Source organism: Phoca vitulina, unplaced genomic scaffold (genome assembly GCF_004348235.1).
Source record: "Phoca vitulina isolate PV1807 unplaced genomic scaffold, GSC_HSeal_1.0 scaffold40, whole genome shotgun sequence".
Taxonomy (NCBI): domain Eukaryota; kingdom Metazoa; phylum Chordata; class Mammalia; order Carnivora; family Phocidae; genus Phoca; species Phoca vitulina.
The window spans coordinates 4,347,929-4,416,699 of NW_022589743.1; the positions used below are offsets into that span (position 1 = coordinate 4,347,929).

The 68,771-nt window shown below is 54.0% G+C and overlaps 3 protein-coding genes across 3 annotated transcripts; 1 reads left to right on the forward strand and 2 right to left on the reverse strand.

Moving 5' to 3' along the window:
* Positions 1-1,559: 1,559 nt before the first annotated feature.
* On the forward strand, positions 1,560-11,387 carry SGCA (sarcoglycan alpha). The gene is made up of 9 exons (XM_032429117.1): positions 1,560-1,593; positions 2,692-2,811; positions 2,913-3,067; positions 3,225-3,297; positions 3,652-3,850; positions 4,241-4,403; positions 5,359-5,567; positions 5,769-5,795; positions 11,207-11,387. Exons 1-9 carry the CDS (start codon positions 1,560-1,562, stop codon positions 11,385-11,387), a joined length of 1,161 nt encoding a protein of 386 aa, XP_032285008.1.
* A 7,539-nt stretch (positions 11,388-18,926) lies between these two features.
* Positions 18,927-36,095, reverse strand: COL1A1 (collagen type I alpha 1 chain). Its single transcript, XM_032429058.1, has 51 exons — positions 35,889-36,095; positions 34,175-34,369; positions 34,048-34,082; positions 33,909-33,944; positions 33,701-33,802; positions 32,808-32,879; positions 32,518-32,562; positions 32,300-32,353; positions 32,047-32,100; positions 31,463-31,516; positions 31,289-31,342; positions 30,927-30,980; positions 30,792-30,836; positions 30,622-30,675; positions 30,466-30,510; positions 30,249-30,302; positions 29,874-29,972; positions 29,738-29,782; positions 29,542-29,640; positions 29,355-29,408; positions 29,114-29,221; positions 28,980-29,033; positions 28,619-28,717; positions 28,419-28,472; positions 28,227-28,325; positions 27,585-27,638; positions 27,410-27,463; positions 27,252-27,305; positions 27,086-27,139; positions 26,604-26,648; positions 26,413-26,511; positions 26,031-26,138; positions 25,488-25,595; positions 25,231-25,284; positions 25,006-25,059; positions 24,659-24,766; positions 24,517-24,570; positions 24,335-24,388; positions 24,031-24,192; positions 23,834-23,941; positions 23,610-23,717; positions 23,450-23,503; positions 23,235-23,342; positions 22,803-22,856; positions 22,583-22,690; positions 22,222-22,275; positions 21,829-21,936; positions 21,455-21,737; positions 21,124-21,314; positions 20,571-20,813; positions 18,927-20,460 (listed from the first exon to the last, which is right to left on the reverse strand). The coding sequence occupies exons 1-51, from the start codon at positions 35,977-35,979 to the stop codon at positions 20,314-20,316; spliced, it is 4,383 nt and encodes a 1,460-aa protein (XP_032284949.1). The 5' UTR covers positions 35,980-36,095; the 3' UTR covers positions 18,927-20,313.
* A 27,284-nt stretch (positions 36,096-63,379) lies between these two features.
* On the reverse strand, positions 63,380-63,610 carry LOC116647252 (small nuclear ribonucleoprotein G-like). The gene has a single exon (XM_032428421.1). It carries the CDS (start codon positions 63,608-63,610, stop codon positions 63,380-63,382), a length of 231 nt encoding a protein of 76 aa, XP_032284312.1.
* Between the last annotated feature and the right edge of the window lie 5,161 nt (positions 63,611-68,771).

Sequence of the window (68,771 nt, forward strand, 5' to 3'; positions counted from 1 at the left end):
GGGAGGTGGCGATGCCCAGGAGGGATGCTCACGCACACACCAGGAATTTTGGAACCCTGGCACCTGCGGGTCCCCGCTTCCTCCTCAGGACACCTAGGGAGAGTCCCCTCTGCCTGCTCTGAATGAGAAGCCACCAAAGAGAAGGGCATCCCACCCCCTTCACACCTGGACCCAGATCCTTGACCGAGGCAAGAAGGAGGGGGCGGGGTGCCCCGGCAGCCAGGGACTGGCCTCAGCTGGTCGGGAGGTAAGTACGGTTTTGGGAGGGAGGGGGGTCACGAAGCACTGGTGCCTCACTCTTCTCATCTGAAAATGGGGATGAAAGCACTCCTGGGAACTGCAGGGATGGAAGGAGTCACCGTACGTCCGTGAATGTAAAGCCCCGCGCACGGTGGCAGGCGGGGGTTTGGCAGGGCCCGCCCGCGTGCGAGCTCCGTGGGGCAGGTGTCTGTCCCTCCCCACTTCCTCTGGGCCCGGCACACAGGGGGTGGCCTGTAAGTTCGCGCTGAGTTCACGAGGCTGTGGCTTCGTGACAAGCACATCGAGAGGTGAGCACTATCCTGCCAGGCTGTAGTTGCGGGAACAGAGCCGAGGCAGGGCCGTTGAGTTTTTCAAGGCCACGTCTCCAGCGAGGGGTCAAGGTGGGATTCGTGTCGGGCCGGCTTGCAGCCCTGGCTCTCCCTGGTTAGTCCTGTCCAGGGCCCGCTCTCTTCCCAGACCTGGGGTACACACTGGGGGTGCCTGCTCTGGGGATGAGGGCTGGGTGAATGGGCACCCGGCTGTTCTATGTGCCATTAAGGAGGCTGTCGCCCAGGCCCCCCTACACCTGCAGGTTGCCGGGCCCTGTGCCAGGTCCGGGGACAGGAAGATAGTAAGATTCTAGACGCCCCGCCCTGCAGTGCTGGGCACAGGGGCCAAGCGGGCACCCAGCTCGGCCTAGCGGAGGAAGGCAGCACAGAAAGCCCGCAGGGAGGAGAGGAGGCCTGTGTTGAGTCTTGCCAGGTGAGTGGCAGTTGGCTGGTGGGATGAGACCGGGAAGGGAACCCCAAGCAGAGGGAACAGCTTGTGCAAAGGACTTAGTGAGCATGTCAGTTTGGTGGGGGGTGGGCAGCAGAGTGAGGCTGGGCAGAAGCCTGGGGTGGTGTGTGTGCGTGTGTGCGTGTGTGTGTGTGTGTGTGTGTGTGTGTGGTTGGCAGGGGGGAGAGGAGAGGATTCTGGACACGATGGCCAGGTCCAGGCAGGGTCAGAAAGCCATCAACAGCTGGGGACTCAGGGCAAGGGGATCCCTTAGTGTTTTCAGGGGGGACTGAGGTAGTCAGGTTAGTGGTTTACAGAACGTTCTCTGGCCACTGGGAGGGGATCACTGGAGGGACCCGGTCATGTGAGGAGAGTGTTCACACCAGATTCAGTGCCTGCTCTGGGTGGGGATGGGGAGGACCCACTGGCAGAAGCTGGGGTCAGCTGCTCTGGGACACCTCCCCCGTCATCCCTCCCTCCCTCTCTCCTCCCCCCTGCTCCTGTCTCTGTCACTCACAGGGGCCGGGCAGGCTGGGGCAGCCATGGCTGAAGCTCTAATCTGGATTCTTCTTGTGGGCAAGTTGGGGCCTTCTTCTGGGAGAGGCCCAGGACAAAGGGACGGGATTTATGGGTGAAGAGGTGGACAGACAGAGGTCCCTCAGGGGAGGGGTCTGGGCCCAGGGCCCAGAAGGACTTTGGGGTGTTCATGCTGTATCCAGGGGGAGGTCCAGGGAAATGGGACTGGGAGCGGGGCTCTGGGATGTGGGGGACGGGGAGCTCTGAAGGGCGGGGTGTCCTAGGCCGAGGTGGGCCTGACAGCACAGGCCCGGAGTGTCGTTGGCCCTTTAATGGGCTGGCTGGTCTGCCTTCTTTCTAGGCCCAGGCTAAATTTGGCCTTGGGAGGGTGTGGGGGCCCGCTGGGGCAGGTCCTTTCCCTGGGGCTCAGGATCCCATTTGCTCAGCTTCTATTGGTTTCTACTGTGGGCCCCTTTCCCCCTGTGTATTAGGAGAGTTGGGAGGGAGTCCCAGAATGGCTACTCACCTCCTCCTTCACTCTCCCCTTCCCCTCCAAGCTTCCCAGACACTCAGCATTCTTTTTTAAAATTTGTTTTTATTTATTTATTTTGAGAGAGAGAAAGCAGGGAGAATGACTGAGAGTGCCCTTGGGGGTGGGGAGGTGCAGAGGGAAAGAAAGAGAGAGAATCCTAAGCAAGCTCCATGCCCAGAGTGGCAGAAGCCAACCGGGGCTCGATCTCAAGACCCTGAGACCATGACCTGAACCGAAATCAACAGTCAGATGCTTAACCGACTGAGCCTCCCAGGCGCCCCTAACACCGCATTCTTAAGGGTTCTGTTTTACAAGTGCCCATAACACGCATCCACCCCCACACACCCCACACCCTTCTCAGCCAGACAGCAGTCCCTGCCCGGGGTGACCCCTCAAAGGGAGCCTAAAATGAGGACTGGAGGAGGGGGTTCCCATGAATCCAAACCCAACAAAGGTCTGGGACTTGTCACTGATCTAAGTTTGTGTGGCACAGCGAGGACCCCTCCACCTGTCCTTTCCTGGGAGCCCCCCACAACTTCTCCTCTCTCTTAGGGGCACCAGGAGCTTCTCCCCTGTCCAGGATTAAGGCTGATGCATGTGTTTTGGGGGTTGTGGGGTCCCCACAGGTCTCTTGGCAGGGCTGGGGGACGCCGAGGCCCAGCAGACCACCCTGCAGCCTCTTGTGGGCCGCGTCTTTGTGCACACCCTGGACCGGGAAACTGTCCTGCGTCGTCCCGAGCATGTCGGTGAGAGGGGCCTAAAGGCCATCGGCGGGCTGGTGGTGCCTGGCCAGGGGCCGGTGGGGCCTCCTGTCATTTCTCCAATCCCCTGTCCTCCCTTCCACCAGATGTGCCCCCCACCACCCCTGTCACCTACCACGCCCACCTCCAGGGACACCCAGACCTGCCTCGGTGGCTCCGCTACACCCAGCGCAGTCCCCACCAGCCTGGCTTCCTCTACGGCGCCCCCACCCCCGAAGATCGTGGGCGCCAGGTCATCGAGGTACAAGCAGGGACCCCGGTGGCTGTGTCCCATGTGGGCATTCGTGCATGTTCATTTACATAATTTAGATGCCTCTAATTGGAGGGTGTCTCAGTCCCCTCCACGTTTCTCCCCTCGCCCCAGCCCTCAGCTCTCTTCTGCATCCTCCCCACCCCAGGTCACAGCCTACAATCGGGACAGCTTTGACACCACCCGGCAGAGGCTGGTGCTGTTGATTGGGGACCCAGAAGGTACCGCCAGCCCCGCCTAACCCCTGCCCCACCTCCACCCTCCCCCAACTCCAGTCTTGGGGGTTTCTCTTGGAAGGAGGGAGGGGGGTGTGAAGGGGATACTTGGGAGTAGCAGGAGCAGGGCGTCCTGGAAGGGCTCTCGATTTGTATTCTTGGCCGTTCTGCTGACAGTCTCTGGGGCCTTGGGAAGTTGTTGAGGCTGTGGGAAGGGCATTTGGGGCTGTGAGGGATGGGAAGTTAGGGAGGAAAGAAGGAGTCTGAGGGGGCGTGGGGAGGAGCTTGAGGGGGGCAGGCTTGGGAAGGATTCGTGCAGGACTCGGTGTGGAGCCTCAAGTGCCAGCCTGGCATTTCCAGGCCCCCTGCTGCCATACCAAGCTGAATTCCTGGTGTGCAGCCATGATGTGGAGGAGGTGCTGCCCTCAACCCCTGCCAGTCGCTTCCTCACAGCCTTGGGGGGGCTCTGGGAGCCGGGAGAGCTCCAGCTACTCAACATTACCTCCGCCTTGGACCGTGGGGGCCGCGTCCCCCTTCCCATTGAGGGTCGCAAGGAAGGGTAAGTGTGCAACCCCGGAGTGCTTCCTGGAGGAGGGGGCGGCAGCTGGCCTTCTTGGGGGGTGGGCGGGCATGGAGCACCTTTGTGCACCTTCACACCATGTGTATCTCTCACATCACCGTCCACTTCCCTCCAGCCACCCCTTCATCTTCTTGCCCTTCCTGGGCCCAAACCCTAGTTATCCTGAACTCTATACTCCCTGATGCCCCATGAGGACATAAAAGATCCAGCTATCAAAAGACATTCCTGGGAGTATAAGGCCCCCAGGAAGGCTGGGGTGTTCTGTGTACTTTCACCATAACCCAGGTCTCAAGGTGGTCCTGCAACCCCAAATCTCCAGTGCCCAGTGCCCCCCCCAATATGTTAATGGTGGTTTCTATCTGGGCCCAGGGTTTACATCAAGGTGGGCTCTGCCTCACCCTTCTCCACCTGCCTGAAGATGGTGGCATCTCCCGACAGCCATGCTCGTTGTGCCCAGGGTCAGCCTCCACTTCTGTCCTGCTATGACACCTTGGCACCTCACTTCCGCGTTGACTGGTGCAATGTGTCCCTGGTGAGGAGGGACCCTGGATCCGGGGGTGGGGATGGGGCATGACCCCCATCACAGTCTCCTCCCTAGCCCTATTCCCACCCCATCCTGTTTCTTTCTCTGATTATGGTCAGGGTGGCGAGCGCGCGTGCACACACACACACACACACACACACACGTGCGCGCTTGCGCGCTCTGAAGTTCCACCTCATCCCACAAGAGGGCGACAGAGTCCATAATCCAGAAAAGGGATCACAGGGTCCAGAAGTCCTTGATGCGCCCAACCCAACAGCTAGAACAATCACTCCAATAGGGCCGTTCTAAAAACCCTTTCCCCACCAGGGGACTCTTTGGGACAGCTCTGCTTCCTTCTAAGGTGTCACCTAGCAAATCTGCCTGCAATAAGGAACAGATACCTCTCACCTCCAAGTTATAAACCAAAGATGCTCACTACTGCTCTTTGGGATGTTGAGCACAATTATCTGGGGTCCCTAGAGACCCTGACTCCCCAGGTTGGGAACCCCTAGAGTACTCTGTTCCTGTGAATTGACCAACAGTGCAGCCAGGGACAGATCATCAACATCCTCGAGCACTTGCTCTGTGCTAGGCTCTAGCCAATCAACATGCTTTACCCTCACCACCACCCCAGAAACAGGGTCCACTATTAGCGTTCTGACATTCCAGGTGAGGGAAAGGAGGCACCTGGAGGGAAGTCATCCAGCACAGCACTTGTCTGAATCGGGATTCAAACCCAGGCAGTCGGGCCCTAGAGGTGTGCTCTAACCATTGTATGGACCTGCCTCTCCTCGTCCTTCTCTCTGGGTTCCTAGTCCAGTGCTTGTCCTGAGAGGTCACCCAAGCTGGGGGAGACAGGCAGGAGGAAACCCTGTGGTTGTATGGGGCACCCCTGCCCCGTCCCCCCAGGGGGTCTCTGTGTCCAGCCAACGGCTCCTCAGTGAGCCCTGGGCTCTCTGAGCAGGTGGATAAGTCAGTGCCAGAGCCCGCAGATGAGGTGCCCACCCCAGGCGATGGGATCCTGGAGCATGACCCGTTCTTCTGCCCACCTACTGAGGCCACGGCCCGAGACTTCCTCACCGACGCGCTGGTCACCCTCCTGGTGCCCCTGCTGGTGGCTCTCCTGCTCACTCTGGGGCTGGCCTACGTCATGTGCTGCCGGCGGGAGGGACGGTGAGTGTGGGGGACAGAGGGCAGGGAGGGCACTGCTGCTCACCTCCACGGGGCTCCTTGGGGCGCTGTGCTGCCTGGGGACACAGACTCCTCAGGGAGAGGGGTCCTCAGCCAGGAAGGGGGTGGGGACCTCTTGCCTCGCCTGGCACCAGGAGGGAGGGGTGTGGATAATAGCTAACCCCCTCCCTCAATTTTCCGCAGGCTGAAGAGAGACCTGGCCACCTCGGAGTAAGTAGGGGAAAGCTGGGGGGGGGACTGGGTGGGAGCACCCCTAGACTGCCAAGCTAGACCCCCCTCCCTAACCTCCATGAGCAGCACAGACAAGCCAGATTACTCTGAGCTGATGGGGGCCACGCCTGGCCTCCGAGCTCCAGGTCTGGGCTGGCTGGTTGCTGGGTCTGACCTCTCCTGGCCCGGCCTTCTCATTTTCTGCGTCTCCGTGGAGGACTCCAACCTGGGATGGGGCACAGGAGGGGACCCGGCCAGGTGTGGGGGCCTGCGGCCACCCTGGGGGAAAGGGTTCGAGAAGCCACTTAAGAGGCTGCGTGCACACACACATGCACACACATACACACGCGCGCGCACACGCGTGCACGCACACACACGCGTGCACGCACACACACGCGTGCGCGCGTGCACACACGCACACACACGTACACTTCCCTGAGTCAGACATTAGGTATGGCTCCAGCCTGGCTTCTGCCACACAATCAGCATGATGCTCTCTGGCCCTGGTTTCTGATGACGGGGTCATTGAACTAGCTAATGTCTGTGGATGCTTTCAATTCCTCCAGCCCTTTCCCCAAATCCATCTCACTCTTACTTTGCTCAGGTTTCCACCCCCGGCGGCCTTACTCCTCCTCTGTCCCCAGCTTCCTTCCACTCCCACTCCCCTGAGCTCCAAAGATTCCAGGAGGCAGGTGTGAAATAAGTTAGGCTCCTTTAATTCCCACTGCACCGAGCCTGGGGCGGGCCTGGCACCCTCGCCTGCTTGCCTGGCCTGCCTCGTTAATTGCGGCGGCATTTGGCCACCCTGCGAACCTCCTTGCGTAGTCGCTTGTGCCCCCTCCGGGAGCCCACTGGCAGTCGGCGCTTCCCAGGCCGGCCCTTCCGAGGCCGGCGCTGCCCAGGCCGGCGCTTCCCAGGCCGGCGCTGCCCCGACTGGCGTTGTCTCTGGTCCCTGAGCTTGAACTTGGAGGCAAACTTCTTGCCCATGCCCATGCGGAAGGAGCCCAAGGCCCCCTTGCCGGTCACCTGCTTGAGAACACCCTTGTCCACCAGCCCCTTGAGCACTCGCTTGAAGCACCAGGCGTTCCGGGTCATGTTGTAGCCCATGCCGCTGACCGCCTTCTTCAGGGTGGCTAGACTCACGCGGTTGTGCACGCCCTTGTCCACCACAACCCCCAGGATCACCTTGGATATGCTGGGCTTCCGGCGGGTTTTGGGGCTGGCGCGGCGCCCAGTCTCATTCTTGCCAGGGGCCCCAGAGGCGCTGGCCTGCCTGCCTGCACCCTGGGCAGTGCTCGAGGCCAAGGGTGCAGATGGGGGAGGAGCCAAAGTGTCTTTCTGCATCTCTCCCTGGGGCGGTTGAAGGGGACTAGGTGCAGGGACCTCCAGGGTGGCGGCTGGAAGTCTCCACTGGGCTGCTCTTCGGTGGGCGAGGCGAGTCTCTGGTCCTGGTTCCCTCAGAGGCTTCCTCGGAGAGCTCCAGCCCCAGCCTCCCCCTGGGTGGCCAGAAGTAGGACCAAGGATGATCACCCACGGCTGGCCTCAGCAGACTTGTGCCTCAGGGGCAGGGGGTGGCAAGGTTACCTCTGTGGTGACCTCAGGGGGACATTGTGAGGCCACCAGAATCCTGTGAAGGTCACAGTGGTCCCATTGTTCCCTCCCGGGAGGTGCAGACGGGAGTTGCCAGATAGTGTGGGCATTTGACAAGCCAGGTACCCTGGGAAGAAGGGCTGAGGCTGTGTGGGGGGATGGGTGGACTCACGTGGTGTGTTCATGCGCGTGCACGTGTGTTTAGAAACGTATGCACCTGAACCAGCTGATTTCAGGGTGTTCTGAGACCCCAGTTTTTAAAAAAGATTTTATTTATTTATTTGAGAGAGAGAGAGAATGAGAGCAAGCGGTGGTGGGGGGAGAGGGGAGAGAGGGGGACAAGCTGACTCTGCACTGAGTGTGGAGTGTGACATGGGGCTCCATCTCAGGACCCCAAGCTCATGACCTGAGCTGAAATCGAGGGTCGGACACTTAACCGACTGAGCCACCCAGGTGCCCCCTGAGACCTCAGTTTTAAACCCACCATCTTGACCTATCTCAACCCATTGGGTTGAGGAATACAAATATTTTTAGCAACAGAATTATACCCACATTTCTGAATTGTTATGGGGAAAATATTTTCCAGAGTGAACAAAACTATAATTCCTTGCTCTGCTCAGGTCGATTTGATTCCTGGGTCACCTTTGATCACAAAGCACAAAGGCTCTGCTTTGCTTCTTTTTTTCCCTATTTTCATTTTTATTTGATAGAATTTTTTTCCCCATCGGGATGAATGATCTTCCATGTCAGTTTTTCAAGGAACATTTCATTCCTCAATTTTTTGGCCTGTGCCAAATTTGATCAATTATACCTTCTGCCATTGTGGAAATTCTCTTCTGACCAGTGATTTTGAGCACGGCCTGTTCTGCTGGCTCAGTTTTGGAGCTTGGAAGCTCTCAGGAAAATCTGCTTCCTCCGTCAATGTTGACTCAATCACCAGGCTTACCGTGTGCCATAGTAGCCCTTGTTGGTTTGGATTTTGAGTGGACTTATTTCTACAGATTCCATTTTTTTTTTTTTCTTGTTCAATGTCTACCATTTTTCAAATTATCCACAAATTGTGATTCTGCTGCCTGTATCAGAGTTTGCTGGTCAGAAGGTCCTCCAGCCTGACCCTTTTCTGTGGTCTGTGTGTCAGAGACAGGGCTCAAGGGCTGTGTGTTGGTGGTGGAGAATGTGTGTGTGTGTGTGTGTGTGTAGGAATGCCTGCCTATTCGTTCGTCTGCCTAGGTGCTGATGTGGAAGGGCTGCAGGGGAAGGCAGCAGCGTGGCTGGCTTCTGCTCCTTCTGCTCCTGCTATGGAAAAACATCCCCAGAACATTTTCCACCTGTGTGTGTCGCCAGAGTAATGAGACCCAGATGCGGGGCTGGGGGCGGGGAGGGGGCCTTCCCCTGCCAGGGCATTACCTGCCTGGCTGCCTCTGGCCCTAAGCATCCACATGCTTCTTGCTTCCTTACTCCCTCAGCCTCCCCTTGCCTGGGAATGGAAAATTGTGTTTTGGACAGCTCTGCTTGCCAAATTCCAGACTCAAGAGCTCATCTTGATCCTCCCCTGGCCTTAGAGGCTGACTCCACCTCTTCCCGCCAACCAGACAGGACCTGGTCCTGCTCTCCGCCCCCACCAAGGAGTGTGGCCCATTCAGCAGGAAGCTAGAAAGTCTGACCTGTCATCTAATCTCTCAGGCTCTAGCTGGTGTTGGTATCCACTAACTGAGACTTGGACAGGGGTGGGGATCATTGCCCCTCCCCCATTTGATCAGTAACCCAGAGTCAAGTGGGTTAAGTGAGTCAAGTGCCCCTCCCCCATTTGATCAAGTCAACCCAGGCCCTGCCTTGGGCCCCCACCCCTTTAAGGAAATGAATTCTTTTTTTTTTAAGACTTTATTTATTTATTTGAGAGCGAGAGAGAGAGCGAGAGAGAGAGCGAGCACAAGCAGGAGGAGGGGCAGCCGGAGAGGGAGAAGCAGACTCCCTGCTGAGCAGAGAGCTCGATGTGGGACTCGATCCCAGGACCCCGGGATCATGACCTGAGCCGAAGTCACACACTTAACCAACTGAGTCACCCAGGCGCCCTCTTTTTTTTTTAAGACTTTATTTATTTTGAGAGTTGGTCGGGTGGGGGGGTGGGCAGAGGAAGAGGGAGAGAAGCAGACTCCCGGCTGAGCGTGGAGCCCCACTCGGGGCTCAATCTCAGGACCCTGAGTTGATGACCTGAGCAGAAATCAAGAGTCTGATGCTCAACCGAATGAGCCACCCAGGCGTCCCAAGGAAATCTTTTTTTTTTTTTTAAGATTTTTATTTATTTATTTGAGAGAGAGAGAGAGCATGAGAGAGGGGAGGGTCAGAAGGAGAAGCAGACTCCCCGCGGAGCAGGAAGCCCGATGTAGGACTCGATCCCAGGACTCCAGGACCATGACCTGAGCTGAAGGCAGTCGCTTAACTAACTGAGCCACCCAGGCACCCCCCAAGGAAACTAATTCTTATTGTTTGTAATGAAGAGTCCCTGCTATCTGTCTCACCTGGCAACCAGGTAGTCCGGGAAAATATCTCCAGGCTGGACCCACAAATGTGGGTGGGTAAAGGGGCTTGGAAACATCCCATTACTGGAGGCCAAGTACATCAGTGAACCTACTATAATAAAATAACACTGATGATGATGATAGCCATGTCAGGCTCCCTGTAATATTAGCTACCACTTGCTGTGAGGCTGACCAGGAGACATCGAAGTATTTCCTGTATTAACTCATTTCATTTGTACAAAAACTGCATTGTAATTGAGGAAATAGTGGCACAGAGAAGTTAAGTGACTTGCATAAGGTCACACAGGCGGTAAGTAGCAGAACTCACATTCAAACCCACAGCAAGTCCTCATGCTTGGTTACACTGTGCTACCCTACTTCCCAGAATGAACTGAAGCTTGCCCCCCACAGCAGAAAGCAAGCTCGTGAGGATCTCAAATGAGAATGCGGCTGAGCTTTCTGAGAAGAAAGAAGAAAATCTTCTTCCAGAAAGACTAGAACTCAGAAGGGACTTCCTGACTGCCCTGGGGATTTCAGGCCCACTGAGGGCGGAGCCAGGGGAGCTGTGGTCTGGAATAAAGCCAGAGAGCAAAGACTCAGTGTCCAGAGCTAGTCCTGGGGCCGGGTGGGAAAGGTCCAGGTACAAAGGCCAGGGAGGCTAGCTGAGAGCAGCAGGAAGATGAGACCGTAGAGGTCTGGCCGGAAACAGCAGGAGCCAAAGTAGGCGGTGGGAAGAGATGGAGGGGGCGAGGTTTGCCAGACTAAGACAGGGATGAGACAGGGAAGACTGGATGGTCAATGGTAGGAGAGAGTATTAGGGGAGGGAACTGAGTGCTAGAAGGGACCTAGAGGGTCATGGGAATATAAAGCTCAGCAAATGCTGGCCTCTGGAAATACGGATCCACTGCGGGTATCTATTCATGCCGAGTATCGCGGGAGCTCTTAGCATGCGCCAAGCACTTTTCTAAACATTTTTTCTCATTTAATTCCCACCACAGTGCTAGGAGGTAGGTTCTAGTATTATGCCCATTTTACAGTTGAGGACACTGAGGCACAGAGTGGTTCAGTACCTTGCCAGGGACACACAGCTTTGAATCCAGGCTGTCTATACCCACAGCCTATGCCTCTGTCACTGGACGCTGAGCCGGCACCAAAGACCTTCCTGTTTGTCCTCCCCCCACGCATCATGTGTGTGAGTGTCCCCCTACATAGCAGGTGGGGAGGACAGGCAGGGCCACCCTGGGCCTCGGTGGGGGGGGTTGACTCCCAGAGCTGACGACTCTGCCGGCTCTGTGCCCCCAGCATCCAGATGGTCCACCATTGCACCATCCACGGGAACACAGAGGAGCTGCGGCAGATGGCATCCAGCCGGGAGGTGCCCCGGCCACTGTCCACGCTGCCCATGTTCAACGTGCGCACAGGCGAGCGGCTGCCTCCACAAGTGGACAGCGCCCAGGTGCCCCTCATCCTGGACCAGCACTGAGGGCACAGCCAGGTGGGCATGCGGGGCGGTGCCAGCCTCATTTCAGGGAACAAGGTGGCTTCTGGCTCGAGGCTGGGGCAGATGGCAGGGAGGGGGAGGTCCAGGGAAGGGGCACACAGCCCCGCCTGCTCCTCTGAGGCAACTGTGGGGTTTGCTCAGCAGGGCCAGGGCTATGCCCCCCAGGGCCCAACACTCGGGGTCGGAGGGCTGGGCTGGGGAGGCAGGAGGACCAGGGCCTGGGCATCACAGCCCCTCACACCCTCCCTCTGCTGTTCCAGTCCCAGACCCGGCCTCCTCCTCCCGCCACGCACAGAGCAGCTGGCCCACAGCCACATCCTTCCTCAGGATCCCGGGCCCTGGCCTGACGGCCCCCAGGCTGGGAACAAGCAGAGAGATGGCAGCGGGCGAGGTGAGGGTGTCTGGGGTCAGGACCCCCAGAATAAATAGATGCCGCTCTGCTCACTTGTGGCTGTCAGCTCCTTCTTCTCAGCAGCCTCCCACCAGCACTCGCTGCCTCAGTTTCCCTTTCTGCCTCCGGGAGCCCTCAGAGGCAGCCAGGGGCTGCCAGCCTGCCCTTTGGACTCTTGGTATTTTGCTGTTTTCTCAACTTCTCTGGAAGAAAGAGCGAAGGACCTGCTATCTGCGGCCCTGGTCTTAATCCTCGGACAGGACCTGACTGTGAGGTTTTACTGGTTCCTCATCCCTACTTTACAGAGGAGGAAACCGAGGCCCAAGGAGAGTAAGCAACTTACCCAAGGTCACAGAGCAAGCAAGTGGCAGAGCTTGGGTTAGAACCTGGTATGTCTACTTCCACACTGCCAGGGCTGAAGGGTTCTGGAAGCAAGAGGTCCAGGCTCTTATCTGTCCGGATCCCCTAGAGGAAGAGCCCCTTTGTAACTCATGCTGTGAGGGAGTCCAGTCTGTATATGGAGAGAGGGGTTGGGATAGGGGACCCTGAATGCCTGGGCTCAGTGACCCATTACTGGTGGGCTTCCCCAGGGGCCGGGCAGAGGTCAGGGGACACAGCACGACCTGGCACCCTTGTTGAGCTGAATGTCACCAGCTTGGCCCTGGAGAGCTCAGCTGGCTAGGAAGAGGCCCGAGCTTGTTTCTCCCAGTTGGATACAACCACACCAGACCAGCTGGGCCCCTGCCCACTGCCGTCCTGAGCCGCACCCAGTCTCACATCTGACCACTGCCTTGGGAGGCCAAGCCAGAGATCAGGCCCAAGAGGGGACCCAGATAAAGGAGGGATGGCAGAGGAGCTGGGATTTATGGCCTAGGTCTCAGGCCTCTAGATCTGGATGGCAACTCCAAGAAAATCCAAACAAGGACAAGACGTCCTTCGTGGTGACCTCAAAATTGTTTTTTGAGTTTGACCCACCAGGCCTGGGATCCACCCACTGTCCTGGGGCTGACTCTCAACCATCCCTCTCCCTTCCCCCAGGGGGCAGTGGGCGGTGGAGATGGGGGGCTGCACATGGAATTTTCCCCCTTACCTGGAGACAGGGGCCCAGGCTTGGGGCTGATGGGGAGGGCAGCCCCCAGTCTGGTGGTGGCCCCTCCTAGGCCAAGGGCCTCTGAGGATGGCTAAGTTTCTGAATACTGCTTCCAGGTGTTCAGAAATGTACAGGCAAGGGGGTGGTGAGTGTCCCCTTGGACCCCTCCCCTTTCCCTCATTCCCCGGAATCCCCACCTTCGAGTATGGCCTGAATCCATCCACTTCTCACGGCTTCCACTCTGACCTTCCCTGTGCAGCACCAGGATCTGGCTCCTGCGCCCCTGCAACAGCCTCCCCGTGGCGCCCCGTCCCTTCTGCCCCTCCAGTCTCAGCTCCAGCAGGAGCCGGGCCCATCCTTTCAGAAGAAAGATCGGGCATCACTCCCCCTGCTTTTGACCCTCCAATGCCTTCCGGTCACACTGAGAGTAAGATCCATGCTCTTGACTGGACGTGCTGGCCGTGCCCAGCCCTCTGGTCTCCTTCCTACTCTTCACATGGCCACTGCAGCCTGCCTCATAACCCGGTCCTGCCTTAGGGCTTTTGCCCCTGCCCTTCCCTCTGCCAGGATCCCCCAGCCCCCTCTCCCCATCCACACAACCGCCCCCCCCACTGCCGTTGTTTTGGTCTTTGTCCAAGTGGCAGCTCCTCAGAGAGGCCCTCCGGCCCCCCTGCTTCCAGGGCACCCTGCACCCCCCTCGTGCCCTGTTCAGGCTGGCTTCCCACCCTAGATAGAAGCTCCAGGAGGGCAGGTTTCCGGGGGCCCTCTGCAGATGGGGGCAGCGCCTGAGCACAGTAGGTGCTCAGGAAGGATGCTCTGATGCTGGGGTCTGGTGTGCTCAGAGCTCTTAAGGAAGTTGCTCTCCTCTCTGAGCAAAGGGGGTGGGCAAGGCCATTGCTAGCGCGTCTGCCATTATATTGGGGTTGCCCTGCCTGCTGGGCATCCCATCCCTATTAGTTAGTTAGTTATCCCATAATCATCTCCAGAGGCGGGCAGAAGCTCAGTGCTGGCACAGGGGAGGTGCTCAGTAGATGTTTTTGACCGAGTGCCTGTAGGGGTGGCCACCCCCCACCCACATGGGTCCTCTGACAAGATGGTGTCTCTGTCTCTTCATTTCCTCCTTTGCCTCGAGGCCCCTCATCTGGCCGAAATCTGGACTTGCACAGAGTCTGCCCTGGCTGGAGGCTCTGAGCCGCCAGCCTGCTCTCCGGGGTGCCCCTCTTCCATCCCTGCCCCCTTGAGGAGGGGGCTGCCCTCTCCGCGTCTCTGCGCTCCTGCCCGGGGCAGCCAGGGCTGGGAGCATTCCTGGCCAGCCCCTTGCTTCCCTCCGCCGCACAGCTTTGCCTTGAGATCTTGGCTCCGAGGAGCACACGGGAGCCTGGCTGCTGGCCTGGGAGGAAGTGGCCCAGACAAGTAGCTGGGAGGATGGCGTGACTGCGGAGGACACGGAGCCTGGGCACACACGCGCACACCCAGGCGCCCTGGCAGCGCGTGGGAAAGGCGCGGCCGGACGCAGCACCTCGCTCCTCGCTGAGGGGCGAGCTCCCACGGCAGTCACGCCCAACCCTCCACAGCCACGGGAAACCAGCCCCTGTGGCCCCCCAGTCCCCTCCACCCTGAGATGCAGCCTCATGCCCTGCCCCACCCTTGGCTCCTCCAGCCCCACGGCCAGCGCTGCCCCGAGACCCAGGGGCCTCCACCTTCACCCTAAACAGGGCCCCACCGTGGCCTGAATCTCCACCTTCCCTCAGCAGCTCTCAGTCCGGGAGGAGGATGTCTGCCCAAGGGGAACACAGGGCCCTACCTACAGCTGGCTTCAGTCCCCACGGGGCCTGTGTCTCCCCGATTCTTCACACACACACATTTACAGGGTGGGTTTGTTGGGATTTGGGCTCAGAGCGAGCAGGACTCGAATCGCGGCTCTGACAGTTCCTTTACTTGTAAGACATTAATCATAACTGCCTGCGGGCTGTTGGGAGGATTTGTGAGCCCCGGACGAGTGCCCAGCATCTGGCAGCTCCCAAGAAAGGAGACATTATTACACATGAACCCTCGCGTGAGCACGGCCAAACCAGAGGCCCGTGGGGTCCCCCTGCCCCCTGAGGTCCAGCTTAAATGAGCTCCGTTTACATTCTGTGCCCTGTGAAGGGTTCACGCTCTTCTTCTAAGTCTGGGGTGGAGGCTGAAATTCTCGTGCTTCCTGGTGCCGGTCTGCTGGCCAGTGAAGTGATGTTCTGAGGTATACTGGGTTAAATAAAACATGTTATTAAAATTAACTTCACCTGTTTCTTTTTATTGCCTTAATATGGCTGAAATGAAAAATTACATCTGTGGCTCGCATACTATTTTTACTGGGCAGCGCTGGTTTCACGGCTCTTCCTTTACCTCCACTCCAGATCGACCCAAACCCAGAACTCGGCCCCTGTCCTCGCTTTCTCCAGAACACCTGCTTGTACCAGACCTCTGTCCAGGCATGAATTTTCCGAACCCTGGAGGAGTTGTGGGGGGCGGGGGTCTGCCCCGCAGCAGTGAAGTCACCTAGAGCGTGAATATGTGGCCTCTGTTCTAAAATGTGCCATCCCGCCCCATCCTCCTCTTCCTCCCACTGCCTTCCGCTGAGAAAACCCTACTCTCCGGCACCTGCAGGCACCAAACTCACCTCCCTCCGGGGCTTGCTGCGCACGTGCTCTGCAAAGGCATTGAAGTCTCCGCGTGCGGAAGGGTCTGATTACCCTGCTAGACCAGGGCCATCCTTCTCCCCAGGTCTTGCCCCCTGGTCCGTGGACATCTCTCAGCTCTACTTGGAACCCTCTGGAGCGCACAGCGGGAAGGGGACAGAGACACGTGCTCACCAGCGCTAGGGCTCCACGGGCCCTGACACTTTAGGACGGTGGTCTCTCCCCACACCCAGCCTCTCCTGGTTTTCCCCCCACATCCTCCCTGATCAGCTGCCCCCATTCACCCGCAGGCTCTCCTGTGCCCTCTGTCACGCCTATGCACGCACACGTCCCTGCTGCTAGACCCTTACCTTCTCAGTTCACGCAGCATCTCTTCCGCCCCCATGTGTGTGGGGAAGCGGTCCTCTCATACACAGACCCCCCACCCCGACCCATCCCCAACACACCGGCCCGCGTGTGGGGCCCCTTTGAACACGGCCACGTTTGTTTATGGGTGGGCAGACACATTCTCACCCGCCTCACCCACTGACACAGCCTCCCACACTCACAGCCCCCGAGCAGCCTTCCCCTGTGGCTCCCGGTTTTGAGAGCAGCCCCACACTTCCTCTCCTGCTCTACACACGACCCCGCTTGTCCCCCTCACCTGAGGCTCCCACACTCTAGCTAGGCGGCCCCCCCAACAACCTCTCCCCTCCTCACCCTCACCCATGTCCATCCAGGAAAGTCTTGGAGGCACCAGGGCAGCTGGGGGTAAAGAGCTGACCCCAAAGAGGAGGGGACATCTGCCATGTTTCAGTCAGGAAAAAATCCTGCCAGGAGATGGGCTCCCCCCACAAAAGGGACCCAGGATTCTGAGAGAGCAGCAACGATAAAAAAATCCAAAAGAAGCCTCCTTCCTTTCTAGAATTTTCCATCTGAAGTTGACTGAGAAATCCACCCTAGGAATGTGGCCCATCTCGTCATAAAGAAGACAAAGGTGAGTCCCGTGGAGCCTCGGTGGGAGCAGCCGGTGCTGTGCCCCGACACGGGGGGCGGCCGGGGTCTGGGGCAGCGGGCCCGGGCAGCTCTATTTAGGGCCGCCGTGATGTCAGCAGAGAGGAGGGCTTGAGTCGGGGATGTGGTACAATGGCCCCTTTGTCCCGCTCCCCTCCAGCCTGCACACACACCGAAACCGCATTCTGGCCTCGCACCACAGCACAGCCCGGCCACACGGTGTCACCTCATGTGCCCTCCCACGGGCGTGTGCACACACACGCACGCACACATTCGTGTCCCCATGTGGAGATTTGTGCATACCTAGTAAGAGGCATATTCACTCATTTGTCTAGAGATGCCCGACACGGCGGCCACTAGCCGCTTGCAGCTATTGAAATTAATTACAGTGAGATACAATTTAAGGTTGCATTCCTCAGTGGCACTACCCACGTGTCAAGTGCTCCCGAGCCACGTGTGGCTAGTGGCTACGCTGCTGGGCCCCTGAGAGAGCACACCACGCGGGTGCAGGAAGCACTGGCCTGGGGCCTTCCACCTCCGTCTGCTCCCCCAGGGGGGCTGCTTTTCATTGCTCCACCTCTCGCTCCTATTCCCAACGGCCTAGGAAGCCCCCCTTGCCACCTCACGCTCTCGCTTTAGTCTCCCGCTGGGCCTGGGGAGCATAACGGTGGAAAACGTGGAAAGCGGCGGGGGAATGAGGGGACACATGGCCTGGAGTGTGGGGGGCTGAGCAGGCAGAGGTAAGGGCTGTCAGCTCAGGCTGAGAAAGAGGCATAAAGAAAAGCCTGGACGTGGAGAGTGGGGTGCATACATGAGAACTGTCGTCACCCTTTCTGGCTGGTGTGATAGGTGTGGGCAAGGGAGGGGACAGTGAGAAGGGACAGGTGGGTAGCAGCCAGGTAGAGCCTCGGTTGCCCCCAGGGGCGGGGGGCGGCCTGCTGGAGGCCGGGGTCGATGGGGGTTACCAAGGCATCACCCACCCATCGCCACACAGGTCGGGTAGTTCGCCTACGATGAAACCCTCATTTACGTGTCATAATTTCTTAACCACTCGAGACTAATTCCCTTTTTACACTGTCCAGATTGTGGTAGAAGAGCTAATGATGAATTATTAAAGCACAATTAATCTTCATGGCCACTTGTTGACAACAATGGAATTAGCGTCACTGCCGATGGCCTCTTCCACCCCGTTTCCCCGAGACCTGAGGGAGGGATGAGGTGGGGGGGGCCTTTCCTGCCTTGAATGTTTAGGCCCTGAGACCTTGGGTGGGTGGGTGGGGGGGCACAGCTCCAACTTCTCCCTGTTTCCAGGTCTCTGGGTGTCTGGTCTGCTCCAGACTTCTGGAAACCTGTGTCCCCAGTGACTGCTCACAGCTGTTCCCCTTCCCTGAGATTAGGGAGCTGGCCGGTCACCGTCCCTCCAGGGGCCTCAGGTTCTCAGGCAGGCAGGGGGTAGGGGCAGGCAGAGGGGAAGGGAGAAGGGAAGGAAGGGAGAAGAAGGAAGCAGAGGAAGCAAGAATTTTTTAAAAAGATCAGGCATGGGCAGGAGGCGAGGCTGGGCAAAAGGACCTGCTAGGCCACCAGGCACCCAGGTGTTATGGGGACTTAGAAGGCCAAGAGGGATCTGGTACCTGCCCAGCAGGGTCAAGGCCTGTTGCTGGCAGGACAGCACCCTGTAAGTGCCTTGACTGCAGTTCTCCGAGAGCCCTGGGGAGGCTCCTCTGAGGGCAGGCCAGCTCCCTCCCTCCTTCCGTGGCTCCAGGCAGACTCAGGGTGGGACCCTTCTTGAGCTGTTCTGCTTGTTGCTCCTTTGGGGGAGCTCAGAGTGAGCGAAGAGAGAGGAGAGGCCAGACGACCCTCCATGTATGCCCAGGGAGAGGCCTTGCTGAGGGGCTCCCGGGTGGTCCTCGCCAGTCCCACCTCCCTCAGCCATGGGCTGGCCTCCCGGTGCCCCCCCAACCCTGTGCCCCCACCAACCCTGCAGGGTGCCCACAGCCATGGAGAGCGGAGTTGATGGTGTTGATGGAGAGTGGGCCTGAGGTTTGGGCAGCCCAGGATCTGAAGCGAGGCGTGTGCGCACGTGCATGTTGCGGCCCGTGGGGGTGGTCTGTGTGGCACTGTGAGGAAGAAGGGCACTGGGGAGACATGCCAGGAAGACTGCATGAGGGAGGGGGAAAGGGTTAAGGCATAAGAAAGGCAAGGGGGGGGGAGCCACTGTGGAGGGTGCTAGATGAAGAGGAGGAGGAGGGAAGGGGCAAGAACAGGAGAACCCACCCGCCCCCAGCCAAAGTGCCCACCCCAGGCTCCCCACCCCGCACCCCCCAGACTCCAAGGCAGGAAATCAGGAGGCCACTGCAGATATGTTTGGGTCATTTCCACATGCTTTATTCCAGCAATCAAAATAATTAAAAACATCTCAAATTATTATACACATACAAAATAGGTACAGAGTCTTGCTTCCTCCCACCCCTAGGGGGAAAAACTGCTTTGTGCTTTGGGAAGTTGTGCTCTGAAACCCAGAGAGAGGACACAGGATAGAGAGGCCGTGAGGATGGGGTGCAGCTGAGGAGCGGGTTTCAGAGAGAGAGGTGGAGAGAGGCGGCGGGGGGTGGCGCGGAGAGGGGTGGAAGGGAGCACTGAGTTGCGACACTCTCTCCCCCCAAGTTAAGTAGCACCTTTAGAAAATTCACGAGTCCCCATCCGCAAGGAAAAACAAAACAAAACAAAAAAAAACCCAAAGAATAAAAAAAAGACTTTAAACAAAAAGGAACATTTGCTGGCCTGGGGGGTGGGGCGCCCCGACTTCTATAGCACCAGTCATTCCTTCCCCACCCCACCCCATCACAGAGATGTAGCACCTTTGATATAAAATGGGGAGCCCCTTCGGCCCTGCCCCCACCCCGCCCCCACGCAGTTGCCCCGGTGACACTCGGAGACAAGAAGAGGTAGTCCTTCAGCAACACAATTACACAAGGAACAGAGCAGTCTCTCCCACCCAGCCCTGTCGCACGCACAGGGGGGACTGACACTTGTCCCCGAATGATCCGATGCTTCCTTCCGCTCTGTCGTGGCGCCTCCTGACTTTCCTCCAAACCGGGCAGGCAGCGAGGGGCCTGTGGTCCCCCAGCATGCCCCCTCGGAAACGAAGAGGGGATTGTTGCAGGAGCCACAAGGATGCCAGATGGTGAGGCTTCTTTGGCAGTCTGAGAACCTCAGGTCCCCCCAGGGTCTGGGGGTGCTGGGTGAGGGGAGTGGGCTGGGAGTGTGGGGGGTCACTTGGGTGTTTTAGCATTGCCTTTGGTTGCTGGGCAGACAATGCATTGTTTCCTGTGCCTTTTGGGGAGACTTAGATTTGGGGAGCAGTGGAGGGGAGGCCCCAAGGAGGGATGGAGAAAGGAGCAGAAAGGGCAGTGTTGGGGTATCATAAGCCCAACGGGCAGAAAAGGACTTACCCCCATATGGGTCTTCAAGCAAGTGGACCAAGCTTCCTTTTTTTAAAAAGTTATTTATTTATTCTTTTTTTTTTTTTTTGGTAAGGTTGAATGCGCTTTTGGTTTTTGGTCGTGTTTGGTTGGTCAAAGATAAAAACTAAGTTTGAGAGATGAATGCAAAGGAAAAAAATATTTTCCAAAGTCCATGTGAAATTGTCTCCCATTTTTTGGCTTTTTGGGGGGTTCAGTTTGGGCTGTTTGTCTGTTTCCAGGGTCAGGGGTGAGGGGGTTGGGTGGGAGGGAGCCGGGTAGGATGGGAGGGAGTTTACAAGAAGCAGACAGGGCCAACATCCATGCCGAATTCCTGGTCTGGGGCGCCAACGTCCAATGGTGCCACATCGATGATGGGCAAGCGGGAGGTCTTGGTGGTTTTGTATTCGATCACTGTCTTGCCCCAGGCTCCGGTGTGACTCTGGGGAGACAACGGGAGAGGGGTGTCACCGGGCGGGAGCAGTGCAGTGAGGGCAAGTACGGCCTGCCAGGAAAGCCAGAGCCCAGACAGGGGCCCGGCCCGGGACTCACCGTGCAACCGTCGTAGGTGACGCTGTAGGTGAAGCGGCTGTTGCCCTCGGCCCGGATCTCGATCTCGTTGGAGCCCTGGAGGAGCAGGGCCTTCTTGAGGTTGCCGGTCTGCTGGTCCATGTAGGCCACGCTGTTCTTGCAGTGGTAGGTGATGTTCTGGGAAGCCTCGGTGGACATCAGGCGCAGGAACGTCAGCTGGATGGCCACATCGGCAGGATCGGAGCCCTGGCCACCATACTCGAACTGTAGGGGAGTGTGGGGGGGAGAAGCAAGTGAGCAACCACGCTGGAGCCTCTAGTCCCGGCCTCCCTCCCTGGAGTCCGCTAAGAGCATCCCCGTGGCCCCTCTCCCATCCAGAAGTAGCATCCCTTGCTTATCCATGGGCACCCTGTGTCTGAGCCAGGATCAAGGACCCAGGACTCCTGCCTCCCAGCCCAGCTCTGTCCGTCCCCCTTAGCAGAGGTCTAGTCCACCCAGGACCTCCCCTCCTGCCCCTTCTGAGCTCTGGGCCAGCCCCATCTAGGGAGAGCGGCTCCAGGTCCCGCTGACGCACCTGGAATCCGTCAGTCATGCTCTCGCCGTACCAGACGTGCCTCTTGTCCTTGGGGTTCTTGCTGATGTACCAGTTCTTCTGGGCCACATGAGGCTGAGTGGGGTACACGCAGGTCTCGCCTGTCTCCATGTTGCAGAAGACCTTGATGGCATCCAGGTTGCATCCTTGGTTGGGGTCAATCCAGTATTCTCCTGCAGTGGGACAGAGCAAGATGGAGTCAGGGGAGGTATGGGCAGTGGGGCACACGTGGGCATCTGGGCCCCTCAGGGCTCAGCGCTGTCATGGCAGCAGGAGGACGAGGAGGAGGAGCACCCCTGGGGCAGGCCCTCACCGCTCTTCCAGTCGGAGTGGCACATCTTGAGGTCGCGGCAGGTGCGGGCTGGGTTCTTGCGGCTTCCTTCAGGGCTCCGGATGTTCTCGATCTGCTGGCTCAGGCTCTTGAGAGTGGTGTCCACCTCAAGGTCACGGTCACGGACCACATTGGCATCATCGGCCCGGTAGTAGCGGCCGCCATCGTGAGCCTTCTCTTGAGGTGGCTGGGGCAGGAAGCTGAAGTCGAAACCGCCGCTGGGAGGACCGGGGGGCCCAGGAGGTCCAGGAGGGCCGGGGGGACCCTGCACAGAGAGCAAGAAGAGCCGGGATTACCAGGGTCCAAGTGCCCTTGGGGCTGAGGGCCACGGGTGGATGGGATGGGGGGCTACGTACAACAGGACCAGCATCACCAGTGCGACCACGAGGACCAGGGGGGCCGATGGGGCCTGGGAGACCGTTGAGTCCGTCTTTGCCAGGAGAACCAGCAGAGCCGGGGGGACCCTGAAAAGGGGAAGACGGTTGGAGGAAGCCTGCTAGAAAGCACAGGACCACCAGCCCGACTCTGCGGAGAAGCTCACCAACCTCCCTGCCTGGCTCGGCCTCCACGGCCTCATCCTTGTTCATTCTCACAGTCAGGCAAGATTGTCCAGCATTCTTCTTCCCTTCTCCCAACCCCTGCCCCCAGACCCTTCTAGAGAGAGATGGGCACACCTGTGTCCCAGGCAGAGGGCTCCGAAGTGAGCCTGGGCTTGGGCCCTAGCAAGGGAAGATAGAGGCATGACTTACTCGGGGACCAGCAGGACCAGAAGCTCCAGAAGGACCTTGTTCACCAGGAGAGCCCTGAAGGACAGATGCAAAGGCAGTAAGACCCCGTGTGGGTCAAACATGGCCGGCAACCTGCCCCCTGCCCCATTATTCTGGACCTCTAGGCCCAAGGTGTCCACAGGCTAAGACCTCCTCCACCCCCTCTTTGTGTCCCTCACCCTCCCAGAAGCCCCTTGGAAATGTCCATAAATCTTTACACCTCGGTCCCCGCTAGGGAGGAGTGAGAATGACTATCCAGAGGGGAAACTGAGGCAACATCCCCCCTCATTGTATAACAGGACTCAATGGCAGCTGGGGGCTGGGGGCTGCTGAGCATACTCACAGGAGGACCAGGGGGACCCTGGAGACCAGAGAAGCCACGGTGACCCTTTATGCCTCTGTCACCCTGTTCGCCTGTCTCACCCTTGTCACCACGTGGACCTTGGGGTCCCTAGAAGAGAAGAGGCACAGGCTGTCAGATGAAAGGTTCATTAGCACCGAGTGGGGTGTAGTCCATATCTGGGCCAAGTACGAGCACATGAGGGCCAGAGCCGGGCACTTACAGAGGGACCACGAGCACCAACGGGGCCGATCGGGCCGGCAGGACCAGCAGGACCCTGGGGAGAGCACAGAGCGTGTTAGATCCTGCTACGGCCTGAGCTGTGGGATGAAACCACCCCTCGGCCATGGCCATCCTTCCTCACATCCTTTCCCGCCACGTCCATCCCTCCTGAGCCCCAGCTGAACCTTCAGGTGAATTCAGGCTTCGTGTGAGCTGGGGCAAGCACGTGGGGACAAACCCCATTCCCCAGGGGAAGCGAGGGCCCATCTGGGAGAGGGGCCTTGAGGCCAGGCGGTGGCTCAGGTTTTCAGGAAGGCCAGGGGCCATCTTGCAAGACCCCCCCCCCTCCTCCAGCCTCAGTGAAGTCAGATGCCCACGGGCCGGCCCGGAGAGTGTCCAGCCCGAGACGGCCGGCTAGAGTCCAGCTACTTACAGTCTCGCCACGGTCGCCATTCTTGCCAGCGGGGCCAACGGGGCCAGGGGCACCAGGAGCACCAGGAGCACCAGGGGGTCCAGAAGGGCCGGTCTCACCACGGTCACCCTGAGCGCGGCAGAGGAGGAGACTAGGAGTCAGTTCCTGCTAAAGGGGCCAGGCTGGGGCAGGAGAACGGCAGGTGGGGCCATGGCCCAGGGGAGCAACCATCTCACCTTGGGGCCAGGAGAACCATCTCGTCCGGGGGAGCCTTCAGCACCAGGAGATCCCTGCAGAGAGAGAGAGATGGGTGAGCATCAGCCAAGGAAGGGAGGCTCAGGCAAAGGCCAAAATGGCCTCGCTGAGGGCACTGGCAGGGGGCTGGTGATTGCTCACCTCACGTCCAGACTCGCCAGGAGGTCCAGCCAATCCAGGGGGGCCCATGGGACCAGGGGGGCCACGCTCACCACTTGCTCCAGAAGGACCTTGTTTGCCAGGTTCACCCTGAGGGAGAAGAGAGAGTCAGGCCAGAGACGGAGTGGGGGAGGGCCCTGGGCCTCCATGTCCACAGTCCCAGTGATGGTTGTTTTCGGGGTTCCCCGAGGTGAGGGGGCACTCACAGAAGGGCCGGGAAGACCGGGGAAGCCTCTCTCTCCTCGCTGACCGGGCAGGCCCACCACACCACGCTGTCCAGCAATGCCTTGAGGTCCGGGAGTGCCGGGAGCACCCTGGGGGGGAGGGGGAGATGAAGGTGAGGCGCCTTGCAGCAGCCAGAGAGCACCCCCCCACTCGGGACCCCTGCGGAGTGCGCGCTTACAGCAGGTCCATCAGCACCAGGGGATCCCTTCTCGCCAGCGGGGCCGGGGGGACCGGGGGGCCCGACTTCACCGGGACGTCCGGCGGGGCCGGTCTCACCACGGGGGCCTTTGCCGCCTTCTTTGCCAGCAGGGCCAGGAGGGCCAGGGGGTCCAGCATTTCCCTGGGCAGGGAGAAGAGAGGCTGTCAGATTCCAGTGGGTTCTGGAGCACCACGGAGGCCCGCAGAGGCCCACCACCCTCCCCTCACCTGGGCCCCTCATCCCCCCCCACCAGAGCAGCGGCTTCTCCACCACAGTTACTTACAGAGGGGCCGGGGGGACCGACTCGGCCAGCAGCACCAGGAAAACCAGTAGCACCCTGGCAGAGGAGGACAGAGAGGTCAGAGGGAGAACAGCCCGCTCAGCTGTCCCGGCCTCCCTCCCTCCCTCCCTCCCTCCGAACACAGGCTGGAAGGACCCCCGGGAGAGAAACAGTGAGATACTCACAGGGGGACCGGCACTGCCACGAGCACCTTTGGGTCCGGGAGCACCAACGTTACCCTGGAGGAGAGCACAGCGCCCTTAAGCCCGGGCCGGTCCCATGCCCAGGCTGGCCTGCAGCTGGGGGCCCGGAGGCTGAGATACTCACAATGGAGCCAGGGGGGCCAGTGGGGCCGGCGGGGCCAGGGGGACCAGCGTCGCCTTTAGCACCAGCATCACCGGGTTCGCCTTTAGCACCGGGTTGGCCGTCGGCACCCTGGGGGAGGAGGGGGAGCGGTGAGTGGAGGAGGAGCGGGGGACGGCAGCGCGGGGAAGCAGGTGGTTCCACGGGGCTTGGGAAGGGCCACCACTCCGGGAAGGAAGATGCTCGAATGGGACACCATCCCCTCCCCGCCCTCCTTCCCTGACTCCGGCCCACGCCTCTGTCCTTATGCAGTCTCCCAAGGTCCCGGGTCCCATTGGGTGATCGAAAATAATGGGGGTCTTGGTACTCACAGGGGGGCCAGCGAAGCCAGCAGGGCCGGGGGGACCAGGCTCACCACGGTCTCCCTAGAAGAAAAGGAGGCAGATTGGAGTGGGGCCCTGGGCTGGGGTGGAACAGAGTTGGAGGGGAAGATGGGCCCTGAGGAGCATTCCCCAGGGCCCAGAGCAGGTGACAGTGAAGGTGGAAGAGGCAAGAAGTATGAAGCCCAGGGCAGAGTGTGGGTGCTCTGTACTTACGGGGGCACCACGAGCTCCAGTGGGACCAGCAGGGCCGCTCGGACCAGATTCACCCTGAGAGGGAGGGACAAGAGGCTCAGGTCAGGGACACACCCTGAGTACTCCTAGCAAATGACCCCAGGAGAGCCTCCCCTCCCTTCTGGTCCTCCCACCTTTAGGTCACCAGCTCAGAATGGCAGGACCTGCCTCCCCCCAAGAGCCATGCCCAGGCTTGCTGGGAAGGCTGTGTGTTAGGGAAGATGGTGGGGCCACCTCACCTTGTCACCAGGGGCACCAGCGGGGCCAGGAGGACCAATGGGGCCAGTCAGACCGCGGACACCATCCTTGCCAGGAGAACCATCAGCACCTTTGGGACCAGCATCGCCCTAAAGACACAGGAAAGTCTGAGACTTCCAGTGGGGGAGAGGGAGGTGACCTGGAGCATGTCTGGGACTCCTCCCCAGCTCTATCCTGCCCCGACCTGTGCTTGGAACTCAAGATCTTTCAGAGGAAAAAGTTCCCGTGGGGCTCTGGTGGAACTTAGGGTAAGAGACCCATGCCTTGTGTAGAGGGATGTATAAGGGATCCCCCATCCAGGAGGTCACCCTTCCTCCTGATACCATGGTAAGTCACGGGCAGGGAAGAGCCTGGATAGGATGGTAGAGGATTTATCAGCGAAGAGGCCAGAGGGGAAGAAGGGAGGATTAAGGAGACGAGGTAACGATCCCAGGGAGGGTAAAGAGAGAGAGGCCGGAGCATCCAAAGCAGAGGGAGACAGAGATGGGAGCCCTACACGGCTCAGGGGAAGGGGGTTAACTTACTCTGTCACCCTTAGGGCCGGGAAGACCAGCTGCGCCTCGTTCACCGGGCATTCCCTGAAGGCCAGGAGCGCCCTGGCTACCTGGGGCTCCGGGGGCACCAGCATCACCCTAGGTGACAACCAAGGGGACTGGCATGAGGCATGGGGTCCCAGGAGTGGGTCACAGCCCCGAGCCCCCTCCTGATACCTCCCAGTCTTGCTGCCCAGGACAAAGAGAAGCACCAGCTAAGAGAAAAGGCTCCCAGCCCAGAACTTCGGGCTGCACATGGACCCCACCCCGCCCTGTCCCCCTGCCACCCCTCACCCACATCTAGGGGGCTTTGGCCACAGCCGGGCACCCCCGCCTCAAGAGGGGCTGGACCTGGTCCCCCTGCTGCCCTCACCTTAGCACCGTCATTGCCAGGGGCGCCGTTAGCTCCCCGGGGACCTGCGGGGCCGGGGGGGCCTTGCACGCCGCGTTCACCGGGGAAACCTCTCTCGCCCTGGAAGGGAAGGACAGGGCGCGTGATGGCCGCTCCGGAGGCAGGGCCAGGCGCAGGGCATCTGGGCAGGAGCGGCAAGAGGCTCTACTTACTCTTGCTCCAGAGGGGCCGGGGGCGCCAAGGTCGCCAGGAACACCCTGAGGGGGAGGGAGGGACAGAGAGTGAGCCGACCGCACCTTGACCCTCCGCGCTAGAAAGCACTCTTGTTCTCCCGGGGGCTGGCCCTTGGGGACTGTCATTAGAGACCAACTCCTTCTCAGCACTGAACTGGGCTTATCCCTCTCGTCCTCCTGGGGATGTGCCGGAGACAGCCCCCTCCCCAAACTCTGGGCGGAGGGCAAAGTCAGAGTTATGCTTGTAGCTCTAAAAAAAGAAGTCACCGGGACCAGCAGCCCTGAAGGGCAGTCCAGAATATCATGCAGATGCTCTGCTCCCTGCTTCCCTCTGGGTGGCTCCCTTCATGACGGGAAGTCCTGCAGGGTGTCTAACCTGGATCCCGTTTAGCTAGGAGGGCTGGCCTCTTCCTCTAAATGCCCTGCGTTCCCCATCTCTCTGGCTGCCTGCTCCCTCTTACCTGTTCACCGGGTTTGCCTGCTTCACCGGGAGGACCAGAGGGGCCAGGGAGACCCTGTAGGTGGGAAATGGGGGAGGCAGGGAGAGGGTAGGATTAGAATCTGAAAAAGAGCCAGGGGGACCCCAGCCCTTCAGCCCTTCAGCCCCTGCCCGGCGGGAGGCCTCACCTGGAATCCAGGGGAGCCAGCGGGGCCTTGTTCACCTCTCTCACCAGCGGGGCCCTGTCACAGAGAGCACGCTGTGGTCACTGGAAGGGCCAGGAGCAAAGGAGGACGGGGTGTCTCCCCAGCGTCCCCTCCCCAGGCTGCCTGTCGGGGACACTTACAGCAGGGCCGGGGGCTCCCTGAGCTCCAGCTTCTCCGTCTTTGCCAGCAGGACCCTGTGGGGAGAGAGCAAAGGACTCAGGGTGGGGAGGGGGGCAGCTGCTAGCGGCAGGGGACAGAGCAGATGTGTCATAAGCAGGGGCAGCAAGGGGACAGGGACCACGGGGAGATACTTACAACAGCACCAGGGGGCCCAGGCACACCTCGCTCTCCGGCCTTGCCAGGCTCTCCCTGTGGGGAAAGAGTCAGAGTCAACGGGGCTTACGTGGGAGACCAGGCCTCCCGGGTCCTTCCGGTTTACCCCAAGTGACACTTTTTAAGGGGTTTTCTTTTCTCCCAGCTCTGGTCCTGGGGAAACACTTTGCTGGCTGTTACAGCTGGTCCCTTCGTGTCTCCCTGAGCCCCCTCCCCCAGACCATGTGTCCCTGAGGCTGCTGCCCCCACCCCCACCCTTCCTTCTTGCCACCATACGCCTATGGTGACCTGAGCTGCAAAAGGCTTCCATGTCCTCTGGTACGTCCTTTTCAGCCTGAAAGAACCCACCAGGATTTAGGGGTGACTATCACATAAAAGGCCCATTCTACCCCTGTGGGGGGAGGGGCGGCTCCAACAATACTTATTTCCAAGGAGAGCGCAATGGGAGTAGAGTCGGGAGAGGTCTCTCATTTTATGGGTAGGGACACTGAGGCCCAGAGAGGGGTAGTGAGTGGCCTGAGGCCACACAGCAAGTCAGTGGCAAAGCTGGGACTGGCACCCAGGACTCTCATCTCCTAGGAGTGCCTGTCCCTGGCTCTGGAACGTTCCTCAATGAATACTCACAGCAGCACCTTTAGGCCCAGGGAATCCCATCACACCGGCCTGACCACGGGCACCGGGGGGGCCTGGGGGTCCGGGGCGACCATCTTGACCAGCGGGACCCTAAGGACAGAAGGCACAGAATCGGAGGTGAGGACGGAGGGTGGGCGGTCGGGAGGGCGGGAGGGGCCCCCGGTGGGGGGGAGCAATACTTACAGGGGGGCCGGTTTTGCCATCTGGACCGGGACTGCCGGGACTTCCAGTCAGACCCTAGGGGGAGACAGAGAGGTGTGAGCCAGGTGGGGAGAAGGGGGACAGAGGAGGGGAGGGGGCCCCTCAGGAGGCAGATCCGCCGTCCTGCTCCAGGGCGCCCCATTTCAGACCTGCACAGGACGGGCAGAGGGGCCGGGGCTCACCTTGGCACCAGGCAGACCAGCTTCACCAGGGCGACCGGCTTCGCCAGGAGAACCCTTGGGGCCAGCGGGGCCGGGGGAACCACGTTCACCAGCGGGGCCCTGGTTGGGGGAGTCACAGGGACAATCAGGGTCTCGGGTCTGGGCTTCTTTACCATGGGCCAGCGTCTTATTCCTCCCGGTCGGGGGGGCGGGGGGTGCTCTCCGGGGCGCTGGTAGCGGGGCGAAGGTCAAGGGGAAGCCCAGTGTGGAGAGAGAGTCTGCAGTCACAGCCTGGAGCAGTCATGACTGGGGCTGGACGTGAGAGAGGAAGGGAATGCTCGGGGCACAGCAGGGGCGCAGCCCAGCCACGACGGGAGCTTACCTTGGGACCAGAGACGCCGTCTGACCCAGGGAAACCACGGCTACCAGGGCCCCCCTGCAGGAGGAGGAGAGGCCGGTGAGCCCCGACACGGGGGCGCCAGGCTGGCGCTGGGGAGCAAAGAAGGGGACACTTACACGCTCGCCGGGGGGTCCGGGCAGGCCAGTGGGTCCAGGTTCACCTCGGGCTCCTCGCTTTCCTTCTTCCCCCGCAGGGCCAGGGGGGCCTTGAATACCAGTGGGGCCCTGGAGAGGGCAGAGACCAGGGGGCAGCCTGCAGTGTGAGGCTGGGGCTCCCATTCCCCCCCACCCGGGGTCTCCCTCCAGGGCTTCCCAGGGCAGAGCTGAGCTGCGGGAGGAGGTGGGGGGGGACACTTACGGGCTCTCCCTTGGCGCCCGTGTCTCCTTTGTTCCCAGGAGCACCAGGTTCACCCTGCACGCGGGAGGAAAAGAGGATGAGCCGAAAGTCGGGGGTACTCAGCTGGCCTGGATCCTCCTGCTCCCCAGGGGAGGGCCCCACCGGAGCCAGCGCGTGGGGCGGGCCACAGTGACAGAGGAATACTTACGCTGTTACCCTTGGGACCAGGAGGACCGCTGGGGCCCTGGGGTCCAGAGGGGCCTCGGGCACCAGGGAAGCCGGGAGCACCAGCAATGCCGGGAGCGCCCTGTGGGAGGCAGAAGAGGTTGAGCCTGGGAGCCGGGGGCAGGGGGTGTGCAGGACGGGGGCACCGGGGGCAGCTCTGAGACCCGCAGGGTACTTACGTTAGCACCTTTAGCACCCGGCTGTCCGTCAGCACCAGGGTTTCCCTGTGGCACAGAGAGAGAGGGGCCAGTGGGTGACAGGCCAGGACTGGGACCTGGGGGGTGGCCCCGGGGGCACTGAGGAGGCGACACTCACAGCAGGACCGGCAGCACCAGCCGGGCCAGGGGGGCCGGGCTCACCACGCACACCCTGGGGACCTTCAGAGCCACGGGCTCCTTGGGGACCAGCTTCACCCTGGGTGGGAAAAAAAGGACATGTCAGGAGCCAGCCTGGGAGCCCAACCTCACCTTTGGATGTCGGGGTGTGTGTGTGTGTCTGTGTGTGTGTGTGTGTGTGTGTGTAGGGCAGGCACAGGAAGACCAAGAATCAGGACTCCCAGATGGGAGAAGGGGATCCCAGGACAAAGGTATTGGGGAATAGGCCGCTCTGGGTCCCTCTGTTTTGGAGAGCAGGGAGATAGGCACCCCTTGGCCCGTGGGAGCTGTGCCCAGAGGAGGGCAGCGGGCTCACCTTAGCACCAACAGCACCGGGGAATCCAGGGGGACCAGCGGGGCCAGTGGGACCCTGGGAATGAAATGGAAATGTTAGCAAGAAGGAAGGGGGCCGCTGCAAGTCACAGCCTGGGACAGAAGAGGTCCTGGGATTCCGAGCCCCAGGGCTGGCCCCCCCGGCCCGAGCTGAGAGCCCTCCCCACTCCCAGACACCGGGGTCCAGAGGTCACACTCACGGGGGGTCCAGCGGCACCAGTAGCACCATCATTCCCACGAGCACCCTGCCGGAGAGAGGGGAGCCCCGGTTACGTGCGCTGAGCACGGGCCACCCATGACTCATCAGGAACCTCTGTCAGAGCCCAGGCGTCCCCCACGGGGCCAGGGGTACTTACAGCAGGGCCCGGGGCTCCGGGGCGACCTCTCTCACCAGGCAGACCACGGGGGCCCTGGCAACAAAAGCCAGAAAAGCCACGTGACATGGGAGACACACACTTTGCCCCCAAACCTCATATTGCCCCTATACCCTGCTCCCTCTCTTCCTTCTAGAACTGGACACACTCACCATCTGACCAGGAGCTCCGTTTTCACCAGGGCTACCGGGCTCACCCTAGAGAACGGAGAATAAAGTTAGGAATTCGTTCATGGGGTGGGGTGGGAGGGGGAGGAGGAGGCCCATGACATTCAGGCATCTTCTTACCTTAGGACCAGCAGGACCAGCATCTCCCTTGGCACCATCCAAACCACTGAAACCCTAAGATAGGAAGGGCCAAGGTGAGTACCGATGGAAGCCCCACTCTGACCTGAGAAGGTGCCTCAGGGGGTCACCACAGGCTCTGTCTCTGTGCTAGACTAAACCCCAGCTGGGCCAAGAGCTCACCCAATCCCTTTATTGAGATTTCTTTCCCAATGGAGGGAAGTTCTTTTGGATGGCTACTCCCTATCCCTTGGGACTTCTGTAGCTTCCACCCTCCAGGGCGCACACAGGATCCTTTGGGGAAAGGGGCTGGAACTGTCAGATGCTGGGACTTGGGGAGCTTAGATGGCTCAAAGGGGACTTACTCTGTGTCCCTTCATTCCAGGCAGGCCAGCTGTTCCAGGCAATCCCCGAGCACCCTGGAGAGAAAAGAAAAGGAGGAGAAAGGCAGAGCCTTTAGAAGATGCCACGGAGGACCCAGTTCCCAAGCGAAGCCCACCTGTAGCGAAGTCCACGGCCAGCCACGCATCCCCGCTCACCTGAGGTCCAGGAGGTCCACGCTCACCAGGACGACCAGGCTTTCCAGCTTCACCCTGAAAGGGAGAGAAAAGGCCATCATGCCTCTGCCCCCACCCCCCTCCGTGGGCTAGAAAAGCGTGGAAGGTCTGAGTTTTTTTTAGTACTGTTGAAGGTCAGATTTAGGAGCCCAGAATCTTATCTTTGAATTTAAAGCTCAGCTTAAATCTACTGTAAAATCCTTGTTTGCTGAATTTTGAGTCTCTCCAAAGGTATTTCTGTTTATTTCTATAGATGGAGAGCAAATCTAATGCCCAGAGCCATTAAGCCTAAGGAAGTCATTCACCCCATCAGACGGGGCTGGGGAATGCTTTAAGGTGGCTGGGGTGAGGGGAGGGCCAGTCACCTCCACTGGGGAGATGGGGAAACATCCCACAAGGGGTGAAGATCATTGTTCAAGGGCAGTCCCGTGCATCAGGGAGAACCTGGCCTCCTTTCTCTGGGCATCACCCCCCGAAGGTGGTGGGGCACTGGGGTGGAGGTTACAGGGACCTAGCTGATGGAGGTGTTGGGGGCTAGATGGGATCTTCTCGCCTGGGCTACTTACATCATCTCCGTTCTTGCCAGGGGGGCCAGGGGGACCACGGGGACCCATGGGACCCTAGAGGATACAGGAAGAAAGGATATTAGAATAACCAGGATAAGGGAGAAAAAAAAAAGAAAGGGAAGGCTGGGATTAGAAGGAGGAGGTAGGGAAGACCCCAGACAGTAGGTGTGGAGGGGTCCTTCGATAGGAGAATCCACGTATTTGTAGAAAGAGTGTGTTATTTGTATAGAGTACAAGTTGGGGAGGCACTTACTGAGGCTCCAGGCTCGCCGGGCTCACCAGGGGGGCCTTGGAAACCTTGGGGACCCTGGAGAACAAGGAAAGAGGGATTCAGTTAGAAGGACAGGTCCCTACCAATCTTTCCCCAGATCACTAAGAGATCTCTCAGAACACCTTCTCTACCCTCATCCCAATCCTCCCTTCTAAAGACCAAAGCCCAGGGTGGTACATGATGACATCCTGGATACTCACAGGTGCACCAGGGGGGCCAGGGAGACCACGAGGACCAGAAGGACCCTACAGAAGGAAAAAAAAAAGGGGCCATAGTGATACCTCTGTAGGAAAGTGCCATGTGGGTGTGGTCTTGCTATCTCCCAGTGGTTCCTGTTGAGACCACCCAGTTGTCTTCCTCTCTGGACTTCAGGTTCCGAAGGTCATCTTGACCTCCTATAACACCCCCATATGCCACCACTGGCCCATCCTGTCTGGATCCCCACTGGCTCCTCTTCTGTCATCTCTGACCCCGCCCCCCAGTGGCTCACCATGGGGCCAGGCACGGAGATTCCTCCAGTTGATTTCTCATCGTAGCCATAAGACATTTGGGGAGCAAAGTTCTAGAAAAAACGAGAGAGTGTATGAGAAATCAGTGAATAGAAAGGCGGAAGATGTCGCTGACAACAGGATATTGACATACGCCTCCTGATGTGATGCACTAAGAAGGACAACAACATCACTTGTGAGATATTCCTGCCAAAAATGCAGGGCCCAACTCTAATTATGGGGACACATCCAGCCAACCCAAACTGAGGGACCGTCTTATAAAAACAATTGCCCTCTACAAAGCAACCAGCTTCTTAAAAAAATTTCCATGTCGTGAAGAAAGAAGAAAGAAAGTCTGAGGAATGTTCCAGAGTAAAGGAAACTGAAGACACATGACAGTTAAATGAAATTCATGATGCCGGATCAGGAGAAAAGATGCTATAAAGGGCATTATCGGGATATTGCTGAAATTTGGACAGGGACGATATGTTAGATGATCGTTATGTAACAATGTCAGAATTTTGAAATGTAATCATCGTGCAATGGTCGCATAAGAGAAAGTCCTTGTTCTCAGGAAATACACACTAAAGTATTTAGGAGCAAAGGACATAACATCAGGAACTAACTCTGGCACAAATGGTTCAGAAGGAAAAATAGTGACAGTTATATGTATACACAGAGACTGATAAAGCAAATGTGACAAACTGTGAAGTGTATGTGAGAGTTCTTGGCACTAGTCTCGAAACTTCACTGTAAGTTTGAAATCATTTCAAAATATAAAGTATGCCATCTGCCAAAAAACCCACAAAAAAAAAAAAAAAAAAGAAGAAGAAGAAGAACAGGAGGTGAGGGGCGCACACAGGGCCTGCCAGGGCGGTCTTAAGTCTTCACTCACTCCTCCGAGGCCAGGGGGTCCGGGGGGTCCGGGAGGTCCGGGGGGTCCGGGAAGTCCAGGCTGTCCGGGGATGCCATCTCTGCCAGGGGGGCCGGCAGGTCCCTGCAGCGGCGGGGGCGGGGGGTGTCGGGGGGTCGGCGGTGAGCGCAGGCCTGGAGCCACGCCCACCTGCAGCCCCGAATGCCGAGCGAAGGCCACGCTAACTTACCCTTGGACCTCGGGGGCCAGTGTCTCCCTTGGGTCCCTATAGGGTTGTGGGGGGAGAAGAAACAAAAGAAGCCGGGTTAGAGACGGGAGGCGCTTGAGGACCCTCGGGCGGGTGGCAAAAGTCGAGGGCAGCGGATTACCTCAACTCCTGTGGTTTCTTGGTCGGTAGGAGACGCTAGGGGAGAAGAGACGCGGGTGAGCGGCGGGGTCCGCACCGGGTCCTGCCGGCGGCCCCGCCCTCCCCCAGCCCCCGGCCCCCGACCGTACCCTCGCCGTCGGGGCAGACGGGGCAGCACTCGCCCGGGGGGACTTGGGCGCCGGGACAGTTCTTGGTTTCGTCGCAGATCACGTCATCGCACAACACGTTGCCGTTGTCGCAGACACAGATCCGACAGGCCTCGGGTTTCCATACGTCTCGGTCATAGTACCTGAGGCCGTTCTGTACGCAGGTGACTGGTGGGACTGGGGCAAGAGGGGGAAGGAGGGGCTGTCAGCGGCGCTCGAGCCCCCCACCGCGGGGCTCCAGGGACCGCAGCCCTGCCTGCCGTTCCCGTCTCGTAAGGACACTTTTACATTTTCCATTTCCCGCCTCCTCCACCCCGTCCCCGCTCCTTTCCCCAAATCCTTAAAAGCTCATCTGCTCCTCATCAGGGCCAGTGACAGCGCCGAGGCGCCTGGCCAGGGCGGCCCTAACTCTTTCCAGTTCTCAGGAATTTAAACAAAGCTTTAGGCCGGAGTTGCTTCCAACTCCAACCCCAGCCCATCGGTGCTGAAGCCAAGTGAAATAAAAAAGCCACTGGGTGGGGGAGGGAAGGTGGGGGACTGGGGAGGAGAGAGAACAGGAGGGGCCCCAACAAGCGGGCCGACTCGGGGGGCGTGGTATGGGTGGAGACGAGGGTGGGGTCGGGGGGGGGGGGAACCGGTAGGAGGAGAGAAAGGAGGTCCAGCCCCCATTCTGCCCCATCCCAGGGCAGGTGGGATAGCGTAGGCGGGGCTAAGAGGATGGGGCGGGGCCTATTGGCCTGAGGTCCCGCCCAGAGACTTGAATTGTACCCCCAAAATAGGATACACCCTAACATCCAGCGCCCAGACATCTCAAAAGCCCTCTCTCGGGACAACCCCTCTTTCCTAAAGCTAGCCAGGGCCTCTGGGTCACTCCTTAGCCAGAGAACCAAAAAGTCCGCAAATAGTAATGAAGTTAGCTAACCACGCCCACCGCGCGAGCTTCTACTCAGATGGCCACTAGGTGGCGGGCAACACCAAGCAATTTCCAGGGACTGGCCACTTTCTTTTAGAGACTGAGGCTACCCAGTCCCCAGCTTTATTTTCCAGGACTAGAGGTGGGGTCCACAAGCGGCAATAACGCCCGTGCACTCAGTGCAGGTCCTGCGCGGGGAAGCACTGGACCGGGATGCGCGGGGCTCAGTGTGGCTCAGCAGAGGGCGCAAGGACCCCGCCCTGCCATGTCCGCGCCAAAGTTTCTCATCCTCCAACCCGCCCACTCTCCGCGCCCCCTCCCCCCTCAGCCCAGCACCCCCGCGGCCCCAGGAACACTGTCTAGCCTGCAGAGAGGACAAACAATCTTTCCTTATGAATCATCCCACAGCCTTCCCGATCGCTTTTACATCTTGGGCTCCAAACTCCCAGCACGGCGCCCCCGACCCATCTTCGACGTACTTTCCCCTCCCCCGGCGCCCATTTCCCCCGTGGTACTCCACAGTGCGCGCTCAGGACTCCCTCCTGTGCCGACTCCCGCGGCGCTCCATCCTCCCCTCTCACTACCCGGGGGCGTTCGTCTACACCCCCCACCCGGGGTGCACTGCCTTCTCTCCCACGGCGCCCAGGAAGAGCCCTCACCATCTCCCTTCCATCCCTGAGTCTCCGGAGCATCCCGAGTCTCAGTTTACGTCGTGGACCCCTGGGACCGAGCGCAGGGCAAGATACCAAGTAACCCTGGACTCCCCAAAAGTTTGCGACTTACTGTCTTCTTCTTGGCCCTCCTCTTGGCCGCGCGTCAGGAGGGCGGTGGCCGCTAAGAAGAGCAGGAGCCGGAGGTCCACAAAGCTGAACATGTCTAGACCCTAGACATGTAGACTCTTTGCGGCTGGGGTGGGGGTTAGCGTCGGCTCATGCGTGGCCTCACACTCCGCGTGCCTCCTGCTCCGACCCCGAGGAGAAACTCCCGTCTGCTCCGACCACTGGCCCGGGCCCCTTTTATACCATCCTGACGGAGAGAGGGGAGGAACTCTGCCCCAGGGAGAGGGGGAGCCGGCGGCCCGTCCCCCAGCCAATCAGAGCTGCCTGGCCCGGCCCCCAATTTGGGAGTTGGAAGGGAGAGGGGGAGGAGGAGGGAAGGGAAGGGAGTCCACCGCACATCTCCCCCCTTCGCTGCTCTGCCTCCCCAGCCCCCCAGCCCAGCCTGGGCCAGAGACGCTGCTGCCGAGGTGCGGCTAGGTCCTCAGTATAATGTGGGCTAAAGAGTGGGTGGTGGTGCCCCTTGGGCTTTTGTTCCTAAGACTCTCCCATCGGGAGGAACTGGAACTGGGGAGCTAGGAGGGGAAGCTTCCAGAGGTAGAAGGAATGGGGGTGATCTGGCGAGGGTAGTCCTGGCCATGCCTCATTCACCCTACTGACATCCTTGGCAAGAGCTAAGGGATGGGTATGAAGAGGCCGGCTTCTCCTCTAAAACAGGAGAACCAGAGAATTTCAAAGATGTGCCTGTTTAGGGGTGTCTTCTGGTGTGGCAGGGATTCCAAGCTTAGGCATATTTGGGGAACAAGTTAGAGATTCCTTTGCAGGCATTAGGAGTGAGATACTTGGATGGGGGTTGTTGGCAAGAGGGGTTTATTTTGAGGACGTCAATTCTGCCTTGCTTGAGGTTCCAAGATGGACTCAAATGGTCTCCCCCAAACCCAAGGTGTGACTGAGAGAGATGGAGTAGGGAGGCTGAGACACTGGGTGAGAAAATTGACTGTGTGATCTCTCCAGGAGGAAGCTTGGGGGTTAAGTGATAGGGCTGGAGAGTAGTGGTGGGAAGTTGCTGGGACTCTTCCCCACCCCCCACCCCCCACCCCCAGGGCGGTGAGGTTGTACAAGAGGGCTGGGATCACTAGTGACCTAGAAAAGGGTTTTGTGTGAGGGCCAGCCCAGGCGGTGGCCAGGGCCTGGTTAGAGACCCTCCGACCCCGCAGAGTCACACCGGGTAGCACTTGGGTGGAAGACATTGGACCAGAGAGAGGGTGCTCCTTCTGGGAGCTGCAGAAAGCCCCTCCCTGGTTGTACCTGGACTCAAGGTTGGAGCATAGCGGGGAATTTGGGTGTCAGGGGGAGACTTGCCTTTGGGGGTTTGGGATGGAATTGCAGGGACGGTTGAGTGACCTTATTTTAGAGGATGTTCCCCACTGCCCCACCTCTTTCTTGAAAACCCAGGGCATTGCTCTCAGCCCCTGGAACCAGGAGAGAATCATCTGTACCCTGAAAGGGGGTGGAGACCCCAAGAACAACAGGCTATATTTGGGGCATGCCCCCAGAAGTCAGTGTCCCCCCTTCCCCACCTCCCAAGCTCCCAACAGCACTCTACTCTTGGTCCTACTGAAATCTGTGAGCCCAAGAAGACAGTTGGGGTCCCTTTGCAGTGTCCATCAACTCCTGTCCCCCTGCCCGGCTCCCCCACCCCCATCACTCCAGAGCTGCAAACGTGGAAGCGGGGAGTCCCGCCTCCCCCAAACCATCCAAAATTCCATTGCCTCCCCCCACCCCCCGCCCCTCTCCACGCCCTCCCCCAGCTGGTTTTGTGCAACGAAGGCAAAGGAAAAAAAAGACCAAGGGAACAGAAGGGGAGGGAGCCACGTAGGCCGTGGGCAGCCAGGATGAGCGGTGCGGGTGGGGCGGCGGAGGGAGAGTGCAGGGGCTATAATTAAAGGGAAAATATAGAGTTTCCAGAGAGGCAGGGCTGCAGACAGCAATGGATGGACGAGCCTTCATCAATTATCCCCACCATGTGGCAGCAACTTGTGGCCCAGGATCTGCCCCCGCCTAGTGCCAGCGACTGCAGGGCAGGACAGCGTTGGGCTGCTGAGATGGCAGTTACCACCCCCCCACTCCACCTCCTGGGGGTCAGGGACAAGGGGGACAAGGGTCCTGTCCCTCTGCAGTGGCTGTCTGGGGCCGGGTGTCACAGGCTTGGGATGAGGGTGCTGTGACCTGCCCACCTCCCTGGCTGAGTTCTGGAAGCCAGGACTCCAGCCTCCAGTCCACTCCCTGGGTGCTCCTGGTCCAGGCATCCCAGGCCTGTCTTAAAGAAGAGATGGAGCCTCGGATGACAAGGAGGAGCTGCTACAGCTCAGGCCTGGGGTCCTGAAGGATGTTCGGGGAACCCTGGGGTTGGGGGGGTGGGTTTTGCGTATGTGTGGTGTGTGACAGCCACAGCCCCAACATCCAGTTTCAGACCTCTGTCCCAGGAGTCGTGGGCAGAGGCTTTCCAAGCATTCTTTACACGTGGCATAGAGCTGAGGCCCAGGGCCTCCTCTGCCACTTTCGACTTGAAACGCTTGGCGGGCGCCCAGCCCGAAGATGTGTCTTTAATTTCTGCAGCATGACAGTGAGAGGAAGAATGTGCTTGGGGTCTCCTCCCAGCCTGGCTGGGCCTCCTTGGGCTTGAGACTTGGGGGGGGAGGGATGAGGGAGGGCGCTGAGAGAGGGGAGGAGACGCCACCTCATCTTTAGGAAACTCTGAAGCTCTGGCTTCTTGTGGAATGTTAGACTTAGTCGGGCATTTGGAGTTGGGGGGGGAAAACAAAAGCCAAAATCTCCCCCCTACACACCCCCAAGCAATGGTAAAGTCATCAGCACTAAGGGAAAAAAATTCCTCAAGAAGAAAAACAGAAAGAGGAAAGTGCTGAGCTCTGAGTTCTCTCCCTCTCCAAATTTCCCCAAGTGCCCTCCCTCCATGAGAGATGAGGCAGGCCTGTGATCCCCAGTGCCCCCTCCCTCGGGAGCCCCCCATGCCCCCAGTCTAGACTCTGTGATGTGGGACTAGGGAGAAGTAGGGCACTTGGTGGGGGGGGGGTGGAGATCAGCCCTTTCCAGCCGCTCTGAAGTTCCCCTGCCCTCCCTCCCCAGTCTTGACCTTCCAGAATGCTCATCTCCCCCCACCCTGGCCCCAAAGGGGGCTGTGGAGAGAGGGTCCCTGGGAGAGGGTTGAGGAGAGAGAAGGAGAGGGGGTCTGAGAGTGTGGCTCTCAGGGATGAGGCATGAGGACAGCTTGGTCTCCACACATCCTTGTCATGGAGGTCTGCTCTGGTCCTGTTGAGGGTCCCTGGGGGCAGAGTCAGGGGCAGACCCCAAGTGTGTGCAGTCCTCTCTCCCTTCCTTTGCTCAGCATCACACTGGCTTGGCCCTTGGGTCCTCAGCTAAGTTCCTTAGCTTCCAGGCACAGCTCTGCTCTTTCTCAGCCTCAACCCAAGTCCCTCAGGCTTCAGAGATGTCCCTCTGTCTCTTCATCTTTTCCAGGTTTTCAGGGAGGATTAGGAATGAAGTTCGTCCATGTGGAGTGTTAGGTAGGTGCCTGTGAGACATCCAGGCAGAAAGGCGGGGGCAACCCTTGGGTGTCTGGGTCTAGAGCTCAGAGGAAAGACAAACATGGGCCCCCAGGACGATGGTGTGGAAGAACTTGTCTCCTGAGCTTGCATGGAGGGAGGACAGATGAAGGGCCGGGACAGAGCCTGAGGACCCTTGGGGGCTGAAGGGGTAGGAAGGGGAGCAGGAGCCCCTCCGCACAGGAGACAGGACAAGAGTGAGAGTAGAAGGGCAAGGAGAAGAGGGATGGTGGGTGTCATGTAAGGGAAGAGGAGATTGTTCTAGAAGGAGGGAGAATTAGGTGCTGCAGAGAGAATTAGTACAATAAGGGGCAAAATGCTCCCTGGGTTTGGCAGCACGGTGGTGATGGATTAGTGCCCTAAGTTTCGGTGGAGTGATGGGTGAGGAAGCCAGACTGGAGGGGGCTGAGGAGCAGGTGGGAGGCCAGGAAATGGGGTCAGAGTGCACAGAGCTTGGAGGAGGAGTTTAACTGTGAGGGGAGGAGAGTGAGAAGATGCCCCATCCTCCCTCCTGTCGGTCTTTCTTTCCCTGCTCTCCCCCACCCCCACTCCTGTCTGTCTGTCTGTCCCCTGCCCCCCTCCCCTTTCTCTCCCCTGGGACTCTGGTCCTTTCTCCACCCTTCCCTTGCCTGAGCTCTTCCTCTGGGTCCCCTGTGCTTTTGGCTCCCCCTCCTCTCAGGTACAACCTCACATCCAGGCCCAGCCAGCAGCTCATTCTTTTCTAGAGTGTGCCCTCAGGCCAGGCTCTTGAAGAGAAGGCTTTATTTCTAGTCCTGGCAGGGTCCGCCCCATTCTTGGGGGTGGGCCGCGCAGTCCAAGAAGAGGAAAGTGGAGGCAGAGGAACCAGGGAAGGGGCTGGGACAACCCGGAGGAGAGAGGCTGGAGCGTGATCCATCAGTGACAGCAGGACTCCCCAGGCCCACTCCAGCCACCTCACCAGGTCCCCAGCGGGTCCCAACTGAGAATAAGGTGCTGGATGGGCTCTTGCTTCTGCTCTGTGGTGCTCTCAAGTAAAGAGGCAACGCCCATCTTTCCTGCCGGTGCATGAGCTCCCGGGTCAGGGATCTGGCAGGGGCTTGATCGCATCTTTAGCCCTCACCTGGTCTGGGGGCAGAGCAGGTTTCGTTGAATTGCTGTTTACCTCTTTCTGGTTTGGTTCTGTTCTGTACTTGCTTTAGCCCCGTTCTCTTTCCCCACTTCCCTCCTTTTCCCTATTCTTTTATCCCCCCACCACACCCCCATTTCTCCTGTTCATGTATTTTCCTTCCTTTTCTTAGATCTTTTCCTCCCCTCTCTTTCTCTCCTCTGCGTTGTCGGTCCCATTGTTCCAGCCCGCCCACCCACACTCTCCTCCTCCCTCCTTCTCTTTCTCTCATATTCTCTTCCGGTATCTCTGGCTCCTCCGTCCCTTCCTGGGGCTGTCCTCCGATGCCTCGATGCTGTGATGATGCTGCCAGCAGGCCTCCACCCGGGGCAAGCCGCTAGCCTAGGGGGCGGGGCCTAGGGGACCGAGGCTCTACCACAGCCAGATGTCAGGTCCAAGTGCCTAGGAGGTGGGTGCAAAGGCTCCTTTGAAGCTTGGATTTGAAAGGAAAAAAAGCAAGAGGTAGGGGGAACCTCTATGAGATAGAGGCACCTGTCCAGAGCCCAGCTGATCCCTTCATCTCTCCCCCACCCCCCACCACCCCCCCCCCAACCCCCGCCGCAGAGAAGCCTTGGCCACAGGTGTCTGGTGTCTTCCTGTTCTACCTCGGCCACAAATTCTTCCTGGCAAACCTAGGATTCTGGAGTTTCTGGGGGTGGGGTTGAGGGGGCATGGGGGATCCCAGTCTTCTCACTTGCACCAGTCCTGGGCAGAGCACCCCTTTGGACAGAGTGTGGCTTGGACAGAGAAAGGATCCAGAATTGCTCATTCAACCATATTTATCTGTCAGGCACTTTGCTCGGGGGCCTGGCCAGTCAGTGCCTGCCCTCATGGAGCTTATGCCTGGTAGAGACAGACTTGAAATCACATAAATAAACACGTCATTGCAGCTGTAAAGGTCATGAAGGAAAGGAACGTGGCGCTCTCAGTAGCAGGTACCCCAAGGAGTCTAGACCTGGGGGCCCAGTAAGGCTGTCCTGAAGAGGTTGGCAGATGAGCTAGGGACACCTTAGGTAAGGGGTAGGTGGCAGGGTGGGGGTTTGCGGTGAGTGTCATGTAGCACATATGCAGAGGCTCTGGGGCAGAGCGGAACATGGCAAGTTCTAGATGCCCACGGAATCCAAGAAGGCCAGGGTGACTGGAGCACAGGAAGCAAAGGCCGGAAGGCCAACGAAGGCACATCAGGGGGTTCAGTCCGGTCCGGAGAGGTCTGGGCCCCAGTAGAGGGTCTGAAGCAGGGAGGGGCGGAGTCAGGTCTGTGTTTGTAGAAGATGGCCCTTGTCATTCGTGGGGGTGGGGTCTCTGGTAGAAGTCAGCCGCTGCAGGGCTGAGAGACACTGGGAGCCTGGACCTGGTTGAAGGGGATGGAAACAGAGAAGAGAATAGATTCAGGAGCACTTTGGGAGGCAGATTTTATAGGCGCCGGGGTGGGTGGATGTGGGAGCGTGGCAATGAGGAGCAGGGATGACTCCTGGTCTTCTGAGAGGCTGGATGGTGTGGTTCCCTGGAAGGGGGAAGATTAGGTGAGGGCCCCGTGTAGGGAAGAACATCCTGAGTTTGGTGCCTATTGCAAACACTCTAGTCAATTCTATTTGCTGGATGGTTCCTGTGGACCTCCTGGGGCCAGCCCTGTGCTGAGGAGAGCTCTGGGGACCACAGTTCCTGTCCTTAGGGAATGGGAAGTCTGGATGGGGAATAAAAGAAAGACAGAAATGTCTCTCACCCAGGGCAGTGCTGGCTGCGTGATTTTGTGTAAGTTTCTCCATCTCTCTGATCCTCATTTCCCCAGTCTGTGGAATGGGGTAGTAGTGAGACCACCTTGCTGGCCTGTGTCATGCTTGGTAAATGGAAGTCTCCAGGGAGATGCAAAGGTGATGAGAATGCCAATAGGAGGTAAGTCAGGTTTCAGGGAGGAGCTGCTTTCGAGCTGAGCCTTGGAGGTGAGTGACAGATTTTGAATGCAGGGTTGGAACGGGAGGGAGGGCACCGCCAAACCTGGGAAACCTCCCCCTGACTCCAACAGAGACAGAGGTGGTGGGGAGAAGGTATTGGGCAGAGGAAACATGGAAGATAAGGCTGGACAGGTAGGCAGGGACCAACTTCTAGAGGCCTGGAATTCTGGCAGAATATTTTAAAATCTATTTGGTGGCCATAGAGAGCCAGTGACTGCTTTTGAGCAGGGTATGGTTATGAGCCTTTTGCCAAGGACTTGCTCAGAAAACCTCTCCCTCAGTGGCAGCAGAGCTCAAGTTAGAAGGCTGGAGCCCTTGGGGGAGAGGGGGAGATGCAAGGAAAGTGTGTGGGATCTATGGGTCTCAGACCATCAAGGAAACATGGCTTGGGAGGAGGCAAAGAGGTAGACCAGATGACCCCTCCAAAGCTGGTGTTCCATTGCTGCTAGATTTGGGAACTTTACATTTTTTTAAAGTGGGAATACAATACAACAACTGATGTTCAGGTAGAATGAAACTTTGAGCTCATTCTGCCCTGTTCTCCCCGCCCTCCCCCTCCTTGCCCAGATAAGAAAACTAAGGCTCAGAGTAGGGAATTGACCTGCTTGCAGTCACACAGCTGAGATGGAGGGGTCTGAGGTAAGATCCCTGGTGCACTTCAAGATCCTGAGTGGTGGCGGCTGCTGAAGAGCTGGAGGGGCCAGGAAAGGACCTGGGGTTGGGGTAGGGGGTTGACATGTGCAGGGATCCCACATGATACCAGTCCAGGCCTGGGGAGGACAGGGCAGGAGAGTTGCTCCCCGACTCTCCGCTGAGCCGTGTGGCCGGAGGGGGAAGGGAGCCTGGTGGGCAGGGTGGAGCTGCCACATGGAAGAGGCTTGATGGGAACCATCTGGCCTGGCTGGAGTGTGGGCTGCAAGGAGGGGAGGAGCCGGGAGACAGGCCGTGGTGGGCGGGTGGATGGCGGGTTGGGGCTGGGAGTGGCCGGCCCGGAGGCCCCTACCTTCCAGACTGCTGCAGCCCAGATGCCTTCACAGCCACAGCCTGGCCCATCCAACCCGCTGACCTCATTCCCAGCTCCCTTCCCTCGCAGGCCCCCCTCTGCCTGCCACGTAGACTAAAGGCTTTACTGCCTCTTCTGCTGGGGGGAGGAGGGACTGGACACAGGCACCCTGAGCCCAGAGCTCTGCCAGGTCAGGCAGACCTGGGAGGGAGCAGTTGTATGCCCCGTACCTCCAGACTGCTCTGGGCCTCAGTTTCCCCTCTCCAGAGAGGAGGCCCAGCAAATGGAGGGGTCACGGGAGGAGCATGGCAGTGAAGGAAGTTGGAGTGGGTAGGAACATGGGGGGGACTCTGTGGAGATCATCAATGCCATCCCCCTGCCTCTTTAGGGCGGGAAGGTGTGATGCTCAGTCCCAGGAAGGGGTAGGTGCAGAACGTTTTCCTCCTCTCAAGCCATTCTCCAGAAAGAGAGTTCCCTGAAGGCCGGGGAAGGGGGGTGTCTGGGGTAACAGCCAGCCTTCATTGTGCCTGCTGCAGCGGGAGCACCATCTGTGGCTAGGATGGAAGTGGGGAGGCCCAAGGTCGCTCTTCCCTAAGGCACCTCTCAGCGACCTTCCCTGAGCCTCTCCAAGGCTCTGCTTCTTGCCCTTCTGCCTTCCCCTCACCTCCCTGCCCCCCACCCCCCCCCACCACCCCGGGGCCTGGGTCTTCTCCGGCTGCCCCAGCTGAGCAGAGGGCTGTCCTGCCCCCTCTCGAGGCGTTCCGGGCCCGTGAGTCATCGGGAATGTCTGCTCTGGTTGCAGTTTCCCTTCCCTGGCTGCGGACCCTCTTTCCCCTCCTCCCTCAACCTAACGACGGAGGGTGCTCCTCCCAGGCAGGGGGCTCTGGAGGAGGAGCAGGGAAGCCATATGCAAGAGCCGGTGAGGCCCTGCTCAGAGAGTCCCCCCCCCATTCCACTTCACCTCTCACAGATAGAATGTCCTGTCCTTTTTGCCATTGCCCAGGTGGGGGAAACTGATGAGGGACAGGGAGGAGAGGGCCAGAACTTTGGTGGGCTCAGGCTCCTCCCCACTCCATTTTAGGCCTCAGCTTTGCCAAACTGGGAATGGGCCCAAACCTCTTTCTGAAGGGCCTTCCCCACGTTCGAGGCTGGGTCAGTAGGAAGCTGGAGAGGCCACGGCTTCTGCCAGGGGCTCCAGGGGTGACACGTCCCAGCTGGCTGGGGTGGGGAGTCCACGTCTGCAGAAAAGGGGGAGGCCCGATGATGGACTGCCCCCCCCCCCAGGGGCCCTGCACCCTGCGAAGCTGCTGCCCGCCCCTGTCCTCTCCTGTCTTCTGGGGCAGCACTGGGGAGACTGAGGGCAAGCGCAGAAGTTAGGAAGAGTTCCCAATCTTCTCCCCCCAGAATGTGTCTCCCTGGCCGCCTTCCTCCTCACCTTCCCCCTCCATCCCCACCCCCCAGCCCTGGATTAGTTGTCTGGAGACCAAGGGTCTCGTTCCTGACTTGCCCAGGGACTGGGCATTTCGTTCCTGAGCCGGCTTCCCCATCGGCGGCGCGGCAGTCTGGTCAGAAATGGTCCCTGCCGGTGGTGTGGGTCTGTGAATCTGTCTCTTCCCGGTCAGACGGACGCTCAGGCACACCGCCTCACACGCATTCACTCACACGCTCTGGCAAACACACTTTCACACATCCGTGTGCGTGTGCACAGGACCCTCTGCCTACTTGGGTCTGGCCGACGCCCCATTTCTATTTCCCTCTCTCTGCTGGCCCCGCATTGCTTCTCTCATTCCTATCAGCCCCCTCCCCACCAGCACCCTTTTACATTTTCCCGCTCCTGGGTCTCCTCCTCCCGAGGTCACTGGCAGGGCAAGGGCAAAGCAGGAGCAGTGGGAAGGGAGATCTGACCCTGTCAAAGCCGATCCACGCCGCCCCCTCAGGTCGCTCGCCTCCTTGTGAGGTTCTGGGTGAGACGGGGTCTGAGAGGGGGAGGAATGGAGCGCAGAAAAGCTTGCTTTTGTCCAGCCAGCTGGGGACCTGCAGAAGCCTGTCCCCCGCCTCTCTTTCCTGAAACTCACTGACATTCACTTTCAAAAATATCTGTCCCATCGACATCCTGGGCCTCCTGTAAATGTGATTATTTTAGCAGCTTGCGCTGGCTGCCATGCCTCAGGCTGCACCCTTCGAGGAACTTCTGCCTGAGGGAAACTGGTCGGAGCTCAGGAAGGACTGTTCCAGGGGATGAGCTATCTGTTGGCCAGGAAAGACGTGGGAACTGGGCAGCAGAGCGCACCCCTCCGACCCGGTCCAACTCAGGAATAACCACAAACATCTGTACCAGGCTGGGCCGTAAGCACTTTGCACGTTTGAACTGTGTCCTCCTCACAAAGCTCTCTGAGGGGGCTGCTATTATTGTCTTCCATTTCAGAGGAGGAAAGAGAAGCACAGAGAGGTTAAGTCATTTGCCTGGAGTCACAAAGCTAGGAGGTGGCTGAGCTGGGATTCACACCCAGGCAGCCTGGCTCCAGAGCCCCACAGGCTTCACCACCACCAGACAGGTCCAAGAGACCCAGGGTGGATGCCAAGGGATGCCCTCCTGCCTTGCCCGGAGAAGTGGCTATTTGCACAAACACGCACACTCCATCTGTGCACATGTATGGGAAGGATCGCCGTGCCAGGTGGCTGGCAACTAGCCGTGGGCACCCCGGCGGCTGAAAAGCTCTTGAGAAGTGCTGTTTGCTGGTGGCACCTCACACATCATCTCATCGGATCCTTCTGACAGCTCTGGGAGGTCGGTCTTAACACCTCTCTTGTCCAGATGAAGAACCCGAGACCCAGAAGGATCGAGGCATGGCCCCGAGACACCCTTCCTAGAGCTAGGAGAGAACTCAGGTGCCCCGAACGCCAGATCAGGCTTCTTTCCATTGCCTCATGTCTCCCGTATTTGCAAATCCATGCAACCGCCAGACACGCATAGCCACGTACCACAGACGGGAAAGTACCACATACAATACGGGAAAGAAAAGGGCGCCTGGGTGGCTCAGTTGGTTAAGCGACTGCCTTCGGCTCAGGTCATGATCCTGGAGTCCCTGGATCGAGTCCCGCGTCGGGCTCCCTGCTCGGCGGGAAGTCTGCTTTTCCCTCTGACCCTCCCGCCTCTCATGTGCTCTCTCTCATTCTCTCTCTCTCAAATAAATAAATAAAATCTTTAAAAAAAAAAACACACAATACGGGAAAGAATGACAGCCCTCAGTCTTGCTTCAAGAGGCAGTTGGCTCCTCCTCAGGGACAATCCCCCAAGGAAGGTCTTATACCCATTCTGTATAAGGGGCTTCTAGAGAAGCCCCTTGCTGGGGACGCCCCCAGCCAAGAAGTGGTGAGGCTGTGACTAGATCCCACGCCTGCCCGGCCTGGCCACAGAGCCGGAACTCTTCCCCACTGCTCCCCATCGCCGCCGCCCGCACTGTGATCCAGCCCAGAAGCACCCCTTGCACACACCACACCCACACTGAACGTGCATGCAGGTAACAGACGCAGGAAAATCATACACATGCTACAGGCTGAGTTATTTGCTGTTTTCTGCATGCCTGACACTGTCCTAAGGGCCCGATAGATGTTAGCTCACTGAATGGCCACAGCAATCCTATGACATGGGTTTTGTTAATGTCCTTATCCTCATTTTTTTTTTTAATTTGTTTTTTTTTTTTTTTTTTTAAGATTTTTATTTATTTGCGAGAGAGAGAATGAGAGACAGAGAGCATGAGAGAGAGGAGGGTCAGAGGGAGAAGCAGACTCCCTGCTGAGCAGGGAGCCTGATGTGGGACTCGATCCCGGGACTCCAGGATCATGACCTGAGCCAAAGGCAGTCGCTTAACCAACTGAGCCACCCAGGCGCCCTGTCCTTATCCTCATTTTACCGATGAAGAAACTGAGGCTCAGAGAGGTTAAGTAACTTGCTCAAGGTCACACAGTGAGGAAGTTGTGAAGCTGACATTTGACCCGAGGCTCTCAGCACCATGCCTTAGCCCGTTCTCTAAGATTGGCCAGGTACGACTCATTCAGCGAGCCAGGAACCACTGCGGGCTGCCCTGTTGTGCCCAGCGCCGGGCAGGGCCCTCGGCACATCGAGGTGAACGGGTCCTCCCCGCGTCCTCCACCTGCCCCTGCCCAGCACCACACAGTAGATGAGGGCTGTGCCTGATCTCACTCTCCTTCCTTCCCAGGGAGCCTCCTCCCCAGCCAGCCCCGACATGTGGATTTTGGCTCTAGTCTGCATTTGACACTGGGGCGGTGCCAAAGCCTGAATGAGAGCACAGAGGCAGGAAGATGCAAATGGGGTCGGCCAGCTGGGGGCCAGGGCTGGGTCAGCTGGGGGTCAGGGCTGGGGTGGGGAGGGCAGGCGCAGGGGCGGGGTGGGGCGGGACAGGGGCTCTCTGCTTCTGCCTCTATTTTGGTCTTGTGCTCACATCTCTTCTGTATCTCCCCATCTCAGATCTTCTCCTGGCGTCTCTGGCTGATTCTATCCCTATCTGTCTTTCTGTGTGTATTTCTCCCTTATCCCTCACCTGTCCTCTCCTGTCCCTTCACTGCTTGTCAACTGCTCTCAGTCCTTGTGAGGACAATGGATCAGAGGTTCGATTACCCACCATCTGAGCGGATATCCATGTCTGAGCAGGACCCACTTCCAGGGGACCCATCAGCTCAGTCCCAGGACCCTTCCTACTGGTTTCTTTCTACAAAGGGCACAGTCCTCTCCTCTTCAAGCCTTCCTCCCAGGCTCTCCTGTCCCCGAAGACCAATATCTGAAAGTCAGCCTAGACATCACTAGTCGGCATGTCTAGAATGTACCCTGCCTCCCCCTTCAGACTGTGTCCCTCCCATCAGACAGGAGGCTCCCAATGGTAGGGACTACATCTCCTCATTTAGACTGAGGGCTCCCTGAGGGCAGGCTCTGTGTTTCCCCACCACACTGCGGTTCCTGAGGTCATAACTCAGGTTTCCTCCCTCAGACTGGGGGCCTGTGTCTCCTCCTTCCTCTGGCTTCTCCTGGGCTTAGCTTGGGCTCTGCTTTGGAGAGTATTTAGCTGGGATGAACGGACCGAAGCACAAACCAGCCTCTCGATCTCCCTTCAAAGTCTGTTCAAACTTTAATGTTTCAATCGTCCCGTCTACTCGGGTGAGCCCAACTTCAGTTCCCTCCTTCCCAGATGGGTCCTTACTTTCCTGGAGAAGCTGGAGATAAGGAAGAACAGGAACATGAATATCCAACATTCCACATAGAAATCTGTGGGCAAGAATCCTACCCAATCACTAATGTTCTGATATCCCAACCCCACCTAATAGCCAAGTTTGGCCTCTTCCTGGGAGCCTTCCTGCCTCAGCAAAGCCCATCCTTCTCCTCATCTCTGGAAATATTTAGAACTCCTCTGTCTGATGGGCTCCCAATGCAATTTTTAAAGACAACCTTTTTTATTTTGGAACAATTTTAGATTTACAGCAGAGTTGCAAAGGAAACATAGAGACTTTCCATATACCCCTCATGCAGTCCCTCCTAATGTTCATAGCCTACAGCACCATGGTACATTTGCCAAAACTAAGAAGCCAGTGTTGGTACATTACTAATAACTAAGCTCCAGACTTTATTGGGATTTCACTAGTTTTTCTACTAATGTCCTTTCTCTTTCCCAGGATCCCACCCAGGATGTCACATCGTATTCGGTTTTGTCATGTCTCCTTGGTCTCCTCTGGCTTACGAAAGTTTCTCCATATTTCCTTATTTGTCACCAGCTTGAGGAGTTCTGGTTAGGTATTCTGTAAAATTGCCTAGTGTTATTTTTCAGCAGCAAAAGCCTTTCCGCAAACAAAACCTTGTGCAGAGCCCTAGCATATGCACAGATGAAGGTAGAGCTGTTCTGGTCACAGCAGTGAAGGGAAAGGGCGTGGATGAACCTGAATATGACTTGCCATGCAGCCCCCTGAGAACGCTAAGAAACCCTTCAGGTGTCACGGAACCCCGTTTGAAAACCGTTCATTGAGGCCAAGCTCTGTTCGGGCCATGCTTTTGTTCTGTAAAGCCCTGGACAGGTCATTATAGACTCAGGCTCACATACTTCCGGTGACGGGGCCATCACTACCTTTCAAAGAAGCTCTGGTGGCTGGAGAGGCCTTTGAAATCTGCCCTGCCCCAGCCTCTGCTGTAGGCACCCCCGGGGTGTGCTGCCCAGATGCTTGCCACAGGACTGAGACACCCATTTCCCCCGCAGATAGCAACGCGGGAGGCTGCTGGCTCCCCAGCCCTCTCCAAGAATCACTGTCAGCCCAAGCGATGTTCTTCGCCAGAGGTCATGCTCCCTCCGCAGAGGCAGTCAACCTATGACCGGTTGACGTGAGGGTACAAAAGCCCCAACCCCTTGTCTCAAGGGGGCCAACTCCTAAGGGCCACCTCAGCTCCAGAGCTCTTGGTGGGATCGGCTGAGGCTTCTGTTTGGAGTGTGTTGCAGTTAACGATCTCCCTCTGCTAAGTCCTGGTTCATTCACTCCCCGACAGATTCCTGCACATAAATTTCCATTACAGAGTCCATTTCCCAGGGACTTGTCCTAAAGACAGTTGGTATCAGGAATGGTCCAAGGAAGCAGACTTTATCTTTTTAAGATTTTCTTTTTTTTAGGTCATCTCTCCACCAAACGTGGGGTTTGAACTCACAACCCCGAGATCAAGAGTCACATGCTCTACTGACTGAGGCAGCCAGGAGCCCCAGGAAGCAGACTCTCTAATAGGATTTGGGACCTGGATCAACTGTGGGCCAACTTCACACTAAGTAAAGTAGAAATGTTAGAATTGCCGTAGCAGATACACAGGGATCGGAAGGCGCAGGGAAGTGGGCATGCTAGAATGGACATGTCCTGTAAAACCAGAGAGTCCCAGATAGCTGCTGGAGGACCTCAGTGGACACTACCAAGTAATCCCATTGCAGCTGCTGGGCCAGGTGGGATAGCTTTACTAAAGCAGATGAGCTCACCTTGGGTGTATGGTATGTGGTCATTGGTCCAGCAAGTGCATTCTTTCTCCTCCCTATCTGGAGCAGCAGAAACAATTTGCATTCACTTGCGATGGATGACGGTACACATTTGAGGTCTTGTCCCAGAGTATACTACACTCCCGCTCTCTGTGATAACAGTCTGAAGGGACCTGGATCATCTGGACATTCTACAGAATATCAGATTGATCTACTATTTTGATGATCTACAATCAACATCATGTAGAGTGGACCAGAGAGCAAGAAGCGGAGGAAGCTTTCCTAAGACACGTGCATTCCAGGAGATGGGAAGGAAAAAACGCTGCCAAAGTGTAGAAGCTCATGACATCAGTGAAGTCCTTAGGGGTTTAGAGGTCTGGGGCATGTGTGGACATCCTTCCAAAGACAGGGAGAAATAATTGCATCTTGTACTTCTCAGCACAAATAAGAAAGCACATCTTTAGGGCTTTGCTAGTGCTGGAGAAAACATATTCTGTATTTGGGAATAGGGCTCTGACCCATTTACAGGTGACATGAAAGGCTCCCAAATTTGAGTGAGACCCAGAGCAGGAAAGAGCTCTGTAACAGTTCCAGGCGTGGCCACTAGCACAATCGGACCCTCGGACCCTATGGTATCAGAGGTGTTTGTGACATCAAAAAAGACTTTGACACCCCAATAGGAGAATCACAGTGTAGCCCCCTAGGGTCTTGGAGAAAGGCCATTTGCATTGGAGGGTTATACACTGTTTGAAAAACAGCTTCTTTTATGCCACAGGGCCCCCAGTCAAGGCAGAGTACCTAAGCAGGGACATCAGGTGACCATGTGGCGGGAACTGCCCATCACGAGCTGGGTTCTGACAGACACTTCCTGTTTCCATGAGTCTCCTTCAAACTGAGCTGCCCAGGTTCCTGGTCATTATATTGCTCTAGATCTCTCTTGGATGTCTGCTGATGTGTCCATCAGTGTTCCTCCCACGAAACATGTCACTCAGCCAAGGACACTCACTTCCAGCAGGAGGTGGCCAGAGACCGGTGGCCAGGACACCCCCACCCTCCATCCCATGACTCAGACAGTAGGCTTGCTGGCTATAGAAATTTTCCTAAAGTGTGGTCCACGGACCATCAGCGGGGTGGAGGTTCCCCTAAAAGTCTACAAGTGGTCTGCAGGTGGTAGAGATCTCCAAGGAAGAAAGGATGGAATTATTTTACTCATAACATTCAAGTGCAAAGTTGATTAAGATTTTCACAGCAATCCCATTATGTCCTTAATAGTTGTGACATTTTTCAACATTGTGCATGAGCTACAAGGTTTGCATTTCGTTGATCCATCTTGGCAGTTTGTCTCAGGCGATATATTTTCATGTCATTTATGGGTTTTGGTTATTAGTTTTGTGATGTGTAATATCCTCAACTCAAATAAGTCAATGGCTCAAAAGTGGCTAATGAAAGCTTGAGAAGAGTGATGAAAATAGTAATCCAAATACTACAACTGAACACAGTGTTACAAAAGTAAATAGTGAACAAGAATTTAGTTTGAAAAAATGTAAATCTCTAAGAACCAGGACACATGTGATGATTTCGCACAAGCAGCTGAGAAAGAAAAGTGTAAATAATGAGTATGATGTTGCATATCCAACACCGGACTTCACTGGACCATCTAACCAGCCCATCTTAATCCCCAGTGTGTTATGTGTTATGAAACTTTGTCAAATAGTGGCTTAAAGCCATCAAGACTTTAATATCATTTTTAAACAAAGCACAGTGACCTTTCTGGTAAACCATTAGAGGGTTGTTTTTTTTTCCCCAGAACAAAGAGTAAAATAAGCTTTCCAGGACTAAACTGATGGATTTTTTTCCCCCACTAAAGGCAAGAAGAAAAACAAAATGACACAGGCAGCATTTAAAATTGCACTCCTCTTAGTCAAACACAGATACAAGTAATGTTATCTGAGAAGCTTGCGAAAGAACTGTTTATTCATGACACATGTTTCTCAGAGAGAAAGCAGAACCAGCTTTTGGCAAACTTCCTTTATCGAATGACAGTGTTGGACATCACATAGTACCAGATACATACATTATGAAAAAATAATTTGGTTTTAATAAACCCAGCCATCATACACTCCTCTCTAAAAATTGAACATTTTTGCTCCTCTAAGGTTAGGTTTGGACTATTGAAAATGAATGTATCGCCATCTGAGCAAGCTGTTTAAGATCTTAGAACTGGTCTGAAGTGGCATGATCAATGATTTGAAGAAACAGTTTCAACTCATCTCTTTTTTCAAACGTTCGTATGGGTCTGTGTGTGTGACATTGGCTTAGATCAATGATGTGCAGGGGCGCCTGGCTGGCTCAGTCGGAAGAGCGTGTGGCTCCTGATCCTGGGGTCGCAAGTTTGAGCCCCATGTTGGGTGTAGAGATTACTTAAATAAATAAACTTAAAAAAAAAACATTTAAAATCAATAATGTGCAGAATCCAACCACACTCGGCATGTGTGTGGTTCATATACCTGAGAAAAGCATTTGATAACTTTTAGTTTTATCACTAAAAATCCTTGCTTCAGGAAAAGATTCTTTGCTTACATGAATTATTTCATGAATCATGATATGAACTGAAAAGATGGTTTGAGGGCGCCTGGGTGGCTCAGTCGGTTAAGCATCTGCCTTCGGCTCGGGTCATGGTCCCAGGGTCCTGGGATCAAGCCCCACATGGGGCTCTTTGCTCAGCGGGGAGCCTGCTTCTCCCTCTACCCCTCTCCCCTGCTCATGATCTCTCTCTCTCTCTCATGCTCTCTCTCTCTCTCTCAAATAAATAAATAAAATCTTAAAAAAAAAAAAGAAAAGAGAAGATGGTTTGGCAATCACTACTGAGGGAGCACCAGGAAGGACACCCTTCCAAGGAAGAAAGAAGCTGTGCCTGAAAGCCAGTTTCTGTTTCCTGATTTCCCCCCACATTTTAGCAATGTCAGCTATTGTCCCCCAATATCCCTTGTCCCCTTCTCTCTCAATTTTTAGCAGGATGCCTGACCACTCAGAATAAAAACTACATTTCCCATCCTCCCTTTCAGCTAGATGTGGTCATGTGACAGTGTTCTGGCCAATGAAATGTGAGCTTAAGTATGACTTTCAGGTCTTTATAGGGACTGGGCATGCCTTTCCATTCCACTTTCCTTCAACTCCTGATTGGAATCTCATGTGTGAGCCACCTTGGAGCATGCCAGTGAGGGCAAGACCTAAACGTAGCAGAACAATAAGATAGAAAATGGCTGTATCTTTGGACAAACTAATGGGGAATGACCACCTTCCCACCCTGGACCACCTATCTCTGGACTACCATCCAGAAGAGCAATTGATTGCTGTCTTGTTTAGGCCCCTGTTATTTTGGATCTCTGTAATGAATGGCCAAACCAAAATCCTCTCCAATACAGAGTTGAAGGAAATAGTCAAAATCGTGACTATGATCCAATCTCATTCACTGACCATACTTCTTTTCAGCATCTTATGCCAAGACAAGGGCAGCAAGTCCAAGAGTCTACTCTTCCACCCTGAGAGATTCTAGCTTTGGAGGAAAAGGTTCCCACAAGAAGTTTTGAAAAGAGTGATGAGATAAAACCATTTTCTCGTGTCATTGATAATGCCACTTAAGACCCGTTCTAGGATTTTTTTTTTTTTTACACTTTATTTATTTATTTGACAGAGAGAGACACAGCGAGAGAGGGAACACAAGTAGGGGGAGCAGGAAAGGGAGAAGCAGGCTTCCTGCATAGCGGGGAGCCCGATGCAGGGCTCCATCCCAGGACCCTGGGATCATGACCTGAGCCGAAGGCAGACGCTTAACAACTGAGCCACCCAGGTGCCCCCCGTTCTAGGATCTTAAGCGTCCTGCTCACATGGCACTCTGTTCCATTTCTGTATTGCCCAGACATCACCAAACTATTATGATGTTCACGGTTGAGGGTCAACTTAGCCACATTTCTTAAAACCAAACTGCAGTGTGACTGCTCCATTATGAGAGTTTGATTCTGTCTCAACACTTGGTGATTTTAGTTTCTGAGCAGGAGAATGGAATCAATGACATATTATTAAGATTAATATAAAACCGGGGCGCCTGGGTGGCTCAGTCGTTGGGCGTCTGCCTTCGGCTCAGGTCATGATCCTGGGGTCCTGGGATCGAGCCCCACATCAGGCTCCCTGCTCAGCGGGAAGCCTGCTTCTCCCTCTCCTGCTCCCCCTGCTTGTGTTCCCTCTCTCGCTGTGTGTCTCTCTCTCTCTGTCAAATAAATAAATAAAATCTTAAAAAAAAAAAAAAGATTAATATAAAACCACATCCAAATATTACATCAGAACTTAAAGAATTCTTTCTAGAGTCAAATTCAACCAAAGAGAAGATTACAACTCTGTCTGCTACTCTCTCCTCTCTCTAGGTGAAATACTCAGTCTTCTAACTTTTAGAAGCTTTGTCCCTGTTGACCTAGTGTCCAGAAGAGTGGAAAACAGTCTGCAGGGAGAAATGGCTCTGTGATTTCTGGATTTTTGTTTGGTCCAAATCCACAACCATCTGACAGCCACCAAACATGTGCTGCCATTTCTAATGACCTGTAATTGTGGTTTAGGATTTTCTAATTTAGTACAAATAAGGAGTAAGAAAAGAAACTGACAGGATGTGAAAACCCTTATGGCCTCTTTTTGTCAGGGCATAGATACACTGGTGGAGATTTTCAGAAGGTATCATCCCTCTCATGATACAAAACAGTTATCTTTCATATTACTTTTACAAAGTTGCATTTTTATTATTTTAGAAACACCACGTTCTTTTAAAATTTGCTTAAACGTGGTGGTTGGTGTGTGAGTTCAATGCCTATTAGGGGATTGCTGATGTAAGAGTGTGAGAAACATTCTTCCCTATTGCCTAAGACTGCCGGCACATTCCAGGGCAGATAAAGAAATCCCTAAAGCGAATGCAGGGAGGCCCCTAAGACCTGGCAGCCCAGCTTGTCCGGTGCAGGCCCGCGTGCCAGCTGGACCGACCATCCCAGTCTCTCCCAGTGGGTCACAAACTCCCGCTCACACAATGCCCCATCTGCTCCGCTCCGAGTCCAGGGTGGGAGGTATGAGTGTTCCCATTTTACAAAGGAGGACCCAGAAGCCCTGGGGAGCTTGCCTCGCAAACCCACCCAGCTTGTGGAGGAGGAGTGAGGACGAGAAGCTATGACTTTTTATGCTCCCCAAAAGGCTCTTTCTTGCAAAACCACCTAATCTACAGACTAAACATGGCTACGGTTTACTTGGGACTTACTGAGTACCAGGCCCCTTGCTTATGTTGCTCCAACCTTTACAACAGCTCTGTAAGATAAACAGATCGTTAGCTACACTTTCCAGACAAAGAAACTGAAGTTCAGAGAGGTTGGGTAACTTGCCCTGGGTTGCATTGCTGGGGAGTGGCAACACTGGTCTCAAACTGAGGTCTGACAGCCAAGAGCGGGCTTTTAACACCCCGCCCCCAGGCCGACATCTCTTGAGCTGGGGGTTCTTCTCCCTCTAAAATCTGGATCCCTGGGCTCGGACCCGCGCTGCGCTCTCCTTGGCCCTGGCCCGCCACCTCTGCGAATCCTCCTCGCAACAGCCTCCTATTCCTCTCTCGCTCCCGTCCAAGCCCTTCTCCAAAAGGCCTGGGTGGTCTTCTGGGCGCATGTCTGCTCTTTCCTCCCCGCTCTGCCCCGCCTCCCGCCAGTGGCCCCCCTCGCCTGGGCAGGGCCCTAGCCCTCGTTTCCCCAGGGCCCTGCCTCCCCAGCTCCCACGCCTCCAGCTCCCCGCTCCCAACGTGCGGGCCCCTGGGCGCTGCCCCCCTTCCCCGCCCCATCCCTCCTGCCCGCGTCCCGCCCCCCTGGGTCCCTCCTTCTTGCGTCCCCCGCCAGATTCCCTCTGCCTGCATCCTGCCCAGCTGGATTCCCCACCCCATCCCCGCCTGGATCCCCCGCTTGGCCCTCAACCCCCCACCCCCGCCTGCATCCAGCCCACCTGGATCCCCCTCACCTCCCCGCCCTCCCTTCCTGGGTCCCCGAGGGCCCGAGGCCCGGGGAATGGCCTCCCGCGGACCCCTTTCACCCCTGGGGGGATGGCCCCTCCCAGTGAGCTCCCCATGGCCCCACTGGGCCCAGCTTTCCTTGGTTTGAATCTTGTGCCTAGACGGCTCCCTTGGCTCATCACTCACACACACACACACACACACACACACACACACACACACACACGGTTCCACCACCATCACCCTGCTCTGGCCAGTCACTGTGCCCAGTCACTTCTGTAGACTCGTTTTCTTCAGTGTCTCTAGAATCCGGGGCCCATCCTGCCTGTCCCCAGGCCCCCAGTGTCCGGCCTGCATTTCGGAAATGGGCACCCACCGCCCCCCAGGCCGGCTCTCAGGCAACGCGCCCGGGGCCTGGCTGCACACAGGGCTCCCGGGCCCTCGGGGTGAGGTCCAGGAGCCCCGGACCACCGGAGCCCCGTAACCTTGCCCACCCTCCAGGGCTTCAGGGGTGATTTGAGGCCGTCCTGCCTCCTGGAGCATTCTCCTCGCCACCTCCTGGACTCCTCATCCTTCAGAGACTCACCCTGGCTACCATCTCTGTAGGAAGCCGGCTGTGACGCGCCCACATCGGGCTTCCGCAGGACCCACACTTCCCCTAGAGAGCCCAGGCCCTGCCTGGCGGATTGCCCTCCCCCATCCCACCCTCCCCGCGGAGCAGCTCTGAGAGGACTGGGGCTCTCTGTCCTGTTCATCCTGGCTCCGCGGTAGCACAGGGCCTGGCGTGTAGTAGATGCTCAGTGAATCTGGTAGAATAGTGGAGCTCTTGAGAGCTTGGGCTCAGACTTCCAGTCCCAACACTAGCCCCTCCTTTAACAGCGGTGTGACTCAGTTTCCTCATCTCTAAAATGGAGATAATGATAGATCTTTCTGATGGGGTTGCTGTGAGAAGTTAAAGCACTTAGAACAGTATCTGGCATAAGTAAGCATATGTCATACGTACGTGTCTCTTCCACCAAACAGCAGGCTTCTTCCGTGTGGGGTCCAACCTAATTCTTTCTCAATTCCGGACTCCTCAGGGCCCTGCCCAGTGCATGGCATGGGGCTATACACTGAGTATTCTGTGAAGCTCCCCTATCCTGCCCCAGTCAGCATCCTGACCCCTGACAGTGTTCCCACTTGACTCCCCTCTCCTGAAAGTTCATGTGCCCCTGAAAGCCTGGCCCCCTCCCCAATCACTCAAAGGCAGTCCCAAAATCGAATGGGAAAGTTTCTGTCTTCCAACACACCTCCCATACCAGGGTAGAGGTGCCACCCCTCAGCCCCAGCTCAGAAATTCCAAAGTTCAGAGAGCTCTAGAAAGAGCTATGGACTTGGAGAGAGGAGCCCTGTCCCCTAGTCCTGGCTCTGCCACTGAACAGCTGTGTGACTTTGGGCAGGTTGCTTTAGCTCTCTGAGCCTTACTTTCCATACCTGTAAAACGGAAATCATCTGCCCTGCCGTCCTCATAGGGTTGTCCCAATGCTCAATTGCACAAACCAGAGAAAAGTTGCTTTGTAAATGGAGGCTCTGTGAAGAAATGCAAAGCAAAGTCACCACAGGGTTGGAAGTGGGGAGCAGGACCAAGTCTGCGAGTGGCTCTGGTCGGGATTGTGCCAAGGGCGTGGCCACTGGGCTGTGGGCTGGGCAGCAAGCTCTGATGAGGTGGAGTTGATTGGGGATAAAGTCTTAAGCCCCGAAGCTTTGCCTAGAGTCACTGAAGGACTTCTGTTTGGCAATTGTCTCCCTACCACCTGCTCACCACTTCTCCAAACGTACCTTCAAGTGCGCCTGAAGGCCCCACACTCCCACTGAATCCTGATGCCCAGAGGCCCTGTCTTGTCTGGCTAGCAGCTCCAGCTCTCTCCCTTCCTCCCCCTGAACTCTAGCCCAGCTGAATTAGGAACTGCTAACATTAGTCATGATTATTTTAGTGGTAAGTGCCAAGGGCCTAACTCAAAGTGGCTTAAGCAGAAAATTAAAGATATTTGGCTTACTGAACCCAGAAGTCCAAGTACAGCTGGGTCTGTAGGCTAAAATGAAATCAGGAGGACTTGGTTTCTCTATCTCTTCTTTTTCCTTTCCTCTAAAATGGCTTTCTGTGCCCTGAAACAGTCCGGCTCCATGTGGGGGTCTCCAGCAGTCCCAGGTTTATTTTCCAAAAGTTAAGCAACCCCAGGAGAAAAACGGCCTCTTTCACAATAGTTTCAGAAAAAAATCCCAGTGTTGACCTATATTGGGCTGACTTGAGCCCTAAACCAATGACGGTGGCCAGGCAGATGAGATATGTTAGCTGACCTGGGCACGTGCCCACACCAGCAACACATGGACCGAGTGTGGGGGAGGGGCAGCTCCCCCAAATAAAATCTGGACGCTGTTTCTGGAGGAAGGAGGAATGAATGCAAGGGAAGGCAGACGCCGTAGACGTTGAAAACATCCCACCCCTTGGCTCCTAGCATATATACACGCACATACTTTTTCCATACACATAATTGTTATAAGCTTTTTTTGTCACCATTTTTTTTCTTCGTGTTTGGAAATAATTTCAAATTTACAGAGAAGTTCCAAGAATAGCACAAAGACATTTTTTTTTTCCCTAAAGCATCTGAGAACAAATTTTCAACATGATGTCCCATCACCCCCGAATAGTAAAAATCCTGCAAACAGTGATGTTCTCCTAAATAACCACGAGGCAACCACAGAAATTAGAGATGCATTATTGTAATTTATTCATATTTCACCATTTTCCCCAATAATGTCATTGGTAGCCAAAAGATCCAATCCAGTATCACGATTTAGATTCAAGATGTGCATCTGGGGCAAGAGCATCACAGAAGGGGTGCTGGGGTCTCACTGCACCTTTTTGGGTGATGCATGATTTCACCTTCTCCCGTTACTGATGATGCTCACTTTGATGGTTTAAGATGTTGTCTGCCAGGTTTATCTATTGTAAGATTATCTCTTCTCCTATTTTAATTAATAAATTTTCTCACGGGGGGGTGCTTTGTAAAGTACTATGCAAACTCTCATCCGTCATCCAACTTGGACATTACTTTTAGTAACCATTGCTCTCTCTTGGCTGAAATATTGTTATTATGATAGTTGCCAAATGGTGACTATCTAGTCCCACCATCCCTTCTGTTATTCTACTCAATGGAAAGCCTCATCTTTTCTTCATTCATTCCTTCATTTCATATCAGTATTAATATTATTTCTTTTGATGTTCAAATTGTCCAGACTCTGCCAGTGAGAACCTCTTCAAGCTGGCATCTGTGTCTTTTTGATTTGTCCCCGTTGTGGACTGAATTCTGTTCCCCCAAAATTCTTATTGGAGCACACGAACACTCTCTCTCTCTCTCAAAAATAAATAAATAAATAAATAAATAAAGTGCACAAATCTTAAGAGCATACTTCACGAGCTTTTACAAAGTGGAATTTTACCAGCACCTTATAAGTCTCCCTCATACACCATCCAATTATTGCCCTCCCCAAGATAACTAACTTCTAGCACTATGGAATAACTTTGTTTATTTTTAAACATTACGTAAATGGAAACACATAGTATATTCTTTTGTTTGTGACTGACTTCAGTGACTCAGTGTTATGTTTGTGAGATTTGTCTATGTTTTTTCGTGTAGCAGTAGATTGTTCTTTGGCGTGGCTGTATAATATTCCATTGAATGAATATACCACTATTTATCTACCCATTCCATTACCAATGGCTACTTGGATTCTTTCTAGTTTTTTACCATTAGGAGTAATGTGGCTAAAATCAAACCTGCAATGCCTTTTTGCTGCCTGTATGTGTGCACTTCTATTGGATATGTACTTGAGAGTGGAACTGTTGAATTATAATGAATGCATATGCTCAGCTTTAGTAGTTATTGCCAGGGTTTTTGTAAAGTGATTGGACAAATTCACACTTCTCCCAGCAATGTGAGAATTCAGTGACCACATCTTTGCCAACACTTAGTATTATCAGTCTTTTAAATTTTAGTCATTCTGGTGAATGTGTAGTGGTATTTCATTGTGGTATTAATTTGCGTTTCTCTGATAACTCTGTTGAATGCCTTTACATGTATGTATTAGCTATTTGTATACCTTCTTTTATGAAAAGTATGTTGTCTTTTCCCATTTAAAACAATCAAATTGTCTATCTTTTTCTCTCATTTTATAGGATAATTTTAATATATTCTGGATACAATATCTTTGTCAGATACATATAAATTTTAGAACAATTTCATCACCCTTCAAGAAAAACCCCAAGCCCATTAGCAGTCACTCCTCCCCACTCCAACCCTAGGCAATCATTAATTCTATTTTCTGTCTTTATAGACTTGCCTATTCTGGACGTTTCACATAAATGGGATCATAAAATATGTGGTCTTTCATAACTTGCTTCTTTCACTTAGTGTAATGTTTACAAAGTTCATCCATTTTGTAACATGTGTCAGTATTTCATTCTTTTTTAATGGCCAAATAATATTTCATTGTACAGATGTACCACATTTTATTTATCTATTCATCAGTTGATGGTCATTTGGGCTGTTTCCATATTTGAGCTTTTATGAATAATGCCACTATGAACATTCATGTGCAAGTTTTTGTGTGGACATAGTTTTATTTTTAAGATGTTATTTATTTATTTGTCAGAGAAAGAGAGAACACAAGCAGGGAGAGTGGCAGGGAGAGCAGGCAGAGGGAGAAGCAGGATCCCCGCTGAGCAAGGAGCCTGATGCGGAACTCAATCCCAGGACCCTGGGATCATGACCTGAGCCGAAGGCAGACGCTTAACCATCTGAGCTACCCAGGCGTCTCTGTGTGGACATGTTTTAATTTCTCTTGGGCATATACCTAGGATTGGAATTGCTGGATCACATAGTAACATTATATTTATCCTTCGTAGAAACTGACCAACTGTTTCTAACCAACCGTTTTCCAAAGAGGTCTCACCATTTTTAATTGTTACCAGCAGTGTATTAGGTTTTATTAAGGTTGAATTGAATCTGTTGGACAGTTGGGAGAAGAACTGACCACTTTACAATATTGACACTACCAATTTATGAACATAGTATATCCCTATTTCTTTTTTTTAAAAAGTCTCTTTTCTGGGGTGCCTGGGTGGTTCAGTCGATTAAGCATCCAACTCTTGATCTCAGCTCAGGTCTCGATCTCAGGGTTGTGAGTTCAAGCCCCATGTTGGGCTCCACACTGGGTGTGGAGCCTACGTAAAATAATAAATAAATAAATAAATAGTCTCTTTTTCTCTCCATAATACTCTGTAGAATTATAAACATATTTTGTCAGATTTTATTCCTAAATATTTAGGGGTTTTTTAATCTAAAGAATGCTATTGTCAATGAAATCTTTTTTCATTTTCTAATTGCTTATTGTCAACTTATAAAAATACAACTGGTTTTTGTGTATTGCTCTTGCTTCTAATAACCTTGCTAAATTTATTCTTTCTTCTAGCATACCTATAGATTTTTTAAGATTCTCAGCATACATAATCATGCCATCAACAAATGACCACAGGTTTCTTTTTTTTCCTTTTCAAATCTTACATCTTATTTCTTTTTTTTGCCTTATTGCAATGGCTAGGACTTCCCATAAAATTAAGTAGAAGTGGTGGTGGTGGACATCCTCATTTGTTCCAGTCTCAAAAAGATAGCTTCTAATACCTTACCATTAAGTGTGATATTTGTTATAGCTTTTTTTGTTTGCTATGATCAGATTAAGAAAATTCCCTTTTATTCCTAGTTTGCTATGAAATTTTTATCATGAATAAATGTTGAATTTTTATTGAATGTTTTTTTATATCTATTGAAATATGACTTTATTCCTTTATACTTTTCATGTAGTAAATTACATAATTGGCTATCAAATGTAGAGGCAACCTCACATTCCTGTAATGAACTCAAATTTGTCATGATGTATTATCATCTTTATATAACACTGGATATGATTGCTATTATTTTGTTTAGAATTTATATCCATGTTTTAACAGATATTATTCTGTAGTTATTCTTTTGGTAATGTCCTAGTTGGGTTTTAATATCAATATTATGTCACCCTCATCCAAAAAGTTAGGAAATTCTCTCTCTCTCTCTCTCTCTCTCCCTCTCTCTTCTCTCCCCCGTAAGAGTTTGTGTAAAACTGGTGTAATTTCTTTCTTTAATGTTTGGAAAAATCCACCAGTGAAGCCATCTAGACTTACAATTTTCATTGTAGGAAGATGTTTAATTACTGACCAATATTTCTAATAGATACAGGACTATTCTTTATGTTGTCTTCTGTAAGACTGGTAAGTCATGTTTTTCAATGAATTTACCCATTTCATCAAAATTTTCAAGCTTATTGGCATAGAGTGATTAAAATATCCTCATAATATTTTAATTGTCTGTAAGATTTATAGTGATGACCTCTTACTCTTAATGTTGGTAATTGGTGCCCTTTATTTCTTTCATGATCATTCTTGGTCTTTATTATTTCTCCCTTCTATTTTATTAGGTTTGTTTTGTTAGGGGGTTTATTTTGTTATTTTATTTTATTTATTTATTTTTTGACTATTATAAAAGTTTATTTAACAAAAAAGTTCAATATGAAAATGCACATGGCCTGATTTTTATATTATAGTAAAACAGGTACTATGGAGGGAACATGTGGAAGCAGTTGATTTCTTCTGATGAACACACCCATTGTTTATACTCGCTCCAAGGCTTCTAACATGATGATACTATTTCCTCGTGTTACCACCATTCCCATATTGTTCTGTTGCCCACTAGTTGTCATCTCCACACATTCATCTATCACAAGATTCACAAACGGATCGAACCCCCACAACATTCCTTGGACATGTCTGCCACCATTTAATTTCAATGATAATTTCTTGTCCATAAATTTTTTCAACTCAGGAGGGTGAGCTTTGCTCATGGTGTCTACTCGGCGAGCTCAAAGATGCCTCCAAACGGAATTCGTGGCGTCCCTCATGTTCCCCCAGTAGGCCCGGCATCTATTTTGTTATTTTAAATGACTTTTCAGACTTTCTTCTTTTCTAATGTATGTATGTATGTCCATAAATTTCCCTCTAAGAACTGTTTTAGTTACATCTCAAAGTTTTAATATACTTCATTATAATTTATTTAAAATATTTTCTGATATCAAGCATAATTTCTTCTTTGAGTAACAGGTTATTTAGAAGTGTATTGCTTAATGTTGAAACATCTGGAGATTTTCAAGTTATCCTTTTGTTACTGATTTCTAGCCCAATTCCATGGTTGTCTGAGATCATACTCTGTATGATTTCCATTCTTTGACATTTTCCAAGACTTTCTTTGTGACCTAGTATAAGGTCAATTTTGGTAATTTTTCCATGCACATGAACCTGAAGTTATTGGCCACATTGATATATATATGGTATCTACCTATATGAATTTATATGTATCACTGATACAAATGTGTATATATATATATATATATATATATATATATATATATATCACTCATATTGGTTTAAGTTCTTTTTTTTCCTTTAACTTTTCTATAGTTGCTAAGGGAAGAAGTTTCCCTCTATTTCTAGTTTGCTGAGAGTATTTATCACGAATGGGTTGGATTTTGTCAAATGTTTTTTCTGCATCTATTGATTATGTGATTTTTATTCTTTAGCTCATTGATATTATGGATTACATTAATTGATTTTCAAATGTTCAACCAGCCTTGCATACTTGGGATAAATCCCACTTGGTTGTGGTATATAATTCTTTTTATATATTATTGAATTTGATTTTGATTTGATTTGATTTGATGTATTATTGGATTTATTTTGTTGAGAATTTTTGCATCTGTGTACATGAGAGATGTTGGTCCCTAGATTTCTTTACTTGTACTGTCTTTGTCTGGTTTTGCTATTAGGATAATTTAGCTGGCCTCATGGAATGAGATAAAAAATAATCCATCTGCTTCTATCTTCTGGAAGAGATTGTAGAGAATGGGTATAATTTCTTCCTTAAATTCTTGGTAGAATTCACCAGAGAGAGCCCATCTGGGCCTGGTGCTTTCTGTTTGGGAAGGTTATGAATTATCAATTCAACTTCTTTAACAGATATACGCCCATTCAAATTGTCTATTTTTCCTTGTGTGAGTTTTGGCAGATTGTGTCTTTCAAGAAATTGGTCCATTTCATCTAGGTTGTCAGATTTGTGGGCATAGAGTTTTTCATCATATTCCTTTATTATCCTTTTAATGTACACAAGATATTTCACAATGGTTTCTTTCTTCTTCTCCTTCCTGGAAGCATGAGGGGATTTTTCTCTGATTGAACCCTTTTGGAGCTCTTGGAAGTAAAATTCACAGAAGTGTCGGGTTCCTCTATACCTGGGTCCCTCTGAAATTTTTAACTTTCAGGATTTCCACACTGAGCCTTCTGAAATTCATCAGTTATAGCTCAGGTTTTCCTACCTTGGCACTGGTCCCTGCATAGATTTCTGCTCAGGTAGGTTGTGATTCTCGGTATCAGCCTATCTGTCTATCAAGTATTGGAACAGGAGTTTGCCCTGTCATGGATCTGAGAAGAACTGTTGATTTTTTCAGTTTGTTCAGCTTTTTAGTTGTTTTTAGAATGGGATTATGACTTCCAAGCTTCTCACATGCCAGATGGGAATCATCTTTATCTTTTAAAGATATTTTCACTTGTTTGCCAGTTATTTTGCAGTGCTTCAAATATGTCATTTCATTGTTTTCTCATTTCCATCATTTCTACGGAAATATTAGACGTCAGTCTTATGTCTTAAAGATAGCATATAGTTGGGGCTTGATTTTTAAAGATCCAATCTGATAATCTGTCTTGGAGTATTTAGATCATTTACCGTGATGTAATAATCAGTATGGTTGGGTCTAAATCTACCATCTTGTTATATTTTTTCTTTTTTAAAAATTTTATTTAAATTCAATTAATTAATATATAGTGTATTATTAGTTTCAGAGGTAGAGTTCAGTGATTCATCAGTTGCATATAACACCCAGTGCTCATTACATCACATGACCCCCTTAATGCCCATCACCCAGTTAGCCCATCTCCCCACCCACCTCCCCTCCAGTAACCCTCCGTTTGTTTCCTATAGTTAAGAGTCTCTTATGGTTTGTCTCCCTCTCTGAGTTCATCCTATTTTGTTTTTCCCTCCCTTCCCTTATGATCCTCTGTTTTGTTTCTTAAATTCCACATAGGAGTGAGATCATATGATAATTGTCTTTCTCCGACCGACTTATTTCACTTAGCACAATCCCCTCCAGTTCCATCCATTGTTATTTGTTTTGAGTCCCATGTATTCTTTATTTCTTTTCTTTTCTTGCTTTTTTAAAAATTAATTGATTATTTAAAAATATTCTTTTGATCTTTACAAATGCCTTTACAAATATCTATATTTCTTTTAAATATTTTTAGTGGTTGTTTCAGGGCAAAGGGAGCATATGGCCCCTGGACTGTTTCTTATGGCCCATGAAATAATTCTTTTTAATAACAAACTTTATTTTTTAGAACAGTTTTAGATGTATAGAAAATTGTGAAGAAAGTATGGAGTTTCCATATATCCTGTGTTCAGTCTCCTCTATTATTAGCATCTTATGTTATAGTATGGTCCATTTGTTACAATCAATGAACCAACACTGATACATTATTATTAACTAAGGTCCATGCTTTATTCAGATTTTCTTAGTTTTTAAAAAACTGTGATAAAATAAGGGGCGCCTGGGTGACTCCGTTGGTTAAGTGTCTGACTCTTGATTTTGCTCAGGTCATGATCTCTGAGTTGTGGGATTGAGCCCCACATAGGTCTCCACACTCAGTGCAGAGTCTACTTGGGATTCTTTCTCTCTCCATCTCCCTCTGCTCCTCCCCCTGCTTGTACACTTTCTCTTTCTCTCTCTAAAATAAATAAATAAATAAATAATAAAACCTAAACAAAATTGTAATAAAATACACAAAAGAAAGTTTAACATGTTAGCGATTTTCAAGTGTTCAGTACTGCTAAGTAGATTCACATCATTGTGCAACAAATCTCCGGAAATCTTTTCATCTTGCAAAACTGAAACTCTATACCCATTAAACAACATCTCCCCATTTATCCCTCTTCCATCCCCTAGCAATCACCATTTTGCTTTCTATGTTTATGAATTTGACTACTCTAGATACCTTATATAAGTGGAACCACATAGTATCTATCTTTTCATGACCAGTTTATTTCACTTAGCCTAATGTCCTCCGGGTTCATCCATGTTGTAGCTGTGTCAGAATTTCCTTCCTTTTTAAGCTTGATTAATATCCCATTGTATGTATATTCTACATTTTGTTTACCCGCTCATCCATCAGTGATTGCTTGGGAGATTTCCTTAGTTTTCATCTAATGTCCTTCTGTCAGTCCAGAATCCAATCCAGGATGCCACGCTACATTTAATCATCATGTTTTCTCAGGCTCCTCTGGGCGGTAACAGTTTCTCAGACTTTCGTTTTTCTTTTTTCTCTTCATTCTTTCTCTCTTTTCTTTTTCATTCACTCATTTTTTAATAAGTTGGACAATATTGAAGAGTACTGGTCAGATATTTTGTATAATATTCTTTTTTTTTTTTTTTTAGATTTTTATTTATTTATTTGACAGAGAGAGACACAGCAAGAGAGGGAACACAAGCAGGGGGAGTGGCAGAGGGAGAAGCAGGCTACCCGCTTGGAGCAGGGAGACCGATGCGGGGCTCGATCCCAGGACCCCAGGATCATGACCCGAGCCGAAGGCAGACGCTCAACGACTGAGCCACCCAGGTGCCCCTGTATAATATTCTTTTATTTGGATTTGTCTGATGTATTTCTCATGCTAGGATGTATTTCTCATGCTAGGTCTTGACTAGGGTTGTGGTTTTTTTAAGGAAGACCACACAGGTGAAGTGTCATTTTATTTATTTATTTTTAGAGATTTTATTTATTTATTTGAGAGAGAGAGAGAGAGAGAGAGAATGAGAGAGAGAGCACAAGAGGAGGGACGGTCAGAGGGAGAAGCAGGCTCCCTGCTAAGCAGGCAGCCTGATGTGGGACTCGATCCTAGGACTCCAGGATCATGACCTGAGCCGAAGGCAGTCGCTTAACCAACTGAGCCACCCAGGCGCCCCTGAAGTGTCATTTAATTACATCACATCAATAGTACATACTATCAACATGACTTACCATTGTTTAGATGCATCTTGATCATCTGGCTGAGGTAGTGTTTGTCAGGATTCTCTAACATCACCCTTTCATCCCTTTCCATATTGTACTGTTTGGAGGGAAGTCACCATGCCCAGCCCACATGTAAGGAGTGGAAAGTTATGATTACCTTGAGAACAGAGTATCTACATAAATTATCTGGGGTTCTTCTGCCTGGGCAATTTGTTAAGAATAGTTTTTACATTTTTCAAAGGTTGAAAAATTCAAAAGAAGAATAATATTTTATGATATATGAAAATTGTTTGAAATTCAGATTTCAGAGTCCACAAGTAAAGTTTTATTGGAACACAACTCTGCTCACTCATTTACATATTGTCTACGGCTGCTTTTATATGACAATAGAGTTGATTAGTTGTAACAGAGATTGTATAGCCTCTGACGTCTAAGATATTCACTATTTGGCCCTTTACAGGAAAATTTTGCCAACACTTGATCTAAGGTTTATAATATGGATCTTTAACTTATAACAGTTTTCCTTCAAATAACATTATATCACGTCGTGTAAAAGTTAGAAACTTAAAATAGTATAGTCCCATTTTCCCATCTAATACTTTGTGTCATTGTTGTTATACATTTCATTTCTACATGTTATAAACGCTATAATACATTTTACTCTTTTTTTAAAGTCAATTGTCTATTAAACAAATTTTTAAGTGTGAAAAATATATTTTATATTTAACCACATATTTTCCATTTCAGATTCTATTTATTCCTTTGTGTAGATCCAAATTTCCATCTGGCATCCTGTTCCTTCTGCCTATAAAACTTTGTTATAGTGCAGGCAGACTAATGATAAATTCCTTCACTTTTGTGTGTGTGTGGAAAAGTTTTTATTTCACCTTCCTTTTT

Excerpts from the sequence above, each read along its gene's own strand:
- SGCA (XM_032429117.1), top strand. The coding sequence starts at position 1,560 with ATGGCTGAAGCTCTAATCTGGATTCTTCTTGTGG. Across the intron at positions 1,594-2,691 it reads AATCTGGATTCTTCTTGTGG|GTCTCTTGGCAGGGCTGGGG; the intron begins GCAAGTTGGGGC and ends GGGTCCCCACAG. Across the intron at positions 3,298-3,651 it reads GTTGATTGGGGACCCAGAAG|GCCCCCTGCTGCCATACCAA; the intron begins GTACCGCCAGCC and ends TGGCATTTCCAG.
- COL1A1 (XM_032429058.1), bottom strand. The coding sequence starts at position 35,979 with ATGTTCAGCTTTGTGGACCTCCGGCTCCTGCTCTTCTTAGCGGCCACC. Across the intron at positions 30,981-31,288 it reads CTGGAATGAAGGGACACAGA|GGTTTCAGTGGTTTGGATGG; the intron begins GTAAGTCCCCTT and ends TTCCTATCTTAG. Across the intron at positions 22,857-23,234 it reads ATGGCGACCGTGGCGAGACT|GGTCCTGCTGGTCCTGCCGG; the intron begins GTAAGTAGCTGG and ends TGCTCTCCCCAG.
- LOC116647252 (XM_032428421.1), bottom strand. The coding sequence starts at position 63,610 with ATGAGCAAAGCTCACCCTCCTGAGTTGAAAAAATTTATGGACAAGAAA.